The sequence below is a fragment of the Myotis nattereri genome (genome assembly GCF_964212035.1).
Source record: "Myotis nattereri genome assembly, chromosome: 10".
Classification (NCBI taxonomy): Eukaryota; Metazoa; Chordata; class Mammalia; order Chiroptera; family Vespertilionidae; genus Myotis; species Myotis nattereri.
This window is the reverse complement of record NC_138085.1, coordinates 83,238,824-83,304,921: the sequence shown is the minus strand read 5'-3', so window position 1 is coordinate 83,304,921 and position 66,098 is coordinate 83,238,824. Positions and strand designations below refer to the sequence as shown.

The window sequence follows — 66,098 nt, the reverse complement described above, 5'->3', positions numbered from 1 at the left end:
CCTCCCCCTCCACCAGCACCCGGCTGTGCTCCCCCCACCAGCACCAGGCCATCCTCCCCCCACCAGCACCCGGCCGTCCCCCCACCACCAGCACCCGGCCATCCTCCCACCACCACCACCACCAGCACCCGGCCATCCTCCCACCACCACCACCACCAGCACCCGGCCATCCTCCCACCACCACCACCACCAGCACCCGGCCATCCTCCCCCCACTCCACCAGCACCCGGCCGTCCTCCCCCCACTCCACCAGCACCCGGCCATCCTCTCCCCACTCCACCAGCACCCGGCCATCCTCCCCCCACTCCACCAGCACCCGGCCATCCTCTCCCCACTCCACCAGCACCCGGCCATCCTCCCCCGACTCCACCAGCACCAGGCCATCCTCTCCCCACTCCACCAGCACCAGGCCATCCTCTCCCCACTCCACCAGCACCCGGCCATCCTCTCCCCACTCCACCAGCACCCGGCCATCCTCCCCCCACTCCACCAGCACCCGGCCATCCTCTCCCCACTCCACCAGCACCACCAGCACCCGGCTGTGCCCCCCCCACCAGCACCAGGCCATCCTCCCCCCACCACCACCACCAGCACCTGGCCATCCTCCCCACACCAGCACCCGGCCATCCTCCCCCCACTCCACCAGCACCCGGCCATCCTCCCCCCACTCCACCAGCACCCGGCCATCCTCCCCCGACTCCACCAACACCCGGCCATCCTCCCCCCACTCCACCAGCACCACCAGCACCCGGCTGTGCCCGCTCCAGGTGCGCCCCCAGCGCATCCTCAACACCAGCAGCTGGAGGACAACACGAATGAGGCTCCGGTGACCGCCCAGGAGCCGTGCAGCTCGTCCCCGCACAGGAGGAAACAGCCCAGGGAGCGGGTGCAGAGACGAGGCTGGTGACAACCTCTCCGCCATCACCATGCACTTGACAATCACAGACAACATCGCTGGGAAGCCCCTCTGCAGAGAGAAGCGGGGCCGCGAGGCTGTGCTCCCCCCACGCTCCCCTCCCAGCCGCAGGCCACTCCCGCCCAGCACAGGACACAGCGGCGCCTGCGGGAGCCCCTGCAAACATCTCGTGGGGGCGGAAACACACTCACATGTGCGAGGAAGAGGCACACAAGAATAGCACAGGCCGTCCACAGAGAAACATGCACGCTGCGTGTGGGGGGAAACCAGTCCCATGTGGGAAGGAGCACTGTGCTGTGTGCACCGGACGTGTCACATGTGAGAACCGGGTGTCGTGTGGTAGGAACCCATGGGTCACATGGGGAAACACACGTCTCATTGAGGGAGGCCCGTGTGGTGTGAGGCGTGAGGGCTGCTTCCGGCAGTGCAGGGGAGCAGAGCAGGCGTGTGTGGCCACCCTAACCCTCCACCCCCCGCGCTCCTGGCCAGGCTCCGCCGGGAATGACCCCACCCTGAGGAAACAAGGCCACGGCCGGTGAACGCATTCCATCCTGGCCCGAGGCCTCGGCCAAAGAGCCACCTTCCCCTGATGCTGGCGCCAACGCCAACAGACTGAAGCGAGGGCGCTTCCCCTGGGTCCCGCACCCCTTGCGCGTGCTGTCACCACGGCCACAGTGTCCGCATCCCCGCCGCCATCTCCCTGAGAGCGCAGCCCTGAGCAGGACGCTTCTGCTCACGCTCTGAGGACCCGGCACACCCACCGCGAGGGGAGCCACCCAGCGCTTGCTGAGCAAACCGATGGAGCCCGTCCCAGCCACGCCCAGCGCCTTTCCCAGGGCAGCACGGGGACACGCAGGTCAGGCACTCTCGATACCTGTCCTTGGAACCCGTGTGCAAAGTCGTGAGACCATCCTTCCCGCCACCCTCGCGGGAAACGGACCAGGAGCCGGAGCACAGGCGGAGTTAGCGGCTCAGTGAGGACGCCTGAGGGACCGAGACAGGAGCAGTGGTCCCGCCGGCAAGCAGCGGCACCGCCTGCTGGAGGGCAGGGGAGAGGCTTCCCCACAGGTACGTCCTTCTGACCCTAAACTGCGGCTGCACAGAGCTCTGACACCTGAGCCCACTTCCCGTGTGACCGTGATGGCTGGGCGAGGCCCTGCCTCTCAGACACGGCCCATGTGCGTCGCGTGTCCCCGTCAAGGACAGCGCTCATCCTCACGTCACGGCGCCTGCGAGGTGCCGACCGTCCGCAGCCTCACCTCTGCTTACAGTGAGGAAGCGAAGTCCAGCAAGGGCAGTTCATTTGCTCAAGGTCACAGTCAGTGTCAAGCTGGGCACTGAACCCTGACCTCAGGAGTATCCAGCATGCTTTCTTCTAAAGTGGACAGTCCAGCAAACGGGCCCCTCCTGCATGCCCATGGGGTCAGCTGGCCCGAGGCCTCCTCCAGGCGCAGAGGAGAGCGTGCTATGAGCAACGAGAGGCCGTCACTGGCCAGGAGAAGGGCTGATGGCTGACGCTGACCACAGGCCCCAGGCTGCTTCCCAGCCACTCACACAGTACGTCCTACGCAGCCACAAGAACGACCACAGCGGTGCCCACGGGAGGCACTGAATCACTAAACTCAACCAGGACCTACAGCTGGATGTTAACATCCCAATGAAAGTTTTCTTTTGTTCGTGTGGCATTGATTTCCTCAAATGTTGCTTGAAAAATCAAGAGCAAAATGGTCACCAAGTCAGAATAGGTTTAATGGACGCATCTGCCAGAAACAGTTACCTGATTGTCGTATTTCAGAGACTGCGTCCCGACCAGAAACCGGATGGCGTCCGTCTCTGCCGTCTGCGGGGTCAGCGCACGTGCCTGCGGGAGGGAGCGCACACCGTTACCACCCTGGGCTTCGGACGGCAGCTACCACCCGCTCACCGCCGCCCACTCCCATTGTGTGCACGGAAGGACTGTGAGTGGGCACAGCAGTTAGGCAGTGAGGATGTGAGTGTGTGTCAATAAAGCCGGAATCGTCAACAGCGACAGATTGGTTGAGCAGGTTTTTCTGCAACAGAACAGCAGACAGTGGCTCCAGCACGGCAGAGCAGGCGTGGTCAACCGAGGCAGAACGGCGACAGCCACAGAGCCCAGGGCGGCATGGTCCTGCCCTGAACCTCGCATGGAGCGGGCTGTCCCAGCATCGGGAAACGAGCACTGTTCACGGAGTGGGCCCTGCCCGCGCCCTTCCTCCCACCGCAGCTGGAACAGGCCTGACCCCACCTCCTCCGGCCCATGGAGTCCTACAGGCTCTCAGTGCCTTGATCCATCCTCTTCAAGGCGGAAATGAGCGAAGCTGACAGCTGTCCTGACCACTGAGTCCGGGACAAACCCCAAGTCTCTACCGGAAAAGGTCTGGAGACGACAGGAAACACACGGATCCGTGTTCCCACCTTCCTCCGAAGCGCCAATGGCGCAAAACCATCGGCGGCTGAGATACCTGTGCCACCAGGCAGACACGGCGGCGGCGGCGCACCAAGTGCCAGACGCCGGAGAACAAGCCCCTTCCTCCCCTCCGACGACCTAAAGGCGCTCAGGCTCCACAGCCGGAGCCTGCCCTCCTCGGCAGACGTGGCTGGACAAGTCCTGGAGTCTTAGATCTCTTTGCAAAGCTCATGATTCTTATGAATCTATAGATCTTCTGCCAAAAATGTGCGTTCACATACACAGAATTTCATGTGTATCAGCAAATTCACTCCCTGAACCCTACCCGACCTAAACAACCGGCTTAGAGAGAGCGACTCATGACGGAGGGTCCAGGCCGTTCCTGAAAGCCACGCCCCACAGCTCACCTGAGGCAGAAGCAGGACCGGCGCCCCCGTGTGGAGGAGGAGATGACCATGCTCGGGGCGTCAGACGCCGCCGAGGGGCAGGCCAGGGCGCAGGGCCCACACGTGGGCGAGGAGGAACCAGGACACAACGAGCTTCCTCCTAAGCCAGTGATGGCGAACCTTCTGAGCTCGGCGGGTCAGCATTTTGAAAAACCCTAACGTAACTCTGGTGCCGTGTCACATAGAGAAATGTTTTGATCTTTGCCACCATAGTAAAACCAAGATTTATATTTTTGATATTTATTTTATATATTTAAATGCCATTTAACAAAGAAAAATCAACCAAAAAATGAGTTCACGCGTCGCCTCTGACACGCGTGTGATAGGATCGCCATCACTGGCCTAGGCGCTGACGGAGCCGAGCACCGCCCGAGGAGCAGCAGGCGTAACGCGCAGGCCACGTGTTCCAGGGGAAGCCGCCCTTGAGAAAACACCACAAGCCCGAACCACCTGGTCCTTCTCACAGGAGACGCCTTTTTAATCGAAGAGGAAAATCGTTCTTCTCCAGAATCTAAACTGCATCTTTAAAATACAGTGAAACTCACAAAAGTGTAACTGAAGACCTTTCTAGTACGTTATTGGGTAAAATTACAAAAATAACTTAACTCTGGCCATTTTGGTGACAGAGTGATATCCGTGTCTGTGATTCTGCTTCTTTAACTGAAACATAAAATGGCCTTCCCACGTGCAGTCACAGCGACGGTTTGAGGTGTTCCAATGACCCGAATACAGTAAGTTTCACAGTGTAACAGGTCACCAAAAATGTCCCTGACTTGATCTTGGCTCATCCTCACAATTCAGCGAAGCGGACAGGAAGGCAGGACGGATGTACCTCCACACAGAAGACAAAGGCACTGAGGACCAGGGAGGGTGACTGGCTACGAGTCACGCAGCTGAGACGAGAGCCCAGACTCCCAGCCTGAGGCCAGTTCTCTCTGTTACAGTAAGCAGGGAGCTGGTAGCACAGGGAGGCATTTGTCTAGCTGGTTACGTGGGACCACAGGTCACCTTATTATAATTCCACTAGACCAGTGATGGCGAACCTATGACACGTGTGTCTGAGGTGACACATGAACTCATTTTTTTGGTTGATTTTTCTTTGTTAAATGGCATTTAAATACATAAAATAAATATCAAAAATATCAGTGTTTTACTATGGTTGCAAATACCAAAAAATTCCTATATGTGACACGGCACCAGAGTTAAGTTAGGGTTTTCCAAAATGCTGACACGCCGAGCTCAGAAGGTTCGCCGTCACTGCACTAGACGCCTGGTGCACAAAATTCGTGCACTCAGGGGGGGTCCCTCAGCTCGGCCTGTGCCCTCTCACAGTCTGGGAGCCCTCGGGGGATACCTGACTGATGGCTTCGGCCCACTCACAGGGAACGGGCCTAAGCCGGCAGTGGGACATCCTTCGTGCTGCCACGGAGGCGGGAGAGGCTCCACCACCGCCGCTGCGCTCACCAGCTGTGAGCCCGGCTTCTGGCTGAGCGGCACTACCCCTGTGGGAGCGCACTGACCACCAAGGGGCAGCTCCTGCATCAAGCATCTGCCCCCCTGGTGGACAGTGCAAGTCATAGTGACCAGTCGTTCTGCTATCAGGCCGAAACCAGCTCTCTGACATCCCCCGAGGGGTCCTGGATTGTGAGAGGGCACAGGCCAGGCTAGGGACCCCAGTGGTGCATGATCGGGGCCAGGGAAGGACGTAGGAGGTTAGCCGGCTGGGGAGGGACCGCAGGAGGGCACCAGGGCGTGTCCAGCCCATCTCACTCAGTCCCAACCTGCTAGACCCCAGCAGCAAACTAACCTACCAGTTGGAGCGTCTGCCCCCTGGTGGTCAGTGCAGGTCATAGGGACTGGTCGACCGGTCGACTGCCCCTTGGTGGTCAGTGCACGTCACAGCAAGTGGTTGAGCAGCCTTAGCATATCATTAGCATATCATGCTTTGATTGGTTGAACGGCCGACCGAATGACAGGACACTTAGCATATTAGGCTTTTATTCCATAGGATTATATAGGATAGGCTGTGTCTTGCCCAGTTTTCCAAAGGAAAGCCATGGCCTTCGTCACAGAGCTGTCTCCTCGCCTGCCATCACCACGGAGTGAGCCCAACCAGTAAGAGGCGAGGAGACGCCGAGTCCAGAGCCCAGCAGGGAGGGCCGCGGGAACGTGCCCACCGGGTCTCCTCGGCCGCAGGAGCCCCACCGGGACCTGAGTCTGAACTGAGTACACAGACGCTTCACCACGAGGCCTCCCTCTGCCCGGCCCTCCCCCTCTACTCTCTCTAAAGACTAACGGGAGAGCGTCCCTGTGAGGGTTAACCAACACACAGCTGGTGGGGCGCAGTGGGTGAGTGTCCACATGGACCAGGCGAACACGGGACGATGGGACCCTTTGGGGGGACACGGGACGATGGGAACCCTTTGGGGGGACACGGGACGATGGGAACCCTTTGGGGGGACACGGGATGAAAATGAAACAGGGCGTCCGTGGGACGCAGGCGACCTCGGAGCAGCCCGTGCTTCGTCCCCACGTGTATCTGAGCTCCCCACGCGCCGGGTCACGCAGGACGTCAGCCCGGGAGCTGGTGCGGGTCCGCGGGGACGCCCGTCCGTCCTCCCGACTCGGGGAGACGTGGCTGCCGGGACTGAACGACGGGAGGAGCCAGAGCTCCGCCGCCGGAGCCCGGGCGCCGCAGGAACAGGGACCGGGCGAGTGCGCGGGGTCGCGGGGGAGCATGAGGCCGCGCCAGCGCCGGGACCGCGGAGTGAGGTGGCGGGGCTGTCGCGCTTCCCGGCCGGTCCCCGGGCGACCAGCTCCTTCGGCCCCGCAGCCCCGGCCCCTTGGCTGCCAGGGAGGCGGGGACCGCGCCGGCCGCGGGGACCCACCTGGAATTCCAGCCCGTAGATCACCGGCGCGTCGTCCTCCATGCTGCCGCCCCACGCGGGTCCCGAGAGCCGGCGCGCCCCCTGCGCTGCGCGAATAGGTTCCCTGCCGCGCTCCGCGCGCCGAAACCCGATCCTTTCTGACCCGCCGCGGCCTCCGTAGGGCTCACTTCCTGTTTTTCTGTCGCGTCATCGAGACACTCCTCGCCGGCGGCCAATGGCGGCAGGACCCGTGTGGTGCGCATGCGCACCGGAACCCATCCGGGCTCTCTTCTCGGCTGGCCCCGAGAGGCCGGGTTGGTGGGAGGGGCGTCGGCTGGGGGCGGGGCCTCGCCTGGACGGTGCTACCCCCACCTCGCCATTAGGGGCCGCCAGAGAGTCTCCTGCAGGAAGCCCGATGCTCCCTCATCCCAGAACCGAGCACCTGGGGCAGGGGCATGTGCTTTGTTGTCATTAGTACTCTCCCGAGCTAGAGGGCAAGTGCATTCCATCCACTGCCGTGAACTTGGCTCCAACCTTAAGAGTAAGGAATCATACTTCCAAAAAACAAACAAACCATACTTCCATTTACCGATGAGCTGCGGCCGCGTGGGCAGCTAGGATTCCTGGGACAGCTAGGATGCACGGAGCAGCTAAAGGAAGAAAAAGAAGAAAGAAATGGCGGGGGCTGATTTGGTGTTTGACTCAGCTGTATTCCAGCACCTAATGAGTGACATGACATGCCTGGTGAAGTTAAGCCTAGGCCAGTGGTTCTCAACCTTGGCTGCACATTAGAAGCACCTGGGAATCTTTTTAAAATCCTGATTTCTGGGCCTCATCCTCCGGAAATTCTGTTTCTTTGTGATGGGATGGGGCCACAACATTAGTAACAAAGAAACAGAATTTCCGGAGGATGAGGCCCAGAAATCAGGATTTTAAAAAGATTCCCAGGTGCTTCTAATGTGCATACAAGGTTGAGAACCACTGGCCTAGATGGATATTTGCTGGGTGAATGAGGGGATCTGGGTACCACTGTGTTATTAGTACTGACTAGAGCAGTGATGGCAAATCTTTTGAGCTCGGCGTGTCGGCATTTTGAAAAACCCTAACTTAACTCTGGTGCAGTGTCACATATAGGAATTTTTTGATATTTGCCACCATAGTAAAACAAAGACTTATAATTTAGATATTTATTTTATATATTTAAATGCCATTTAACAAAGAAAAATCAACCAAAAAAATGAGTTCACGTGTCACCTCTGACATGCGTGTCATAGGTTCGCCATCACTGGACTAGAGGCTCAGTGCATGAAATTCGTACACTTGTGGGGGGGGTGCGCATCCCTCAGCCCAGCCTGCGTCATCTCGCAGTCCAGGACCCCTCGGGGGATGTCTGACTGCCAGCTTAGGCAGGGATTGGGCCTAAGCCGGCAGTCAGACATCCCTCTCACTGTCTGGGGCTCTTGCAGTCCAGGACCCCTTGCTCCTTACCACCCGCCTACAGCAGAGGTGGCAGGAGGGGCTTCCGCCACCACCGCAGCACTCGCCAGGTGAGCCTGGCTTCTGGCTGAGCAGAGCTCCCCCTGTGGGAGTGCACTGACCACCAGGGGGCAGCTCCTGCATTGAGCGTCTGCCCCCTGGTGGTCAGTGCAAATCATAGCGACCGGTCGTTCCACCGTTCGGTCGATTTGCATATTATGGTTTTATTATATAGGATAGGATAGGATGTTGTAGGTAGATAGATGGGAGCAGAGCAAGGACGATGGGCCAGGTACAGGTCACCAGGGCGGAACTCCTGGACACCTAGTGATGAGAAAGAACTGGTAGCGCAGATTAGGAGATAATCAATTCAAGACCATGCCCCTAGGACTGCTCTCCACCCTAGAGAGCCTCGGGTCATTTGGGCGGGATTTCCCGGCCTTCTGTCCTCTTGCACTCGGTTAGTCAGGTGGTAGACCCCCACCCATAGATGACAACAGGGAGAGGAGCTGGAGGAAAGCCCCACCTAACTTCCATGCAAGGACAGGTCAGTCTGAAGAAGAAAGCAGTAAATTCCCCCCCGAGGCTTTAGAAGGAATCCTAGCCATTCCCCAGGGCAGCTCTTTGAGCAGCCGCTCGAGATTTCTCTTCGAGTGTCCTTTCTCTTTGCTCAAATGGATCGTCTCTAGCGAGTTTGGCTCTTGGCTCTGAATTCTTCTCTTAGCGGGAACCCAAGTAGGAGGTTGCTGAGCCCCGCTTTGGTCTGACCCCGCCGGTGAGACGCCTGGTGCGGTTCCCACGGCCGACAACGGACACTTTTTACCATTAATGTTATTACGCAAATAGTGCCGATGTGCAGCAGGAAGAGTCGAAGGCACAGCAAGGCACGAAGACAAACCCTGAAGATAGTCTCCAGGGCGCTTTGGCCCCGATGAAAGAAGCCTAACTGTGTCCCTTCCAGCTGCGCCCCCCGCCGGCGAGGTTTAGAGTAACTCCCGCTCCAGCCCCAAGATCGCCCCGCCCACCCCGCCGCGTTCACGCCCCCAGGCTCAGGCCCCGCCCGTGGCCCCGCCTCACACCTCCGGGCCCCGCCCCCGCTGCGTGAACCGGAAACGCAATGCGCTTCCGGCCGCCACCATTGAGAGGTCGGGGAGGAGCTGCACTGGGCATGCGCGCAGAAGAGGCGGCGCGGGTGGTGCAGTAGGCGCAGCGTTCACGCCCCCTTCCCGCTTCCTCCACATTCTCGCCGACCCCGCGGTCGCAGGTGAGGCCCGCCGGCTGCCGGGAGGGCTCCCGCCGCCTCAAGCTCTCCCCGCTCCTCCCCGGGCCCCGCCGGCCGCGTCTGCCGCGGGGACTTTGGCGCGTCGCGGCGGGGGGCGTCGGCGGCTCAGGCAGGGGACCCGGGGAGCAGGCAGAGGGGGGACCGGGGAGCAGGCAGAGGGGGGACCGGGCTGCAGGCAGAGGGGGGACCGGGCTGCAGGCAGAGGGGGGACCGGGGCGCAGGCAGAGGGGGGACCGGGGAGCAGGCAGAGGGGGGACCGGGCTGCAGGCAGAGGGGGGACCGGGGCGCAGGCAGAGGGGGGACCGGGGAGCAGGCAGAGGGGGGACCGGGGAGCAGGCAGAGGGGGGAGCAGGCAGAGGCATCAGGGCGCAGGCAGGGGGTCTGGGGTGCAGGCAGAGGGGTTTCATTAACACTAGATTGCCCAAGGAAGTCATTTTGACTGTTTTTTAATTTCAATTAGAGAAACAATTATGTATATAAGGACACAGTGTCTTAGAATTTTGTGACTTTTTTTACAACATATGAATGCGTTTATTAATAATTGTAGTTACCTCCCCCTCCTTCATTTCCGGTATATATATGTGTTATACCTATATTGCCCAAAAGCAGTCATTTTGACTGCTGGGGGGGGGGGGAATTATGACTCTTATTATTGAATTGAGTAAATTTCTTATATGACCAGGTCGGCTCTGTATTGAAATAACAGTTTTCATTTTTTTTTTCGATTACCGTCACATGATAACATACAAGTACATGATAAATTGTCGATACTTGATAAGTTGCAGTTGCTCAATAAGCTAAACTAGTACTTGTTATTCGAATCTTTATGCAGTGATACTTGTTCTAATAAGTTGTTTATTGTATTTCTTTTGCGCCCTAAATTCATGAAAGAAATGTCGAATAGAAGTGAGTTATTGGAAAAGCTAAGGAACATAAGTGCAGAGTGCTCCGATATTATTCTTTCACAATGCAGTCATTCCGACTGCTTTTGGGCATATGGGTATATACTAAATGTCAGTCTTTCTAGTGTTAATGATGTTACCTGAAACAAGGTTTCCGAGGAGAATCTAAACATCGTTACACACTTAAGCTGTGACTTGAAAAATTGTTGCTTTTTGCTCGCTTTGTAATTTTCAGATGATTTCTTTAAAATGTCCTAGGTAGCCCTGGCCTGTGGGCTCAGTGGTTAGAGCTCAGCCCGTGGGCCGAAGGGTCTCAGATTCGATTCCCGTTCAAGGGCACACCCCTGGGATGCGGGCTCACTCCCAGCCCCGTGGGGCCCGTGTGGGAGGCAGCAGTCAATGTGTCTCTCTCACGTCTATGTTTCTCCCTCCCCCCCTCCCTCCTCTAAAAAGCAATGGGAAAATCTCTTCAGGTGAGGATTTAAAAAAACGTTTAAGGAAATTCTGATCTTTGCTACAACATGGGCTTCTAAGCCTTGAGGACGTGCTCCGTGAAGTGAGGCAGCCACAGAAAGACAGCACTGCTGGTTCCATTTCCGTGAGGCCCCCGCAGCGTCAGGTTCCTAGGAAGGCGGGTGTGGGTGCCGGGCTGGGAGAGGCGTCAGCTTACCGAGCGCACAGTCGGTTTTACAAGATGAGAGGAGTTCTGGGACGGATGACGGTGATGGTTGCACAACCTGAATGTGCTTAATACACTGAACTGTACACTTGGAAATGACTAAGGTGGTGAGTTTTACGTTGCCTGTCTTTTACTACAGTAACATGTAAGTGGCTGGAGAAATGGAGTCTTTTGAATATGGATGTGAACATGTAACTGATAAACGCTGTTCAGTGCAGTTGTAGGTTCACTGCAGAACTGAGCAGCAGGCGCAGGGACCCACGGTTTCTCAGCCTCCCGTGATCAATGTCCACAGCGGCCGGGACAGGTTGCAGCCTGAGGACAAGTCCCTTATCACCCAAGATCCACAGTTGGACAGTAGGGGTCACTCTGGCTGTTGCACTTTCCATGGGTCTCTAGAGCCAGCGGTTCTCAGCCTGTGGGTCGCCAACAATGAAAATCCATCCTGCATATCAGATGTTTACATGACGATTCATAACAGTAGCAACATTACAGTGATGAAGTAGCATCAGAAATACTTTTATGTTTGGGGGTCACCACCACATGAGGAACTGTATGAAAGGGTCGCGGCGTCAGGAAGGTTGAGAACCACTGGTAGACAATTGTAAGATGACGTGTTTACCATTTTTATAAAGTAGCCCGGCCGGCGTGGCTCAGTGGCTGAGCATCGACCTATGACCCAGGAGGTCAGGGTTCGATTCCCGGTCAGGGCACTTGCCCAGGTTGTGGGCTTGATCCCCAGTGTGGGGCGTGCAAGAGCCAGTCAATGATTCTCTCTCATCATTGATGTTTCTGTCTCTCTCTTCCTCTCCCCTCCTCTCTGACATCAATAAAAATATATTTAAAAAGGAGAAAGAAAAAAGTAGGATGAAACGAGCTTCATAGTAACGGGAGGAAAAGCTGCTGAGGTTGGTGTATTTGCCTTTGTTTCAGGGACCATGGGGGACGCTCCGGGCGCTGAGCAGAGCCTGACCGCGGAGCCCCGGCTGGCCGAGGGGGGAGCAGGAAGCATCGCCCCGGAGGCACCCCAGCAAGAACCCGGGCTGCTCTACCAGGAGGAAACCATTGATCTCGGGGGCGACGAGTTTGGGTCAGAGGAGAATGAGGCCGTCTCGGATGATTCCAATAACTTCGCAGACAAGCTCAGCGAGCACATGATGGAGAGCGTCCTCATTTCGGATTCCCCGAACAACAGCGAAGACGACACAGGCGACCTGGGCGGTGGCCTTGGGGCGCAGGATGTCCGGGAGCCTGCAGGAGGCAGTGCTGATCGCAGCCCGGACAGTGTCCCCGGCCAAGGCAAAGGCGCCGCGGACACGCCCAGTCCTGACAGTGAGAGCGATGCAGACAAGGCACCGCAGGGCGTCTCAGAAGGCACTCCTGGCGCCAGGGTGCCCTTGAAGGCAGACCCAGAGCCGGAAGGGAAAGGCTTGCCCGCCTGTGAGCATGACGATGCCGGGGAGCCGGGCCCCAGGCACCAGGGCCCGCCCCCTCCCAAGGACGCGCCCGTGCCCGTGTGCACCATCTTCAGCCAGGCCGCGGCCGCCCAGCCCAGCCCCTTCCTGCAGGACGGCTTCGAGTCCCAGATGGTGAAGTCGCCCAGCTTCAGCGGCCCCAGCCGGCCGGCCTCCGGGACGCCTCCCCCGGCGGTCCAGCCCAGCCCCAGCCTGAGCACGTTCTTCGGGGAGACCGCCAGCGCCAGCTCCCTGGCCTCGGACTTCTTTGATTCCTTCACCACCTCCGCGTTCATTTCCGTCAGTAACCCCCACGCCGGCACGGCGGTTCCCGGGCAGCTGTCTCCAGTCGCCTCCCCGGGGACGGAGAGCTCAGAGCCAGCTGTGCCCACGGCCTCGCTGGAAACCCCTCCGTCCCCAAAGCCCTTCTCCCAGATCCAGGCCGTGTTCGCAGGGAGCGAGGACCCCTTCGCCACCGCCCTGAGCATGAGCGAGATGGACCGCAGGAGCGACGCCTGGCTGCCCGGGGAGGCGACCAGGGACGTCCTGGTCTCAGTGGCCACGCAGCAGTACCGCACCGTGTTCGTCGACAAGGAGAACCTCACCATGCCGGGCCTCAAGTTCGACAACATCCAGGTGAGGCCGGGCACCTCCTGGGAAGAGGCAGCGCTCGCAGGTGATCTCCCCCATGAAGTAGGTCGTTCTGTCCACACCTCAGTCCCCGGCTGCTTGTCGCTTATATACATGTGTTACCGTTTGCACATTTACTGCATACGTGCGTATAACACTTCCTGTGCACATAGCTGCTGTGTACAAGCAGCGTACCTTTTGTACGCATATGCCATATATAAGTGAATACCTTTCAGGCATTGGAAAGTCCTGTTTTTAGGAGTCCTAAGGTTCTGATTGTCAGGGTCCGTGTTGGGTCACTGGGTGATTTCGGGCCCTGTTGATGTCCCTGATGTAATTTAAGGAAATAGCCCTGGTCTTAGGGGTGACTTCAGCAAGGGAGCTGGTTACCTCGCAGTTCTCAGAAGTGGCTCGAGACTTGGTGTGATCGGCTTCTCGGTGACATCTGGGCTGCAGCACAGGATAAGTCTCCCACCCCCTTCGTTTTTAAACAGGCTTCATTCCCTTCGTTTTTCTTGAATCAGTTGTGCCGGCCACAGCTGGAGCTGGGGTTCTCTCTGCTCAGAGACGCTGGGCCTTTACGAGATGGTCGGGTGTGTGTGTTGTGTCTGATGTGCTCGAGTGGACAAAGCTCTCGCAGACTCAACAAGGAGATAGGAGTGCCCCCAATAATCATCATAAAAGCAGAAACGTCATGTGTGCGAGTAGCAGTGTCAGCTCAGGTCACTGGAGGATAAAACCATTCCCCTTCCCTGATCTACTTCCTTCCTGTGCTGTGCTGTTAGGGTGGGAAGCAGCCTGTCTCGGGCAGCCCTGATGGGACCATAACTTGGTACAAACGTTTTAAAATAAAGTTTTAAAAACTGCCCCGGAATCCCGCTCTTGGGAATTTGTCATCAGGAAGAAGTCTCACCCTGTGCCCTGGAAGGCTGCGGTCCGACCCGTCAGGGCACGTGCGGGAGGCACCCATCGATGAATCTCTGGCTCACCAACGTCTTCTCTCTCTCACATCCATCGTCTTAAAAAAGGAGGAGGTAGTCTCGCTAGTTGCAGATGCCCAGCGTTGGGATGTCTGCAGAGAACCGAGCACCCACAGTCGGGAGGCAGCTAGAGCACTGGCTCCCCTCTCTACCCTGGGGCGTGTTGCACACAAGCGATGTCACAGTAGATGTTTACTGAGCGGCGCCTTTTATTGGTAGATTGGAAAACCGGATAGGAGATAGTGAGCACCTCTCCTCCCTGCCCCGCTGTGGCCCGTGACCTGCGCCCTGTCTCTCCCCTCCGGCCCTCCTGGGGAGTTCCCCTCACAGCCGGGGGTCTGGCCTCCAGCACCTGCTTTCCAAGGCGCTGCCGTTTGCAGGTCTCCCCACCCCCCCCTCCCCCCCTGTAATTCTGGAAAATGGAAGGTTGCCATGGAAGTGACTTGACCCTGAACCCGGTGGCTCTCGGGTGCTGGGACCAGGGGTCCTCGGGTGTTTGGAAATGTGCCAAAAGGACGGGCCGGCACGTGGCCTTAGGGTCGGGCCCAGAAGCTCACTCCCGGCCGCGGCATCGCACAGCGCTCCCTCGGCACTGGCGTTGAGAAAGGGCTGCTGCTCTGCGGTTTAACCTAGGCCGGTCAGGGGCAGGGGCAGGGGCAGGGGCAGGGGCAGGGGCAGGGTTGGGGCAGCTATGGATCCTTACCGCACGGTGACCTGGGGTTCCGGGTGGCGTCTGGTTAGCTGAGTTGGGGAACGCCGCGCTGCCCTGACCTGCCTCGCACACGCACGTCCTTCCCAGGGAGATGCCGTCAAGGACCTGCTGCTGCGCTTCCTGGGGGAGAAGGCGGCGGCGCGGAGGACGGTGGCGGACGCCAGCGCGGTGGAGCAGTCCTTCGTCGGCTTGAAGCAGCTCATTGTAAGGAGCAGAGTGTGTGGTTCAGGTTGTGGGTTTTCTTGATGAGTCCTGCCTTCCTTCGTGATGTTGTCCTGGGAGTCATTACCTTGCACACATTATCCCAAGCCCTTGCGCGTAAATAGAATCTTGTTAGCATCGGTACCAGGCCTGTGTAGCAAAAAGCGTCGTATCAACACGCTTTCCGTGTGCAGTCCCGTTAGACTGAAGGCCATTGTTTAAAGTGGTCGGGTTACTCGAAGCAGCTTGTATGTGGGTTAAATAAGCTTCATCAAATAGAATGTCTAGAGGGAAATAATTTTATGTTATTTTTTAAAATGTTCTGTCTTCTCCACTTAGTATAGAAGGCTCGTTAGTGCACGGGTGTCCTGTGGTTCAAGTCTCGGCAGGAAATAGCGCGGAAGTGCCTCGTGTTGATAGACTGGCCTGTGACGGGCCGCAGCTGTGCATTCATCGAGGCTTTCATGTTCATAATGGGAGCATGTAAACATACAGCACCCCTCACACCACATGCAGACCTCACAGACACACGCACACGTGGCCAGCACAGCCTCCCATTCGAGTGTTGATCTTAAACTGGAAGGTGAAGCAGAAAGAGCTCACAGGTGGTTATCTTGGGAGAAAGGCGGGCAGCTGGATGTGGGCTGCGGCCAGCTTTCCCCAGGTTCTCGCCGTGGCCGTCGGCAGTGACGTGCTGGCATCCTGCGCGTTCTCCTGGGCTGCGTCGCGTGCTTGGCCCCTTCCTGGCTGATGGACGTGTGGCGAGGACCTCGGCGTTGCCCCGTGGCCTCTGCTGGGCGGGCTACCTGGCGCTGCCGCTGCGTCCAGCACACAGCCCGGGGCTCGAGGGCCCGTCTTGCCTCTGCCTTTCAGAGCAGCAGAAACTGGAGGGCTGCGGTGGACCTGTGCGGGCGCCTCCTCACAGCCCATGGCCAAGGCTACGGCAAGAGCGGGCTGCCCACCAGCCATACGGCAGACTCGCTGCAGGTACAGCCGGGCGGGCTCTGGGTTGTTGTTTGTTGTAATTGGGGTGGGGGTGGGGGGGCATGGGAGGGGCCGGGACCTTTCGTTCCAATAAGAACAGTGGGAACAAAGCGGGTTTCGAACCCCGAATTCAGTCCCAGGGTGAGAATGCTCTGGTCCCGCTTTGTGACAACACAGGTGTGACCTGGACTTGTCTCTCTGGAGGCTGGGCACCCAGTGTCCTTGCAGAGTTGCTGGGGGAGGGGCTGGGGGAGGGGCTGGGACGGGGCCCACAGGGCGGGGCCGGCCTCCTCAGGGCTGCTCTCCCTGGTGACAGCAGTTCTCGGATAAGGATGCAGAACTAGTGTGAGGAGGAAGAGCCGGCGGGGGGCGGGGGGGAGGGGGGCACGCCGCGGAGGCCCTGGGGTCCTGCCTCCTGTAGCTCTCCGTGTGGGCACAGGTCCCCGGAGCAGTTAAGGGGGTGCCTGAGGGAGGGGGATCAGGCCGGCCCGTCCCCAGGTCCACCCTGGGGTGACCTGTGCCTCCACGTGCGCAGCTGTGGTTCGTGCGGCTGGCGCTGCTGGTGAAGCTGGGCCTGTTCCAGAACGCGGAGCTGGAGTTCGAGCCCTTCGGCAGCCTGGACCAGCCCGACCTCTACTACGAGTACTACCCGCACGTGTACCCGGGGCGCAGGGGTAAGGGCCCTGCTTTGCACTCAGCTGGTGTCCTCGTTCCCTTCTTTTCCCGGTTCTGGGAGATCAGGCACCTGGCAGTGGGCCTGAGAGCCTCACCTGCTTGTCATACCCCCACCTGGACACGCTCACGGGGCCGCGGGTCCATCCCCCGTTTCCCAGGCAGCTCCCGTGAGAGTCCAGTGAGGATGCTGGGGCCCGCAGGCTGCCTGGTCTTGCTCCAGAGTGAAAAGTGCTTTGCATTGTAACCGGTTCAGACGTGTGCAGGGAAGGGACGCACACAGTCCGTGCTTGTTCTGTGCCGGCTCTCAGCCTCCGCTGTCGTTTAATTTATTGAAAAATGTGGGCGACGTGAGACAGAGCGGCAGGAAATGAGAACTAGGCAGGGTGGCAGGGGCAGTTTGGAGGTGTTCTGTCAAGCGAAAGGCTGCCCAGACCTTCATGGTCTGCAGGGCCAGCTCACTGAACCGCCGTGTCTGGTCTCCTGTCCTGTTGAGTCCATGAGCCGGGCACTCAGAACAGCAAGTCACACACCAGCGGGTTAAGAGGAAGGGACCGCCTCGTTCTGCCCTCTGCCTGGGCGCTGGCGCCCGCTGGTCCTGTCTGCAGTCCCTGCTGGGGAGGAGGCCGCGCTCGGCGCTGCCCTGGCCAGGACGGTGTGGTGGCGCCCCCGGGACCCTGCAGCTTCGGGAGTGGAGTCCGGGTTCAGGGTGCGCTGCCTCCTCCTTCCCCTCGATGTGGAGGGCCTCCCCCGAGGACGAGAGACCAGGGGGCGCGCTGCTGAAGCCGCGGAAATTAAACCGCGTCGGAACTCGGATGGAGAGCAGACGGTGGCCACGCGCCATCAGGCAGTTACCGCAAACCGTGAGGGACCGTAGGCCTCCTGAGTGTGTGACGCCGGCCACAGTGGCGTCTGGGATGTGGACTGATTTTTCTTCTCGCTCTGCGGTGTGACCGCATCAGTGTCCGATTCTGATTCATTTCCTTTAGCTGCAGTATGTGAGCAAACACATGACGTGTATGAATAAGCTTCAGGGTCTTCTATTAAACACTGGGCGCAGTGTACCCACTCAGCACATTCACCCCAGAAGGCGGAGGGGCCGGACCCAGAAGCTCCTCTGTTGCTTTGAACTGTTCCTGGGGGATGTCAAATTTTCTTCTTTTAAAAAACACCTGTTAGAGTTGAATTCTGAAAGAGTTTTGCTACGTTAATACCGGCTCTGTGACTGTTCACCATGTCCCCGCATTCAAGAAAGAAACGTGTAAATTGTTTTACTCCCGAATAGCAGTGGTGCTCATTCCCCCTCGGCACTGACCGATGGAGCTGGGGGCGCCGGGGCCCCCGTGTCTGGGCAGACCTGATGCTGCCGTGCCTCCTGCTGGGACCGTTCTGAGGCACAGCTTTGGCTCCAAAGGCACACACATGTGCACACATGCACACGCATACATACGTAGACTCTGGCTGAGGGGGCATCCTCAGGACCTGGGCCCGACGCACGCTGGCTCCGCCCATCCTGGCTCTGGGTCCCCCACGCCCTCATCGGTGGCCGATCCTCCCTGCAGGTCCCAGGGACCTCGCCGAGCACTTCCAGGCGAGCTTGCCGTGGACGGTGCTGAGCCCAGTGTGCTGTGTGGTCCTGTGTTGGAGGAGGGCCCAGCTGTCTCGTCAGTGTGACAGTCTACACGGCTGCAGGAGACACCCCAGCCCTCTGATGCCTGGAGCACGCTTACTAGGACACGCTAACAGCGGTTCTCAACCTTCCTCACGCCGCGACCCTTTAATACAGTTCTTCATGTGGTGGTGACCCCCAACCATAAAAGTATTTTCGTTGCTACTTCATCACTGTAATTTTGCTACTGTTATGAATTGTAATGTAAAAATCTGATATGCAGGATGGATTTTCATTGTTGGCGACCCACAGGTTGAGAACTGCTGCTAGAACATGGTTACACTCTGCAGTGGGCACCATGGGGAACTTGACAGTGCCAGGCGGTCCTGTGGTGCCCGCTGTGGGGGGTCTGCACAGCTCGCAGGCAGCACGGGGCAGGGCGCGCTCTTCACGGCACCGCTGACGCTCTGGCCTTGGCCGCAGGCTCCATGGTCCCCTTCTCCATGCGCATCCTGCACGCGGAGCTGCAGCAGTACCTGGGGAACCCGCAGGAGTCGCTGGACCGGCTGCACCGGGTGAAGGCTGTCTGCAGCCAGGTAGGCTCCCGCCCCCGGTCCCTCCCCCGTGCCCGTGCCCACTGTCGCCCCTGCCGCCTCAGGAAGGCAGGCCTGGCCTGCTGGGGCCCTGTGCCATCTGCTCGCTGACATCATGGCGGGCAGGGGGCAGGCTTGGGGAGCTGGAGTCCTGAAGGCCTTGGTCTTTAGTGGCATTGTGGGGGAAGCAGGAGAGCTCCGTCGTAGAAGTCACCTGCGAGTTGTGCCCAGGCACCGGGAAAGCTCGGACGTGTACCAGGCCCCCGGCTCCTGCAGTGCCCTGAGTGCCTGCTGCTGCCAAGCCGGCCCTGGGCAGCTTTAGACAGTGGTCTGAGGTCCCAGAGCCCAGGCACATCGCCCTGACCCTGCCACCTGCACCCCTGACTCAGGACAGTCGGGCCGGAGTGCCCCCCAAATCGCCCCCCGAAACGCCCTGGGCTGGGAAGTAACATTGTGTGGCGAGGAGATCGTTCCACTGGCGACGTTAGGAAGACCTGGGGGCCAGGGCTCCGTTCCCAGGCCGCCGCCTGCCTCCCCGCGCTGGTCCTCAGTTCCCGCAGGGCACGTGGTTGGAGGGAGCAGTGCACGCGGTTGGGGTGGAGCTCGTGTGCGGAGCCGCCCGCACACTAGACGGCACGCCAGCAGGAGCGGCAGCTTCCGGCGGTTAGAGAAATGAGGTTGCATCTCAGGGGCCTTCTCAGTCCCAGCTGCTCTGGGGGGACTGGTATGGGGTTCCTGGAGGGGGCAGCCCCACAGCCACAGGTGGGGGACGGTGATGTAACCCTAACTTGGAGCCGCCAGCAGCCCGACCCCAGACGGTCTCAGCGCAGGCGGCAGACGCACTGGAGGAACGACACCACCGTGTGCTGGGGGAGTGGGGGCGGTTCAAGGTCCTCTTGTCCTTTTGCTTCCGAGCCTTCCGCGCTGCAGGTGGCCGCCACCTGGGTGCTGGGCAGCGAGCGGGACGGGGTGCGGGAAAGGTCCTGAGGCCCGGCTCTCGGGAGAAAGCGGCTCCCGGGGGGCAGGTGTGACGGCCCAGGCCCAGGCCCTGGCCCACCGGCGGGGCTTTGTCCTTTGACTGCAGATCCTGGCCCACCTGGAGCAAGGCCTGGCCGAGGACGGCAGCATGAGCAGCATCTCGCCCGAGAACAGGCAAGGTCCGTGCGCTTCCCCCCTGCGCAGCTCCCGGGGCTCTCGGCGCGCAGCCCGCTGGGTCTGTGGTCTCACCCCCTTTTCCTTGTCCCTTAACCAGCCCTCCCCTCATCCCAGGGCAGCTCCTAGGGACCTTCGGCCTGGGACTCCGTGAAGAGATGGGAGAAAGGGCAGGCCCACGCCGGTCTGGACCCAAGGCGTGGGGGCGGTGGGGGGAGGGGAGGCTGTGGAGGTTTGAAGGTGCCCTGTGGGGAGTCGGCTTCAGGTGGCCTCACTTGGCGGGCGTGTGACCTTCCAGCAGCACCTCTGCCCGCGCCACGTGAGGTGACAAAGCCCCCCCAGTGGAGCGGGGGGAGGTCGGAACCGGGCCTGAGGCAGAGCCCAGTGCTGGCCCCGTGGGGCGCCTCGCACGGGCCGTGGGCGGCAGGCCTAACCCCCTTCACGGTGAGGAGTTCTCGGGGTGCTGACGCTGGCCCTGGCCCTGTGGTCTGTCCCCCGAGGCGGAGCCCTGCCTCTGCCGCTGTGTCCCTTCCAGGGGCGGCCTCCTCCCGGAGCCCCGAGCGCCGGCCTCGGGAGTGCGGGCCCCACCCGGCGCCGCGTTCGCTCACCGCCCTCTCTTGCAGCCTCCGTGCAGCTGTGGCGGTCCCGCCTGGGCCGGGTGACCTGCTCCATGGCCAACTGCCTGCTGCTGATGAAGGTGCGTGGGGCTGGGCACGCGGAGGGTCCGCACAGCAGGCACACGCTCCGCCTGTGCTGTGACTTCTGTGCGAGGAATTCCACAGAACGGAGAGTTTTCCTCGTCCCGAGTAATTGTTAAACGTGGGTCTGGTGATTCAGTTTAAATCATGGTGCACGCTCGTGCCCCCCTCGGTCCCCGTGCTCTCCTTGCGCTCCGCCCGGAAGGTGGCTCTGTGATCCTGTGGGAGAGGGCCTTCTCGACCAGGGGTGATGGGCTGGGTGCCAGGACAGGACACTGCGCCCCGGTCCAGGGGACAGCCTACCAACCACAGGGCACGACCAGGCTGCACCTGGGATGGGGGGGCCTGTCTCCTCCAGTCCCCTCCTCGGGCAGGCCCTGCAGCTCACAGCCTGTCCTGGGGCCTCTCCCTGTGTGGGGACCTGCAGCCCCTTCCCCATCCCCCTCCCACCCCCGCCCGGCCCACACCTGCCCCAGGGTGACCTGCTCTGGGGCTGAGGAAGCTGCTGCAGGAACCCATCAGCCACAAGGCAGCAGCCTCGCTGTCCACACCTGGGCCCCATGAGCGGTGGGGGCTCCCCCACGGCCCACAAGGTCATTCCGAGCTGCAGTGCAGGCAGGCAGGCAGTTTACGGAGTGGAGGAGCGTGACCGCGGCGCTCCATGCCTGCGGGCCGCCTCGATGTAGCCATGGATCCATGGGGGCGCGGGGAGGGCTGGGAGCAGGGGTAAGTTCAGAGCCACAGCCGCTCATCCGCTGTCACAGAGGTGTGGCCGGGACCGCTGGAGGAGCCAGCCCCAGCATGGTGGTGAGGACGGGTGGGGATGGGGGTGGGGGTGAGGAGCGCTATCGCTCACAGCGGTTTCCCTTCAGGCTCTCGTGTCTTCAGAGGCCGGCCGGCCTTGGTGGCCCTGTCCCTGTCCCCTCGCACCTCAGCCACACCTGCCCTGGGCCGTGTGGGCAGGAGCGGGGTGGCCCCGAGCCCACAGCCTCCGCAGTGACCAGCTGCTCCCCGAGGCTGCGGTCCTGCCCCGCTGCCCTCCACAGGCCACTCCCCACCCCGTCCCGTCCCGTCAGCCAGCTCTGACCCTGCTGCCCTGGCCCTGCGGCCCTGTCAGCTCCGCGGGAAGTCCCAGCGCAGAGAAACCAGCACAGCCCTGAGGTCACAGGCAGACGCTGCGCTCACCGTGGGCCACACCCACAGGAGGGAGGCACTGTTCCCAAACTCGCGGCTTTTCTGCATTTTAAGACACGAACAGACAATTATGGGACGAAAACGCGTTTCTTTGTTGTATCATCGTAATGCCTCGGCACCAGCGGCCTCCTGCCCGCCCGCAGGTGGGCGGTGGGCAGTGGGCGGGTCGGCGTTTCAGAATGCCGGCGGGCGAAGGTGGGACTGGCACTGCAGCTTAGCCTTTCCTGTCCGGGTTTAAAGGGGGACCCTTGTTGCCGTCAGGGCCGCTCAGGCTCCTGCTTTCTGAGTCCATCCGGTGGCCGTGCCGGCAGCGCAGGCCTGGGGTCTGCCGCGTGGTGTCACGTGAACCTGGTGATTGTGTGGGCTGACGGGTTATGTCCTCAGCACTTAATGATTTTGAATAACATTTCTATGACAGAGAATAAATATTAATTCAACGTTTCAACGATGAGAAATGTATTCGTGTGCGCCCGCCTGAGTGTGTGCATACGCCCTCCCGCACAGCCATGTGGCACGGGGCTGGGAGAGTCCTCCTCTCTATTTTATTTATTTATTTATTTTTATTTTTATTTTTAAATATATTTTACTGATTTTTTACAGAGAGGAAAGGAGAGATAGTTAGAAACATCGATGGGAGAGAAACATCGATCAGCCGCCTCCTGCACATCTCCTACTGGGGATGTGCCCGCAACCCAGGTACATGCCCTTGACCGGAATCGAACCTGGGACCTTTCAGTCCGCAGGCCGACGCTCTATCCACTGAGCCAAACCGGTTTCGGCCTCTATTTTATTTATTATCCTTTTATCCTCACCTGAGGATATGTTCATTGGTTTGAGGGAGAGAAATATCAGTGAGAGAGAGGAAAATGGATCGGTTGCCTCCCAGGGATGGAACCCACAGCCTGTTGGGGCACAGGACGACACTCCCACCTACTGAGCCACCGGCCAGGGCTCACCTCACTTTGTTGTTTGTTAATCCTCATCTGAAGGTATTTCTCCACTGCTTTAGATCACTGGTTCTCAACCTTGGCTGCACGTTAGAAGCACCTGGGAATCTTTTTAAAATCCTGGTTTCTGGGCCTCATCCTCCGGAAATTCTGTTTCTTTGTTACTAATGTTGTGGCCCCATCCCATCACAAAGAAACACTGCTTTAGATGGAGGGAGGGGGTGAGAGAGAAAGATACCTCAGTGTGCGAGAGGCACATTAATTGGTTGCCTCCCAACCAAGACGGGGAATGAACCTGCAACCCAGGTGCATGCTTGACGAGGAATCTAACCTGGGAGCTTCTGTGTGCAGGGCAGCACTCTAACCACTGAGCACCAGCCAGGGCTCACCTCTTTAAATGTCACTGCCTCCCCTTAGGTTCACAGAGGCCTGCAGGCGGGCAAGGCGGGCGCCCTGGGTGGGCGGGGGTTCCTGCTGGGCCTCCTGCTTCCTGCCACGCATGTGTCCCCGTGTCCTCCACACGGGGTCCACGGGGCCTTGGGCAGAGCCAGTCCTCACCTGACAGCCGCTGCTCCTTGCAGGACTACGTGCTGGCCGTGGACGCCTACCGCTCTGTCATCCAGTTCCACCCTGAGCAGGAGCCGCAGCTGCTCAGCGGCATCGGCCGCATCTTCCTTCAGGTGGGCACTGCCCGCAAAGGCGCGAGGGGAAGGCCAGGGTCACTGACCATCCCCAGGGACTCTGGCAGCTAAGGCACAACCGAGAACTGAACTCGTGGGACAAAGAACTCGAGGGCCCAGGAGCACGGGGAGTGCGTGTCTGTCATTTCACTGGTCAACCAGACCAGAAAAATCGATGGGGCTGCCACAGTTCAAACTGTCCCTGTTATACTTTTAATTTTAGCCTTTAATTTTATTCTTATGCTGTGTAACTGCTGCTATGCCAAGATTCTTTCAGAAAGTATAGACTGCAGACCGTGCGTCTAGCGTGGCCCGTGTGTTAGGTTCGACTCGGCCGCAGGGAGTCCACCCACTGCATCCCACCGTCTCCGGCAGCTTTAGCAGGAAATGATACTTAGCGAGTGGTTAGAGTCCCCCTGCTCGACACGAACGTCTTCATGACGTGACGCTGGGCGCTGAGCTGTGCGTGGCTGCAGACTTGCCACCTGAACTGACTGGTGACTCTGTCAGAGCAGATTGGAGACATAAAAACGGCCGAGAAGTATTTTCAGGACGTGGAGAAAGTGACACAGAAGCTGGACGGGCCGCAGGGGAAGATGATGGTGCTGATGAACAGGTACGGAGTTCACACCGTGTTTCCCGCAGCTCCCGGCGCACACAGCCCTCAGGACGCGGCCCCGTCAGGGTCTCAGAATCGGAACAAGTCACAGCCCCAGGAGTGGACGGGTTTTCTTGAATCACAGTCATTCTTTTAGCCGCAAGAATTGACTTTAAGCATTTTTCTTTGTTTTTCAGAGTATTCACATTGCCCCCATTTTTCACGTAAATTAGCGTCTGTATGTACTCCCCCCAGCGCTCCCGCTGTGTCCCTGGGTGGCTCTTATGGGCCAACACCCACACCCACAGCACCGTGAGGCCGGAGATGTTCCCTCGGGAGCAGAGAGAAGCTGAGGCAGGAAGTGTAGGCGCAGAGCCATGTCGGGATTAAGATCGGTTAGACCGCTTTTTTTTTCTTAAGTGAAAGTTTATTTAGAAAGTTACAGAGACAAAAGGAGGGCCTTGGAGCTTAGGAGAAAGAAGGTAAGGTAATGACTACGCCAGGGAGAGGAGGGGAGGGCCAGGCGGGGTGCTCCCAGCACCTTACTTTCTATCCAGAATGCGAGCTATGGGCCAGCCGGCGGCACTCACTGTCCGGCTGGAGGTCACCGTCCCAGGCAGCTCAAGGTCATACGAGGGTGAACATCGCCCGTGCCTCTGCCCTGGGAGGCTGACGCTTTACTGTCGCTTCTGTCGCAGAGCTTTCCTTCACCTCGGCCAGAATAACTTCGCAGAAGCCCACAGGTTCTTCACAGAGATCTTAAGGATTGACCCCACAAATGCAGTGGTAAGGCGCTTCGGCAGATGTGGGCTCACACCTGGGGTCCCTGTCCAGCCCGCTGGCCTGGGCGGTGTCCATGGGGGGTGGGGACCCCGGCCCTGCACGCCCCGGTTTGCCCCAGGCACATCCCCAGTCCTGACGCCCGTCCTCTGAGGGGGTGGGGGTCCCGGCTGCCCGCCCGGGCACAGCAGTCCTGACGCCCGTCCTCTGAGGGGGTGGGGGTCCCGGCTGCCCGCCCGGGCACAGCAGTCCTGACGCCCGTCCTCTGAGGAGGTGGGGGTCCCGGCCGCCCGCCCGGGCACAGCAGTCCTGACGCCCGTCCTCCAGGCCAACAACAACGCGGCCGTGTGCCTGCTGTACCTGGGCCGGCTCAAGGACTCGCTGCGGCAGCTGGAGGCGCTGGTGCAGCAGGAGCCCGGGCACTGCCTGCACGAGAGCGTGCTCTTCAACCTGACCACCATGTACGAGCTCGAGTCCTCCCGCAGCGCGCAGAAGAAGCAGGCACTGCTCGAGGCGGTCGCCGGCCGCGAGGGCGACAGCTTCAACACGCAGTGCCTCAAGCTGGCCTAGCCCTGCTGGCCGGCTGGGGCTCCGGCTCCTGGGAACTGCGCACGGGAGCCACTGGGCGGGGCTGGCGGTCCCGGTCCTGTGAGGCCTCGCTAACCCTCCCGACTGGGGTGTCGGGGCCTCGTGCTGCTGATTCCTGGAGCCGGGGCTGCTTGGTTTGTCAGTTCTGAATGTCCTCAGAGGAGAGTGGGAAGATGGACTATAAACTGTTCCCATACGCCTGGGCGTTGGGGCGTTTGTAACTGCAGGGACACCACGGGACGACACCCCTCCTCCCAGCCCCAGAGGGACCCATTGTCTCGCCATTGGCGCTTTCCAGCCCAGGCATGAAAGGAGACGGCTGCTTACTTATTTCTAAAGTTTATTGATGAGAGAGACCCATTGGCTGGTCCACTTATTTATGAGCTCGTTGGCGCAGTCTTGTCGGAACCCGCAGCCTCGGTGCATTGGGACGGTGCTCTGACCAGCTGAGCTACCGGCCAGGCAAGGCAGCTGCTTTGTTTTCAACAGGAAAGTGGGTGAGTCCCCCTAACGTGAGGGCTGCCCCCCACGCCCCTGGCGGTGGGAAAAGAGTCCTGTCACCTGCTTACACCTGCGCACAGGCGGCGTGGCCTTGACGGCAAGGCATCAGGTCCCAACGGGGCGGCCCAGCAGGGACACGGCACGCGGCGCGAGTGCAGCGCGGGTGCCGGCACAGGGCCACGGGAGTGGAGACGAGGCTGCCCACAGTGGCTTCTACGTAAAAATCAGATCAGGCTACGGCTCCTTCCACTAAAACAGACTGATCAGCCAACCTCCCAGAGGGACAGAAAAGTGAGGAAGACACGGTAGGTTTCCTGCCGCTGTCACGCCAGGACCGTCCCGGCCAGGGGTGTGCTGGCTCGGCACCACTATGCCCTCTGCGCCAAGAACGCCAGGTACTGCCCCCGCGCCTCCACGTGGTCCGCTGGCCGGTTGTGCGCCGTCCACACCGGCTCTCCCACGAACAGCCGCATGGCCTTCACGTAGTTCTGGGAACAGCACACAGTCCCGGTGAGACCGGCCGGCGAGGCCTTTACCTCCCGCGTCTGTCCGTCAGTCACACCCTACCCTCCCACCTCCGAGCCACACGGGCCCACCTGCTCGTCCAGCGTGAAGCGGTGATAGATCCCCGCGGGGAGGGTGATCATGTCTCCCTTCTCCATGGCGATGCGGATCCACCTGTCCTCCGCGTCCCTCACGTCGAAGTACCCGCTGCCGTCCAAGACATAGCGGATCTCCTCGTCCAGGTGCAGGTGCTCCGTGTAGAACATTTTGATCTAGGCCACGAGGGACATGGTGAGTCGCCTGCAGACCAGCCTCAGTGACAGAGCTAAGTGGGCAGAACTCTCCCAGGAAAGTCGGGGCATTACAGCAAGTGTAGGGGGACCTGGGGTGTTATGAGTCCTCCCGGCCAGCCAGCACCTAAAGGATGCACACCGACAGCACCACCCGTGCCAGGCAGAGCTCCCACAGTTCCCTGTGCGGCACCTGGTGCCCTCTGGTCCCCACTGACAGACAGGACCTGTGGCAGAGGCGAGGTCGCTGGCCCGACGACAGCCTGCATGTGCAGAGCCGACACTCCCAGATACCCTGGCTCCTGCTCATAACCCACCCCACACGGCAGTCACACGATCACATGCAGTCATGCCAGTCATGTCACAGGATCACACGTGCAATTACATGATTACAGGCACACAGTCATGCTCACACTGGAAGGTCAGAAGCCACATGAAAATGTGTTGAAGGTAGTCACCTTAAAGAATTTCTATTTCAAATCTACTTTTCTCTTCCCCCTAATATCTTATTAATAAAAAATTCAAATATGCATTACTCTGATATAAAATCCAAATGGAAACAGAAAAAGTCTAAAAATTTTAAAAACTAAAGAAATAAAAATGTAAAAACTATTGGGAGCGAGTCTAACGACTCCCTCTCCAAACCGTCCGGAGCCCCTGACCTTCTCCTCGTAGTCGGGCAGCTTCTCTCTGCTGATGGTGACGATGTCCATCCAGGAGTAGTTTCGCTCCTTCCGGATCTTCTCCAGCTCTGGGTCGTTCTCGTACTTGTCGGCATCCAACTAAAGGGTTGAGCCACGGGAAGGAGGCCGCGTGTGCAGGAGGCACAGCCTGTCTGGGCCTCCCATGTGCTTGTCTCCAGACAGATCACCAGGCCCCTCCGTTCCCGCCTCTGCGAACGATTCTCCCTAACAGCTGTATTAATTCCTGCTCCCCAAGTCCTGCCTGGGGTTCCTCTTCACCCCTCGGGTCCCGGTGCCAGGGGCTTCGGTGGAACGCACATGGCCTCAGGTCTGTCCGCCCACCGCTCAAGTCCAAGCACCAGGCTGCTGCGCCCGACAGCCTTCTGCTGTCGACCCAGTGCCTTTTCTCCTCTGTTCCTATTCCCTGCCAGCCGTGTGCTCAGTGGTTGAGCATCAACCTCTGAACCAGGAGGGCACAGGCCCAGGTTTGGGGTTCGATTCCAGTGGGGGGGAGGTGCAGGAGGCAGCCAATCAATGATTCTCATCATTGATGTTTCTATCTGTCTCTCCTCCCTCTCTGAAATCGATTTTTTAAAAAGAAGAAAACTACATTGTAAACCTAAGAGGAGTATTTGCTACTCTTCAATTCTTGATGCTTCACCTGGCAGCCCAGGCACCTGACCACCTCCCCCGCCCACCTGGCACGCTCTCGTTCGCACCCTCTGTTCTTTAGGGTCCGATTTTAATGTCGCTCCCCAGGGAGGGAGCCCGATTTCGTCTGAACTAACTGAAGCCATGGGCAGTGCGTTCAGCATGCTGGCCTTGCCCTGGAATGAAACACACCTGGTACATGAGACCTGAGCAGCAAACTCGAGTATCTCCGAGTACTAGCCATCACACGTTCATTTCTACAAAGATGGCCCCAGGTCAGCAGATCCGCCGGGCGATGTGCAGAAGTCAAACCTCACACTGCGAGCTCTAGGCTCCGCCAGGACCACGAGCAGACTGCACGCCTGCTCCCTGTTCCCCGACCAAGAACGGGTGCTGGTAGGAACACACGACACACGGGCGCTCGGAGCACCCGGCAAACGGCACTGAGTTCGGGGCCTTGGGACCCGCCCTCCGGGGAGAAGTAGGGGTAACCGTTTAGCTCATCCCCTGCGCACATCTGCGGGTTCACAGTATCTGCTTCCGCTAAAATGCCAAGCACGGACCACGTCACGGGCCCTCAGAATCTTCAGGTTGTGGATGCATTAACCCTTCCATTGCTCTTCGGTGTCACATCTCAGCCCCGGAAAGATAAACCCGTGTAAAAATTAACACACAAAAGACAGTCTGAATTCCAGAACGCGGACCTCACAGCCATGGGCAGCCTGGGCCCATGCCCATCCCCGCTGACCCCTAGCTCTGCCTGCGCGGAGCCACCAGCCCGTCCCGGCCGGCACGCCCCGACCCAGCGGGGTCCCGTCTGCAGCTGGGACACCGAGGGGCGTGGGACAGCTCCCTGGACCCGCCTGCTGCTGCTTCTGCGCATGCGCGGCGCCCCTGGCCGCCCACCACCCGGCCCCCGGCTGAGCGTGCGCAGTACCCCTGGCCGCCCACCACCAGGCCTCGCTGCGGAGCATGCGCAGTGCGCTCGGTGGCCGACCACCAGGGCTCGCTACTGAGCGTGCGCAGTGCGCTCGGTGGCCGACCACCAGGGCTCGCTACTGAGCGTGCGCAGAGCTGGGTCCTGTCCCGGCCGCGGGGTCCGGGGCTGAGAGGCACCCCGCCCGCCCCCCGGCCGCGCGCCCGCGTACCTTCCAGTACAGGACCCCGAGCCGGCGCAGCTGCTCCAGGCCGACCGGGCGGGCGGGCTCGGCGCGGTGGGGCCGGCGGGGGTCGTCGGCGGAGGCGTCCATGTACCAGGCCTGCACCATGGTGGCTGCGAGGAGCGAGCGGCGTGCGACCTGGGCCGGGGCGGCGGGCGGGGCGGGGCCTGCGCTCCGGGAGGCCCGCGGCGGGCGGGGCGGGCGGTTCCGGGCCTCCTGGCGGCCGCAGCCCGTGCACGGCCGAGCCCTGGAGGCGGAGATCTCCGATTGTCACCGCCGGCCCGAGGCCAAGCCGATGGTTTTGTTAGGTCCGCTCAGCCGGAACCGGCCCGCGGGGAGGAGGGTGCGCCCGGCTCAACCCTTTCCAGTGGTTCCTGCGGCGGGACGGGCTGCCTGCGGCCCCCTGGTTTTAAATAGAACGTGTCCCCCAAAATAACAAAACATCCCGCCCGGCGACCTCTGGACAGGAGGACACGTTTCATAACCGGCGCGTGCAGGAGGCAGCCGGTCAATGGTTCTCATCATTGATGTTTCTTTTTTTTTTTAATATATTTTATCGATTTTTTTACAGAGAGGAAGGGAGAGGGAGAGTTAGAAACATCGATGAGAGAGAAACATCCATCAGCCGCCTCCTGCACACCCCCGACTGGGGATGTGCCCGCAACCCAGGTACATGCCCTTGACCGGAATCGAACCTGGGACCCTTCAGTCTGCAGGCCGACGCTCTATCCACTGAGCCACACCGGCCAGGGCTCTTTTCTTTTTTAAAAATATATTTTTAGCCCTAGCCGGTGTTGCTCAATGGATAGAGCTTCGGCCTGTGGACTGGAGGGTCCTGGGTTCGATTCCGGTCAGGGCATGTGCTGGGGTTGTGGGCTCGATCCCCAGTCGGTGGTGTGCAGGAGGCGACTGATGGATGTTTCTCTCTCATCATGAATGTTTCTCTCTCCCTTCCTCTCTGAAATCAATAAAAAAATATACAGTATATATATTTTATTGATTTCAGAGAGAGAGAGAAACATTGATGAGAGAGAGTCATCGTGGGCTGCCTCCTGCACGCCCCACACTAGGGACCAAGCCCACAACCCGGGCCTGTGCCCTGACCAGGAATCAAACCCCGACCTCCTGGTTCATAGGTCAACGCTCAACCACTGAGCCATGCTGGCCCGGCCATCATTGATGTTTCTATCTCTTTCCCTTACTCTCTGAAATCAATAAAAAATATATATATTTTAAATAGTACAAAACAAAAGAAACAAAAAACACAAAAAGATGAGTGTTCTGAAGGTCAAAGAGACGGGACCACCTGAGAGAGTGGATTGGATGTGGAGGGTGGAGGCTGGAGGCTGGAGGGGAGAGAAAACAGGACCCCCGGCCTCCGGCTCAGCCCCCAGGTCGTGAGCGCCGCTGCGGCGGGTGCTGCTGCTGAGGCGCGTGGTAGGTGTGAGGCCAAGGGGAGCTCAGGTCAGGTCCGGGAGGATGTCCGGCTGGAGGCACCGGTGTGGGCCATCAGCCTACTTGGGCTGTAAGGTCACCGAGGGTGTGTGGACAAAGCACAGAACAAGGAGGGGGCCCTGGGACACCCCAATGTGTGTCACCCGGGAGATGAGCCAGAAGAGGCGCTGGGCAGGGGTCCCCAACGAGCTGAAGGAAAAAATGTAAAAATAAAATGCTCCTGAAACATCGCTTTTTATCCAGGTGCCTCCATGTGGCATCCAGGGACCAGTGAGTGCGGCCGGAGGTGGGGACCTGCAGACGGAGCTGGGAGCAGACTGGTGGGTCTTGTTAGGAACACTCAGAGCATAGGGCCCCCCGGCCGTGCAGTGTTTGTGGGGAGCGTCTGCTGTGTCCCCCTCGCTCTGTGCCTTCTCCCCCCGTCAGGCTCAGTGCCTCCCCAGTGGCCACCCGAGGACCTCGCTCCCAGAGACCCAGCGGGTGGCGGGAGCTCTGGCTGGGCGCCTGGACTCTCCCGTGGGGCTGCCTTTCCAGAATTTGTATTCACTGGTTGTAGAGAGAGGAAGGGAGGAGACACGTCAGTTTGTTCCACTTCTTTATGCGTTCATTGCCTCCTCTGCGTGTGCCCTGACCGAGATCCAACCCGCAACCTTGGCCGATGGGGATGACTAACCCACAGAGCTCCCGGCCAGGGCCTCGGGAGCATTTCACAAGAGCTAGCAGGTCTTTGTTTGCTTAAGCCGCTCTGATTCCTGTCACCTCCCACAAAAGTGCCGGGTTAATAATAAGGTGAGGGCAGGGTGAACTCTCACCCTCTGGTTCAGCGCCCGGCGCCTGTGCGAGGCCCGTGGTGTGGGACCCGCGGCGCGTGCACACCCTGCAGTGTCCCCTGGGAGGAAGGGAGAGACATCGAGGAGAAAGCCATCGCTGGTGGCCTCCTGCACAGCCCCTGCTGGGGATGGAGCCTGAAACCTGGGCCTGAGCTCTGACGGGAGGGTTCGCTGTGAAGCACAGGCCCAGCTGTCCGGACGCAGGGTCAGCAGTGAGGGCCGCGGGTGACCACCCGGGGCAGTCCCGACCCTCCCGCCCTGCACAGCTGGCCAGCTCCCTGTGGGCACACAGACTGCAGGAGATGGCTGAGCGTCCCTGAAGCCATTCCTTTTGTGTCTGAAAATTCCAGTAGTACCGCTGTTCTTAGGAAAAGCCGCAGCATTTCGAAGGAAGAAACGCCCTGGCCAGTGCGGCTCAGTGGGGGAGCACTGTCCTATGCAGCCAAAGGCCCCTGGTTTGTCCCCGGTCAGGGCACATGCCCAGGGTTGTGGGCCCAGCCAAGGGAGAGGGAGAGAGATCGGGGGTGGGGGGTGGGCGCGGGGAGCGTATCAGTCTTCGCAAACAGCTGAAGTTTTGCTCAAGATTCCCAGAGGCATAAACAAGAAGCCGGTCTTCAGCTTTGTTTCTGACCAAACTGGTTCCGGCTGCTGAGCAGTCCCAGGGATTTCTCTGTGTTTAACACCTGTGCTGGACGGGAAGCAGAAACACGAACCCCAGCAACCGAAACGTGTGAGGACGAAATCTTCTTAGTAACAAAACCCCACAAGGATGTGTAAGTAAGACCCTGAAATCTGAGCTGCAAGATCGCTTTTCAGAAAGCAAATCTCACTCTGATGAAAAGCAAACTTGTACCGACATGACAAGCCCCAGCAGTCGGCACCCGCCGGAGGCCGGATGAGGGCACATTCGGGTCCTTTTCATCCTGCGGAGGGCTGGGTCGGACCTGGCTGGCACCCGGGCACCGGGCAGACCACATATGTAGCCCTGGCAATTCACCGTTACGTAGGAACAGTTACAACTTAAAAAAAAATTTTTTTTAATGTGTTTTTATTGACTTTAGAGAGAGAAAGGGTGAGGGAGAGAGAGAAACATCACTTGGTTGTCTCCCATACACACCCCAACCGGGGATGGAACCCGTCACCTGGGTATGTGCCCTGACTGGGAATTGAACCTGCGACCTTTCAGTGTATGGGGCGACGCTCCGACCCCCTGAGCCACATGGGCCAGGGTGGAACAGTTACAGCTTTTAAAGACCAAGATGTGCAAATCTTTAAAGTTTTCTTTGGCACTTCTTGATAAAAGCACTATGCAAGTTTCAAAAAATCTTTGACATAATCATTTATTTCTGTCTTTTCTAATTATCCTTTTACCATAGAAACATACAGAAAATGACACAAAACAAACATATAACTCACTGAATTATATGGTGGATACCCCTGTACCCCCAACCGGGTCAAGGATCGGAACTGGCAGATGTCCCCCCAGGGCTCCCCAGGCGTCCCTCCCTCCCTCCCTGTGGAACGAACCCTGGCTTCACAGAAATGACCGCTTGTGAGTCTGTGCGGCACTCGGCTCGGCTCCTTTCCCTAAAGGTGGTCTCCCTTGTCTCTGACTTACAGCCCCTCCTGCTCTCTGTGCAGGCCGTGTGAAGCCCCGGCCGAGGCCCTAGTGCAGCGGTTCTCAACCTGTGGGTCGCGACCCCTTTGGGGGTGGAATGACCCTTTCACAGGGGTCGCCTAAGACCATCGGAAAACACATCTATAATTACATATTGTTTTTGTGATTAATCACTATGCTTTCATTATGTTCAATTTGTCACAATGAAAATCCATCCTGCATATCAGATATTTACATGACGGTTCATAACAGTAGCAACATGACAGTTATGAAGTAGCCACGAAAACAATGTTATGGTTGGGGGTCACCACCACATGAGGAGCTGTGTGAAAGGGCCGCGGCGTTAGGAAGGTTGGGAACCGCTGTCCTAGTGTGTCCCGAGTCGGAGCTGGCGTCCGGGTGCTCACGGTGCCGCCGAGCGCTCTCCTCCGCCCTCGTGTGCCCTGCAGGTAGCAGCCGATCCAGAGGCCAGATGATCTAACCACGACCCTCAGTTCGGGGGCCGCCGCTCTAACCACTGAGCCCCGGCCAGGGCGGCTGGAGCAGTTTTAGAAGTTGCCTCCACACCCGCTTGGTTTCCCCGTGATGGAGTTCATGCGGGAAAGGCAGGCTCGATGCCAGGATCATTAACTCGGAAGGGGACCGATTAGGGTGTTGTACTTACTTGTATAGCACATGTGCGTGTGTGTGTCCTTGGCCTTCATGCAGACTGACCACTCCCACCAGCCCACGCTGGGTCCTGGCCTGGAGCCCACCTCTGTCTGTTCCCTGGACATCCCAGGGGTCTCCAGCGGGTTGCCTTGCCTCCACCCTGCCCCCTGCAGGCCGTTCTTGGTGCAGAAGCCCAGCTCCCATCACAGCCTGTGGCTCCCAGCACCTACCCCCCACCTCTTACACCCCACCCCCAGCCCAGGACCCTGCCTCCGGCGGCTCCCTGTGCCTCTGCTCCGCACACTTTTCCTGCAGGTGGGCTTGTGGGTCCCGCCCCTCCTCCTCGTGTCAGCCCAAATGCCATTCAACATCCAACTTTCCCGGCCACACCTGCAGGTGCAATTCTGCTTCCTGTCCCCTCCCAGCTCCCCCCCCCCCCCCACACACACACACACATGCTGGCCCTTCTCATCCCTCTTTATCTGTTATATTCCCACCTAGCACTTGCCTCCACGTGGCTTGTCTCCCGTAAGAACTCGAGCTCTGAAGGGGTTTTTCCTCCCCATTTGCTCACTGTCCTGCACCCAGAGCAGGCAGCCAGGACGTACTCGCCGCGGGAGCAGATATCCAGCATCCATCCGAGCGGCTGAGACGGCGGAACCAGGCGTGGGCTCCGCGGGGAGAGGCTGGGCTTGCTGAGGAGCCCGGCCCACCCCCATCCCTTCAGGTGTGACGTCAGGCAGCCCAGCCCGTGTGGACACCCACTGCCTTTCTCTGATCTGCACGCGGCCCCCCTGCCAAGACACGTGAGAAGATTCTGCACTGCTTGGCCAAGGTTTATTAGCGCCTCCTCAGGAGTCCAGTCCCAGCACTGTGTCCAGGCTGCAGCGAGAGCAATGGGAGCGCAGACGCCCAATCAAGCTGGCTCTCCAGGAAGTTTTATACCTCGGACCCATGACTGTGCAGGTCATCACGGGAGTCAGGACACCAGCTGCTCCTGAGTGGGCGTGGAAGGGTCTCTCCCCTCGTGCGGTCTCACTGCTCCCGCGGGAAGTGACCCGATGTCCCGGGGCGCATGGCCGCTCAGCCCTCCGCCTGCTTAGCTCCTTCTCTCGCCAGCCTGTCGGCCTCCTCGTTGCCTGCAAACCCCGAGTGACCAGGAACGTGCATCTGTGAAACAGAATTTCCCTTTTACTCCTGCATCCTCGTGGCAGCTCAACCTCTGGGAGCTGAGGAGGCGGCGCCCCGCCCGCCCCTCCCCTGCGGGCCACACCGCAGGGCTGATGCCTGCTGCACGTCCTGGACACACGGACACAGCTCCATCCTGACGCTCCCAGCCTGGACCTGCCTGTGCGTACTGCTCTTTCCCACGTACGATGGGTGTGTAAGCTTTCCAGGCAGAGCACGTGTGTGCACCAGGCGTGTGCACCAGGGTGTGTGCGCCAGGGCGGGTGCCCCGACACTCACAGCCCTGAACCCGTGGGAAGCCTGCCGTGTGTGTGAACACGGTTCACGCGCTATAGCAGGCTTCCCGCAGCGCCCACCCCCCCTCAGGTCCTGGCTGGCCCGCAGCGCAGGGGAGGGAGACGGGTGCTGTCCAACTTGCTCCCGGTTGTTTGAAAAAGTAATTTTAACAAAACTCATCTCTCATAAAAAAAATACTTCCCTTTTGGAAAGATAGTCTTCTTACTAAGGTCTCATCGAACAGTTTAACACAATTATTTTTTAAAATTATTAAAATTATTTATTTTTTTAATATATTTTTATTGATTTCAGAGAGGAAGGAAGAGGGAGAAAGAGACAGAAACATCAATGATGAGAGAGAATCATTGATTGGCTGCCGCCTGCACGCCCTCACTGGGGATGGAGCCCACAACCCGGGCCTGGGCCCTGACCGGGAATCGTACCGGGGACCCTTCAGTCCGCAGGCTGACACTCTATCCACCAACCCAAACTGGCCAGAGCTTAACAAAATTATTATGAAGACACTCACCCACTGGATGTCCACGCCCTGGACAAGCCTGTCCAGCTCCATGAAGTCCTCCTTGTTGGTCACCACCTTCCCGGCGCTCGTCCTCCATCCGTTCTCCTTCCAGCCCTGGACCCAGCTGGTGATGCCTGGAAGACACGCCTCCAGACTAGGAGCCGTGGATGAACTGCCTCTTCCTCGCCCACCTGTATTCTGAGCAGCACCCTGGCCTTCCTCTCCTCCCGGCCCGCGGGCCTGAAGCCCTCCCTCTCCTCCGATTCTAACCGCACTCGGCCTACACCTCTCAGCCCGGGACGTCACCTCCTCCAGGAAGCACCCCAACCTCAGCATTGCTCCCTGTGCTCCCACAGTTTCCCAAGAAGCCGCCAGCACGCCATCCTGTCACTCACACGGGGAGCCTCCAGGGCCCCGAGCAGGGCCTCACCTGTGTCCTGCCCTGGCTCTAGTCCCGGCAAAGAGACCCTGTGGCAAACCCTGGAGCAGCTGACCTGGGTCCCAGACCCGCACCCTTCCCTTCAGATCTGAAAAACCTAATGCAGCCCCACTGACATGAGGGCCCCCCCGATACAGTGCCCCCCCAAAAGGGAAGGAAATACCTATTTCCCGGCAAATTTACTAGAAAACCCAGAAGGAAGACGTGAAAGCTCACCGTTGATGGTAAACATGCTGTCTGTGTACAGAACCAGCTTCGTGATGTTCTGGGCCCGGGCTTGCTCTATGGCTTTGCAGGCTGCCTTGAAGAGAGAGGTCGGTCGTCAACACGGAGCCTGCTCAGCTCCCGACAGACAGACGCTCAGGGACTTCAGACGCAGCGTCCCTTTCCTGTGCGGACTGTGATGCTCACATTCCCACGTGAGATAATGCTACGTACACAATGCCGCTTACACACCTATTGGACATGTCCCATCATTTTTCTAGAAAAGCCCTATCCTTCATCACTGTCACCAGCCCACACAGCTCCTCTGGACTCCGTCTCACACACAGAGCAGAAAGTGCGTTACGTTCATAGTCGATGCTACAAGAACACGCCCGTACATTGTTACGGAAAACCATCTGGTAACTTACATGAATTTCTGCTCTTTGGTTTGTCTGTCGCCCAGGAAGTCTAATGCCCACATTTCTGGTTTCAAAATAGTAGAGAAAAAAATAAAGTTATAAGCATAGATGTTCTAATTTGACCTACGAAAGGCTTGCACGAAAGCAGCCTTTAGGAATCAGGCCAACCCGTGGACGGTTCAGAACGTGGCCTGGCGAGGCCTGCAGCCCAGCCCCCGCTGCGCGGTTCACTCACAAAGGGTGGCCGGGCCCCCAGTACACGCCGATGCCCGCGCGCGCTCGCCGGCGCCCATTGCAGCTGCAGCAGCCGTCCGTGTAGACGACGACGTACTCGCCTGGAGATGGAAGCTCAGTGAGTGCCTGCCTCCCGGGAAACCGAAACTCACCCACAGGTTTACTACGGGGGAGCTCGAGTTTCCACGTAAAATGCCCTTTTGGCTAAGAATGAGAACGTTACACATCAGCTCCAACTTCCCCCATTAAAAAGGGGGAAGAGTGTTTATACATACAGTTTCATTATACATTAAAATAAGAAATCTGCCCTGACCGGTTTGGCTCAGTGGAGAGAGCGTTGGCCTGGGGACTCAAGGGTCCCAGGTTAGATTCCGGTCAAGGGCAGGTGCCAGGTTGCAGGCTTGATCCCCAGTGTGGGGCCTGCAGGAGGCAGCTGATCAAGGATTCTCTCTCATCATTGATGTTTCCATCTCTCTCTCCCTTCCTCTCCGAAACCAATACAAACATATTAAACACAAACAAACAAGCAAGACACACCCATGTAAGAGAACGTGTCCTTGCCCACCGGAGGGGCTGCCTCCCCGGCCTGCTTCACATGCTTTGCCTGCGGCTCCCCGTTCTCCTCCGCTGCGGCCAGGGGCTCCCGGCATCGCTTGCTGGCTCTCACTTGTGATTCTTGCACGAGCTTATCTTCCTGCCCTGAAAGACGGGGTCGGCTCAGAAGCCGGAAACAACGAACCCGACACACAGTGACTAAGAATCCGCAGTTCAGCGAGCCCTCCAGTGTCGCTAACACCGAGTCAGACCTAAGTGCCCTCTGTATGTGGCCCCGTAAAGAGGAAAGGACTCTGATGTCCTGTGAAATTATTCTAAACCCACGACAAGCTGACGAGGACCACGTGAAGGTGAGAGCAAAGCTTCTGTTAAACATGAACCTGGTTTGGATGGATCAGAGAGACACAACCGGTTATGAACCCGCTGGGATCACAGAGTGAAAATCTCAGGGGCTCTTCCCCAGAAAAAACAAAGTCCAAAGTTTTGTATGGAAACTAGAGAACTAGGCTGTGGCACCTGGGAGGGGAGAGGCCGGGCACAGTTACAGGGGCACCTGGGAGGGGAGAGGCCGGGCACAGTTACAGGGGCACCTGGGAGGGGAGAGGCAGGGCACAGTTACAGGGGCATCTGGGAGGGGAGAGGCCGGGCACAGTTACAGGGGCACCTGGGAGGGGAGAGGCCGGGCACAGTTACAGGGGCATCTGGGAGGGGAGAGGCCGGGCACAGTTACAGGGGCACCTGGGAGGGGAGAGGCAGGGCACAGTTACAGGGGCATCTGGGAGGGGAGAGGCCGGGCACAGTTACAGGGGCACCTGGGAGGGGAGAGGCCGGGCACAGTTACAGGGGCATCTGGGAGGGGAGAGGCCGGGCACAGGCGAAGGTGACAGTGATGTGATGTGCGTGGGGACTACCTGTCGATCCAGGGCTCCCCGAGTTCCTGACGAAGGCCCAGGCTTCCTCTTCGGTGGCAAACTTCTTGAACCGGGCGGCGGGGAAGCGGTCCACCTGCGCTCTGCACTCGTTCCTGGAACAGAGGCGACGTCACTCCCCCCCGCCCGGCATCACTGTGCCCCTAGGTGGTGCTTCCCGGGGCGGGCAGCGGGCAGCCACGCCTGCCTGCAGGGTCACCGAGCGCACACAGCACGTGCCTCCCCGACGCCCAGCACCGCTCAGCCCTGGGGTCTCCGACAACCAGCCCGGTAACCACTTCCGGGGCGGCGGCGCTCACCAGGTCAGGAAGACCCCGGCCTTGCGGCCCCTCCTCACGGCGTAGAACATGCCGAGCCCGCGGCTGCCGCAGCGCACGGCGGCCAGAGCGACTCTGTGCACCGCGCCCAGGAGCCGGGTCATCGCTCGCTCCCGGGCCCGGGCCGGACCCCTGGCCCTCGGCTCCGCGCCGCCATCGCGCGGAACAAACTCCCGGCGGCGGCGCGGGGAGATGACGTCAATCCGAGTGGCAGGCTCGGTGGGCGGGGCCTGGAACCGAGCGCTCCTCTGGTTCGTCGGTTTCCGGGATGTCACTGAGAAAGTGAGGTCGGGGGGCAGGTCCCGGGGCGGGGCGGAGCCTGGATCTAGGGCGGTGTGGGGGGCGGGGCCACACGGAGGGCGGAGCCTACGGAGGGGCGCGGTCTAGGGCGGTTGGTTTGCGCGGGGGTGTGGGCGGGGCCCGGGAGCGGTGAGCGGGGCCTGGCATCCTCCGGGCTGGGACGCCGATGGGGTTGTAAATGAGAGGGGGTATCCGAGGGGCTTAGCGAAGGTGCTGGGTGACAGCTGCCCCCCGCCCCACAATGTGATCGCGGGGTCACACCTACTTAGGAGCCGCTTCTCCAAGTGAATTGCTGGCTCCGCGCCTTTATCACAGAGACCACTTGTATTTAAAACTTAAAACAGGGGAACGGGGCGGTGAGAACTTCCTGTGAAATATGTTCATTAAAGTGCAGATTTTAGTCTGCACATTACATGTTTTATTAAATTTGAATAATGTCTTTGAAATGGACATTTATGCTTTTTAACTGCTAATTATTGGTTCTAAAATAATGAATTACAACGGATCATGGTAGGGGTATCGCTAAGAAAACTCGTTGGCGGGAGAAGGGTGTTAACAGCTCTGGGTGTCCAATGCGCTGGGAGCGCCCCGCCCCGTCCTTCCATCCGCACTCCCAGGTTTCCGCTAGTCATCTGGGTGGTCTGACCAGTCTGCCCTTCAGCCTGAGTAGCGGTAGAAAATGCCCCCCTGGTAGCCCATGGGACGTGGGGAAATTACTGAGCTAAGGGCATTTTAACTGCAATCTTCCAGGGGCAGTGTTCTTTCGTTATCTATTTAACCGATTTAAGTGATGACCCTACAGGTGGTCAGCAATGGTGCCCCTACAGGGACCTGTTAACAAGAACGATGCCAGCACAAGTGTGACGCCTGAGGATGCCGCACCCAGGCTTGTCAAGTAACTCTGCAGACCTCAGTCCCCACCTGCGAGCGGGGCTGAGCTCCTGGGTGCAAGGACACCTGCACTGTCCTGGAGGCCTAAGGAGAACTCGCTGTGGACACACCGGAGCGCCAAGCAGTAGCCGTGCAGAAGCGTGTGTGGGAGTCGCCTCCCGGCTGCTCTCCTGTCCTCCGGTCCCTGAGCTGGGAACCCACACGCACCGACTGCAGGTCCCAGCGGAACTTACCAGCCGTGCGAATTGGTGAGTGTTACTGGCGCACCGGACCCCGGAGCCTTTTCCCGGACTCTCTAGGCTCCCGCCCTGTCTCAGTGTTTCTTCCGGTCCTTTAGCTCCGCCTCTTCCTTTTCGCCGCCGAGATTTGACGAGCTCTCGCGAGACCCAGGCCTCTTCTCAGGCCGGCGCTCACCCAAGTAAGTGTGGGGCCTTCTGTGCGCGCGAGCTTTTCTACCGATTTCGAGCGGGATACGCTTTGGAGGCAGCTCTGGAGCGGCGGGCCCTGCTCGCCGGGTGGGGATACGGCGGATAACGCGGCGTGGGCCCCCCGATGGCGCGCGCGGGGACCCGGGGACCCGCTCCGCCTCGAGCGCTCTCTGTTTCCAACAGGAGCCATGTTCAGTTCCAGCGCCAAGATCGTGAAGCCCAATGGCGAGAAGCCAGACGAGTTCGAGTCCGGCATCTCCCAGGTGAGACGCGGAGCGCGCCGGCGCGGGCCCGGCGGGCGGTGGGGACGGAGACCCGGCGGCGGGTCGCTGAGGTCGCCCCTCTCCCTCCCTAGGCCTTGCTGGAGCTGGAGATGAACTCGGACCTCAAGGCCCAGCTGCGGGAGCTGAACATCACCGCGGCCAAGGTAAGGCCACGCGGCGTGCGTCTCCCGGTGTCGGCCCCGGCGCAGGGGCGGGAGCCCGGGGTCCCCGGAGGGCTGTACCCCAGCGCGGGGGGTGGGTGTGCGGCCTGTCCCACCCCTTGGCTCAGGTTTGCCCCTGGGCTCCCTACCCGGCGGCAGCGTTTCCGCTTTTACTCGCAAAGCCGTCGTCCTCGGCGCGCGTGCTCCGCGCGCCGGCGATGGGGGGCTTTCGGACGCGTGTCTCGCATAGTTTCGAGCCTGCAGAGCAGAGCCAGCCCGTGGTTGTTGGCAGCACGTCAAACGTAGTTGCCCGCCGTGGGCTGTTAGCTGCGCTGCGCTCATAGCCCGGCGGTCCCCGCACGTGTGAGGCAGGACTGACAGCGGCCATGGGACGGCTGCAAAGTGGCCGGAGAAGGGCCTCAGGAGTCAGGACTCCGGTCTGACAGTGCACGCCGCACCTGAGCGTGCACCGTGGAGGCTCTCAACTTATACTGTGGATTTGTCTGTCTTTTTTTTTTATTATTTAAATTCTTTGTTGTTTAAAGTATTGCACATGTCCCCTTTTCCCCCATTGACCTCTCCCCGGCCGCTCCCGCCCCCCAGCACAGGCCCTCGCCCCCCTAGTGTCTGTGTCCGTGGTCACGCTCATGTGCACGCACAGGTCCTTTGGTGGATCTCTTACCCCCTTCCCCGCCTTCCCTCTGAGGTTGGACGGTCTGTTGTGTTCATGTTGGTCATTATATTCCACAAACGGGTGGGATCGTGTGATGTTTATCTTTCTCCGACTGGCCTATTTCGCTTCGCATAACGCTCTCCGTGTCCACCCGTGCTGTTGCGAATGGTGAGGGCTCCTTTTTTCAGCAGCAATGGTAGTAATCCATTGTGTGGACGGACCACAGGTTTTAACCCACTCATCTGCTGATGGCACTTAGGCTGATTCCGGATTTGTCTTTTTTAGGAAATTGAAGTTGGTGGCGGTCGGAAAGCTATTATCATCTTCGTCCCAGTTCCTCAACTCAAGTCTTTCCAGAAAATCCAGGTCCGGCTGGTACGCGAGCTGGAGAAGAAGTTCAGTGGGAAGCACGTGGTCTTCATCGCTCAGGTACCTACCTGTGTGCCCTGGAAGGTTCTGTGACGTGAGCTCCGCTAAGATCATGCGTGTTTGGGCTGTGTGGGCACTTGGAGTGATTCAGGTAACCCTGTTGTAAATGTAGAGAAACCGGTGCAGATGGTAGAGAGCCGGGGAAGCTGTGCTTGTGGCGGGTTAAAGGGGTGAAGTACACTTGCTGTTAATGTTCAAATGGCGGAAACATAGTTGCTTAAACGAAGGCACCTGAGCCAGGATTTCTCTGCCTGAGAATCACTTGCCTGAAGCTCACGCTGTGCAGGTGAGGCAGGTGGTGGGGCGGGGGGACGCTGAGGACCGGCTGTAGGAAAGGGGACGGGAGGGTTTCTCAGGAACTTGCTGGTCTGGGTGGCTTGGCTTTCTCAGAGTTTGGGTTCTGTCCTGTGTCTGTTTTTAAAGCAGTTTGACAGTTTCTCTGACAATGTAAGGTCCTGTTGCTGCCGCTGCATAACTTTTTCCCTTGCAGAGGAGGATTCTGCCCAAGCCAACCCGGAAAAGCCGAACAAAGAATAAGCAGAAGCGTCCCAGGAGGTGGGTCTGGTGTCGGCCTCGCTGGGCTGTTGCAGGAAGAGCTGGGGAGGCTTCTGCAGTCACGTCACCTGGGCTTGGTAGTGAGTGACTGGTTTCCTCGGCAACGGGAGGTGCAGAGTTTGTGGTTTGGAGGAATGACAGGTGCGGCGTGGTTGGGACCCTGGTCACGGCTGTCACACAAGATGGAGGTGGTATCCTTGGCTCTTGGGCAAAGGAGGGACAGGGAAGGGGCCCTTCGTTCAGGGCACACCCCACAGTGGGGGTGGCCCGGCCCTGTCGCCTTTGCTTTCTATCTTTGCTGTGAATTAAGGTAAATTCGCCTTTTCTGGTGACATGCTCATGAGCTTGATTGCCTGGGTTCTCTGTGTGACTCAGGACAGTGGACGCGACGCGCCTTTGGTCGAAGTCTCTGGTTTCACAGGCTGGAGGGTTGGCCCGCAGCCTGCTCTGCCAGATGGGCCTTCAGTGTGTAGTTTGTATTATTCCATCCCTGATCACAGGGTGGGGAGGAAAGGTTTGTTTAATTGTTAAAGTAAGTAGTTAAAAAAAAACCTGGGAAAATAATAAAAAGTAGGTACAAAAGTCAAGGTGGGAGACAGGCACGGCCTGGAGAGCTGGTCCATGGCGGCTGTCACAGTGCAGGGGCCTGGGGGTGGTGAGGCCCCGCCTTGTGTCTGGAGGTAGGACCAGGTGGGACTCCAGGGCGTGGGCTGATGCACTTCCTGCCCCACATCGGGTGGGAGCAGCTGGGAAGGCAGGTGTGGGTTTTCTGGGGCTTGAATTATAGAGTTCGGTCCTTTGAGCTTGTCCTTGGGCAGCTTTAGTGTCGTAAGAATTCAGGAATTTGCATGCTCTCCCTCCTGGGAGCCTGCCACCTCCCCTCTCAGGTGTGCGTTGCCTAGGGTCCTGAGACCTGCTGCCGGGGCGGGTGGGGGGGTGACGGGCAGCGGCAGCTCATCCCGGCCTCTCCCCGGAAACTGTCTCCAAGGCCCGTTTTCTCTGGCTTTTCTGAGCCAAAGCCGCCCGCCGGGGCTCCCCTGTTGCTCCTCCTCAGCCTTCCTCGGTCCCTGCCCAGCTCTCACCAGGACACGCTCAGTGGAAAAACAGAAGTCCAGGAATGGTTCCTGTGCCTAGCTAGTTTGCAAGAGGTCAGATCGAGATTATCAAGAGCATTTAGTTTGTTAATCGTGACACCTTAGTGGTTTGTGATCTCAGCTCTGAGCACAAAAACAGACCCTTGGCTTTGCGCCCAGCTGAGGACCTGGCTCCCGGACCTGCTGCCTTCACTCTCCTCTTTGCAGACTGCGGTCCCACGGCCTCGGGTGGCGACTGTCCTGACAGACCCAGTTCTCGCCCAGCCGGCCCCCCTGCTTTCAGATGTGCTTCCTGCTTCGGGGGTCCTCTTTCTCTTACAGATTCAGTGCTGAGGGTTACATGTTGTTTGGCTTTAATCTGTAGCAAAGTGTCAAACATTTCTTGCTGATGCAGCTCAGTCGCTGGTTGGTGGTTATCAAAGTTGTGTTGCTGTGGCCGCCCCTTTGAAGAGAAATTAGACAGCGTTGGAGTCTGAGATGCCTTTTTAAAAACGTTTGTTGATTTTAGAGAGCGAGACATTCGTTGCGCTTATTCGTGCATTCAGTGGTTGATTCGCATGTGCCGTGACCGCGATGGAACCCCATGGTGTATGGGGGCGATGCTCTAACCCTGAGCTACCGGCACCAGCCAGTGTTTGATTCCATCTGATTTGTCTGAAAGGGAATAATGACGGATTTCCATGTTTGAGCGCCTGCCCCGCCCCGTGAGAACCATGTGCTCTAAGGGGCAGCGGTGGTTAGTGAAGCCGACTGTCTTGTCTGTCCCTGAAGGTGATGGAGGCCGTGGAGGATGCTCTGTGGCCGTGTCACAGTGAGACCCTGGCAGTCCCTGGGAGCCACTGGAAAGCCTTCCCTGCGTGTGGGGCCTCCAGGCGGGCATGGCACCGGCTGATCCGGGGACAGGGCCCTAGACACCCCCTAGGGCACAGGAGCTCTGTCAGCCAGAGCAGTACCGCCACCTGCACCGCCTGGTGGTGCCTCCAAGGGTGGGAGTCATTGACCTGTTGTCAGCAGCCCATGGGCTGCGAAGGTGACACGTTGTCAGGGGCAGCAGGGTCCATGGCGGTTTGGGGGGGTGTGACGGGTTGGAAGTTGGGGGGCCTCAGGGGCCGCTGTCCTAGAGCTGGTAGAAGTCTCTGGGGGTGGGATGTGGCCTCGAGTGATCGTTGAGAACGAGGGTTAGGGTGGTGAGAGGCCGCGGGAGCTCCTGCAGGGCCTTTGGTGGGTAAACGTGATCACGTGGGCGCGACAGCTGAGGAGGCCTACGATGGGTGTGAGTCCTCGCCCCTTCCCGGGAGCTTCACTTGCCGAGGCTTGGTTTACCAGGTGGCATCTCACACCGACCTTGCAAATGCATTAGTAGGTGGTTGTCACCCTCCTGGTTTGGCTGCGGCCCTGGTCGCGGTATTCGGTGTCGGGAGCGTGTTTGGAAACGGGTGCAGGTGTGGTTTGGGGGAACCTGACACCTGCCCTTCAGGCTGTGACTTGCAGAGGTGCCCTCGGCCTAGCGGAGCGCCGCCGCCCCTGGACCCTCACTACCCCTGTCCTTTAGCCGCACGCTGACCGCTGTGCACGACGCCATCCTGGAGGACCTGGTCTTCCCGAGCGAGATCGTGGGCAAGAGGATCCGCGTGAAGCTGGACGGCAGCCGGCTCATCAAGGTGCATCTGGACAAAGCGCAGCAGAACAACGTGGAGCACAAGGTGCGGCCGCCGGGGGCGGGGTGGGGGCGGCACCGCGGGCGGCGGCGTGAGGCTCTCGGCAGGCCCTGCCCTGGGCGGCATTGTGTGCCGGGTCTGCCTCGTTCTAGCGCGGGGCTGTTTGGGGTGTCAGGAAACGGGAAGTGACTGCTTCCAGGGTTCGGCTTCAGTGAGGTGGTGCATGGGGGACAAGGGGGCAGTAGGAGAGTTTGTTATTTTTGACGAGTTTTTTTTCTTGAAGGTTGAAACTTTTTCCGGTGTCTATAAGAAGCTCACGGGCAAGGACGTTAATTTTGAATTCCCAGAGTTCCAGCTGTAAAGGAAAATGACTAAATAAAATGCATTCTTATGTTGTTTAGAGGCGGTGTCGCTCCCTCCTTGGGTTTCAGGCCCGGCGGGGGGCGGGGGGTGGGAGGCGACCAGCAGTGCTGACCGCGCACAGTCAGGGGCGGCCGGGCTTGAGTGGCTCCTGTGAGAGGCGGGCAGTGTCGAGCTGAGCTGCGTGACCGAGACAGGCTTTTCCACACACAGTCTGATGAGAAAGTGTGTTTGCTAATTTTCTTCGGTGGTTAAAAAGCATACAAGCTTCACATCTTCGGCATTGTCACATGTGCAGCTCAGTAGCATTGAGCACATTTCGGTGTCCTGGCCAGACCTCCGCCCTGTTGGTCGAGTAGAACTGAACCAGACTCATTGAGCCCTCCCTCCCCCTCCCCCCCTCCCCCAGGGCCGCGCGTGTCCATGTGGGCTTCACGTGGGGTCTCACGTGGTCTTGGAAGGTCAGGTGTGCGGGTGAGATGGGGTTTCACCTGAGGTGTGAACAGGCCAGTGAGCTGCTGGGTTTCTTGGTTTTCTCCAGGCCTCGGGGCCGGTGGGGGGAAGCAGGGGCCTGGTCCTGTTTGCCAGGGGCTTCTAGGATCTAAGCCGAGAGCCAAGGGCCAGTGAGGCCAGGCTCCTCGGGATGAGCATCCGCTGCACGTTAGGGCTTCCCCTCAGCTGCCAGCCGCCATCGTCAACGCCTGGCATGACACCCAGGCCACCTGGTCCTGTGTCCAGAGAGACCAGCTGAGCGGGCACACAGGCTGGGACTCTAGTCCGCACTGGGGCGGGAGCGGGCCTCGTGTTGCTCTGCGCTTGCAGGAGCTGGAGGAAGGAAGCCCTCCCGTTGGAGGGGCCATGGGGCATGTCCTAAAGGGCAGTGTCCCGGGGACCGGACTCCAGGCCGGATCTCCAGTGAGATTCCACCCAGAGTCCGGCCTGCGCTGTCCAGACGCCTCCCTTATCCCTGAGGAATGTAAACCGACCGGAGGCTCAGATTCTCCTCCCACTGGACGTGGCCTCGGAGGGTCAGGTCACGAGGGGAAAGGCCTTCACCAATGGCCAGGACTGGAGAGCTAGGAATGAGCTGAGGGGAAGGAGAAGCACCATGATTCCTGATGACTGGTGTTCAGTTGTGAGGCACAGTAAACGCGTCACAGCCTAGACAGTCCCAACTGCAATCGAAACAGGCAGCCTAAGAACCAGGTGGTCATGGTTCCATTCCCAGGCAGGGCACATCCCCAGTAGGAGGCAGCTGATCAATTACTCTCACTGATGTTTCTATCTCCCTCTGAAATCAATAAAAATATTTTTAAAGAATTTTGCATCTGTAGATGGAATCTCAGTGGGAGGGTGGGTGGTGGGAGGTGAGCAGCCCATGGACACAGACAATAGGGTGGTGAGTGGGGGGTGGGGCGGGCTGGACGGGGTCAGTGGGGAAAGGGACATGTAATACCTTCTACAATAAAGATCTTTAAGGTGTTTGCATCTCTTATCCTGTGGGTTACGGTCCATAGTTGGGTTTGCACTGCCTTCGTGTGGCTTTAGTTTTGGGGTAACACCAACCTCCTGGGTGGATGGCTAAGTGCTCTCCCATGTGCTGGGAGAGGAAGCAGAGTTGGTGTTAGTTTTCCTTAAGTGTTCGGTGGGATTCTGAAACCACCTGCCTGTCGCTTCGGGGAGTCCTGAATCCAGCTCCCTGGGGGGGCAGGAGGCGTGACGCCTCCCCCCATGTTGGGCCTGTGGTGGCTCTGTTTCCTCTGCGTTGTCCTGTGTGCGGGTGCTGCCGATGGTTTAATAAAGAGTCCCCTCTCCTGGGTCCTGTGAGGTGCGTGGAACTTGTCAGGCTTCACGTCTGTGATTTGTTATGACTTCCCTTTCCAGTCGAATAAACAACTTTGAAGCCAGCTTTCCGTGACCATCTCCTATGCATCTTTCTTAAAGAAGCCTCGCCCCCTTGTGTAAGGGGAGCCGCCCAGCCCCCCACAACACGCGTCGGGGGCATGGGTTGCCTTCTCATGGATGCACAAGGAGTGAGCTGGGGCCACCTCGGGGTGGGTCTGGACCAGCCCTCAGGCTTTGCTGTGAAGCCCCACGTGGGACAAAGGAAACATCCACGTTAGTTTTTGTCTGAGGGACACCATGGCCGTGGCCACTCGCCTGTGCTTCCCTGACTTCCAAAAGGCGTTTTATTTTGTTATTATTGTTAGGTATGTTTGCATGGATTTCAGAGAGAGACGGAGTGAGGGATAGAAACCAATGACGAGAGAATCATGGATCTGCTGCCTGCTGCACGTCCCCCCTGGGATCGAGCCCACAGCCCTGGCTGTGCCTGACCTGGTTGGTGACGATGCCGGGCACTCACACTTCCCAAAAGGAAAGAATGAGAAGAGCAGGCGCTGGGCGTCGGGGAGAGTTGGCTCGGCCTCTGCCAGCCGCCCCGGAGCCTGACTCCGTCAGCCTCTCTGCGTTCCCACACTGCTCCGCCCAGCAGATCAGGGATGTTTCAAACAGGAAGCTGTTTGCAGATAACACGGGGGGCCCGGCCTGGGTTGCTGGGCGGTGGGACAGCCCTGGCCGCTCCCCTCCTGTGGGGCTGCACCGCCCGCCCGCCCGCAGTGTCCTGCTGGGTCCCCGGCGGTCAGGACGCCCCTTCGCCTCGCCTGTGCCTCAGGTAGGGCGGCCCTGGTCCGGGACTTGCCACCTTGGGGAGCAGGCGGAGGGTGAGCCGCAGGGGGGAGGCTGAGCTGGAAGGCGGGTTCCAGTCGGCGCAGGAGCTGGTGGAGGGACGTGGTCTCTGCTGAGCTCCAGGCAAAGGCGCAGCCAGGACCCCGGCCATGGTGCTCACCAGGTGGCGGAGTCATGACAGGGCCTGGGTGCGGGTGAGGGGACCGCGTGAAGGGATTGTCCCTGCAGCCAGCACAGGCTCAGGGCAGCTCGACCCCCTGCGGTGGGGTCTCATGGACGCCCAGTCACCTGCACTCAATGTCCAGTGGCTCAGGAACGGAGACCCCGGATGTGGGGCAAGCAGGGCACCTTCCACAGCGGGCCATCTGGTCTCCCAAACAGGGTGAGACGAGAGCTGGGGGCCCTTCCGGCCGGATGCCTGGTGTGGCGCTGGCCGTGGCGCTGGCTGAGGTGCCAGCGGGTCGGGGGCTCTGGATGGACACGTGCTGTGGCCGCCTCACGTGCATGACGACTCCCCATGCAGTGGGGAGCCCTCTGCGGACCACAGGCCGGGCAAGGCCCGACTTGCCCAGCTGTTCCATTCATTTACAATTTTGAAAAGTTTCCCTAAGAAGAGAACAGGCAGGATGTGTGTCAATCTAAGAAAATAATAGGGAACGGCCTCTGCTTGGCCTGTGATTTTGGTAAAAAGATAAGAAAAATGTGCCATTGGGTGGCGGCCTGTCCTGGCTGCAGCCCCTGGGGGCCTGGTCCCTGGGGGGGCGGGGAGGGGTGGGCCTGTGCTCCCCAGGCTGGTCCCGGGCGTGTTCTCCACGCTGTGGAAGGTGACAAAGGGCGGGCCCTGCGCAGGCGTTTGCTAAGTGGACATTGTACGTTTGGCAAATTCAGCCTTTTCTTGTCACTGTGGGTGTCACCTTGTCCTGTGCTCCCTGGGAATTCCAGTGGAATCTCTCTCCCTCTGGAGAGCCGCCTCCTTTGCTGACAGAGGGTCTGAGCCTCCTGGGCCCTGGGAGATGAGGTTCTCACAGGGGGCTCGGTGCTGCGGCTTCCCCGTTGATCGAAGGAAATCCCTCTTCCTGGAGGGCAGGAGGGAGCCAGGAGGGTGAGGGTGAGGGCGCGGGTGAGGGTGCGGGTGGGGATCTCGGGGGCCGGGGACAGGGCCTCCCCCGCGCCCCCCACCTCTGCCGGCAGGACCTAGGGGCTGACCAGGATCAGGGAGGCCTGGGGTGGCCACGGATGCATAAGTGGCAGCTGGGTCAGTGAGTCCCACGTGGGGGGGAGGGTCGGCAGGTGCTCCCCGAGTGACACAGGGACAGCTGTGTCCTGTCCCTTCAACTCCCCGTCCCTCCCCGTAGTCAGGAGCTTGGGCTGCCAGAGCCACACGGCGGGCAGCCCGGGGGCGTGTGGGGCAGAGGGCCAGTCCCCGGACTCCACACGGTGACCTATCTTATGACACTCAAACCGAGCACAGCCACGCAGCCTCCTGTACGGACACGTAGCCGAGAAGTGCAGCTGTTTCAGAACCAGCCCGACAGCAGCGAGCTCACGCACTGTCGGAGAGCCGTGCCTGTGCCAGGGGACCCGGTGGGGCGGGCAGGGACGGTAGCGCGAGGCAGAGCTGGCGTGTGAGGCGGGCGCGGGCCTCAAGGCCTCGTGGACTATGCACACCCTTCGCATGTGTGACGTGTCCGCCGCAAGGAACTAGAAGAGAGCCTGGCTGGCGTGGCTCCGTGGTTGAGTGTCGTCCCATGAACCAAGAGGTCAGGGTTCGATTCCCCGTCAGGGCACAGGCCCGGGTTGCAGGTTCGATCCCCAGTGTGGGCCACGCAGGAGGCAGCCCAGCAATGTTTCTCTCTCATCAATGTTTCTCTCTCCCCCCTCCCTTCCTCTCTCTAAAAAAAGGAATAAAAACGTGTGTTTTAAAAAAAGAACTAGAAGGGAACGTTGGGTAACACCTCAGGACGGACACAAGCGAGAGAGAGACCAAAGCCACGCGGGCCTCCCCCAGCAGCGCCGCGCCCTTGGCCCGCGGGGTGGCCTGCACGCTGTCTTCTCTGTCCTGCTTTCGGAATTCCCGGCACTGTTTCCCCTGCTTCCTCCAGGAGCCAGTGCCGCCCACACTCAGGATGGGGGGGCAGCTGGCCCTCATCAGCCTGGCCTTGCTGTCGCTGGTCCTGCCTGCTGACTCTCAGCAGACGGCGGACGACGCCTGCTCTGTGCAGATCCTGGTCCCTGGCCTCAAAGGTAAGGCTCCCTTCCCAGGGGCTCCTGTGAGCTGACAGTCCCCAGTCCCGAGTGCCAGGTCCCGTGCCGGCTCAGGTCTGACCTCGGTGGGTCTCAGTGTCCCCCTCTGAAAAAGCGAGGGTGGAAAACACAATGCCCACGGCCTGTTGGGCCAGGACCTCGGTGATGGGGAGTCATTTCTGTGCAGCTGGGCGTCTGCAGGATGTGAAGGCCGCTGACCTTTGTCCCAGGCTCTGCACCCAATGTGCGAGGCCCCCCACCCCCGCCGGTCGCACAGCTCCGCAGCCTGAATCTCGTGCTTCCCGGGAGCTCCTCTTCCTTCTCTTAGAAATGCAAACGCTCTTGCTCCTGTCGCTTATGTCTGCGGCCTCCCTCCTGACAGAGCAAGCCCTACGGACCCGCAGGGTGGGCGCCAACCGGGGGAAAGCCACCGTTTCTGCAAAACACGCGATTCCAAACCTGTGACCCCGGCAGGACCAGCTCCACGTTCCAGGGCCCAGCGGGTCCGGCAGTGAGTCCCATGTGGCCCTGCTCCCCAGGGCTGCAGCCGGAGCCCTCGCCCAATCCCTGGGTTTACATGGCAACATTGTCTCAGTGGGTGTATATGGGACATTGTCTCATTGGGTCTATATGGGACATTGTCTCATTGGGTCTATATGGGACATTGTCTCAGTGGGTCTATATGGGACATTGTCTCAGTGGGTGTATATGGGACATTGTCTCATTGGGTCTGTATGGGACATTGTCTCATTGGGTCTGTATGGGACATTGTCTCATTGGGTCTATATGGGACATTGTCTCAGTGGGTCTATATGGGACATTGTCTCAGTGGCTGTATATGGGACATTGTCTCATTGGGTCTGTATGGGACATTGTCTCAGTGGGTCTATATGGAACATTGTCTCATTGGGTCTATATGGGACATTGTCTCATTGGGTCTATATGGGACATTGTCTCATTGGGTCTATATGGGACATTGTCTCATGAGGTCTATATGGGACATTGTCTCATTGGGTCTATATGGGACATTGTCTCATGAGGTCTATATGGAACATTGTCTCATTGGGTTTATATGGGACATTGTCTCATGGGGTCTATATGGAACATTGTCTCATTGGGTCTATATGGGACATTGTCTCATTGGGTCTATATGGGACATTGTCTCATTGGGTCTATATGGGACATTGTCTCATTGGGTCTATATGGGACATTGTCTCATTGGGTCTATATGGGACATTGTCTCATTGTTTCTATATGGGACATTGTCTCATTGGGTCTATATGGGACATTGTCTCATTGGGTCTATATGGGACATTGTCTCATTGGGTCTATATGGGACATTGTCTCATTGGGTCTATATGGGACATTGTCTCAGTGGGTCTATATGGGACATTGTCTCATTGGGTCTATATGGGACATTGTCTCAGTGGGTCTATATGGGACATTGTCTCATTGGGTCTATATGGGACATTGTCTCATTGGGTCTATATGGGACATTGTCTCATTGGGTCTATATGGGACATTGTCTCAGTGGGTGTATATGGGACATTGTCTCATTGGGTCTATATGGGACATTGTCTCATTGGGTCTATATGGGACATTGTCTCATTGGGTCTATATGGGACATTGTCTCATTGGGTCTATATGGGACATTGTCTCATTGGGTCTATATGGGACATTGTCTCATTGGGTCTATATGGGACATTGTCTCATTGGGTCTATATGGGACATTGTCTCATTGGGTCTATATGGGACATTGTCTCATTGGGTCTATATGGGACATTGTCTCATTGGGTCTATATGGGACATTGTCTCATTGGGTCTATATGGGACATTGTCTCATTGGGTCTATATGGGACATTGTCTCATTGTTTCTATATGGGACATTGTCTCATTGGGTCTATATGGGACATTGTCTCATTGGGTCTATATGGGACATTGTCTCATTGGGTCTATATGGGACATTGTCTCATTGGGTCTATATGGGACATTGTCTCATTGGGTCTATATGGGACATTGTCTCATTGGGTCTATATGGGACATTGTCTCAGTGGGTCTATATGGGACATTGTCTCAGTGGGTCTATATGGGACATTGTCTCAGTGGGTGTATATGGGACATTGTCTCATGAGGTCTATATGGAACATTGTCTCATTGGGTCTATATGGGACATTGTCTCATTGGGTCTATATGGGACATTGTCTCATTGGGTCTGTATGGGACATTGTCTCATTGGGTCTGTATGGGACATTGTCTCATTGGGTCTATATGGGACATTGTCTCATTAGGTCTATATGGGACATTGTCTCATTGGGTCTATATGGGACATTGTCTTATTGGGTCTATATGGGACATTGTCTCATGAGGTCTATATGGAACATTGTCTCATTAGGTCTATATGGGGACATGGTCTCAGTGGGTCTATATGGAACATTGTCTCATTGGGTCTATATGGGGACATTGTCTCAGTGGGTCTACTCTCACAGCCTGTCAGTACCATGGGCTCAAAGAGGCGTCGTGGGCTCCCCGGGGGAGCGGTCGTGGGCTCACCGACATCTTTGTTCGCTGCAGAAGAGGTGTCCTGAGATCTGGGAACGCCCACAGCCCTCCCTGCCTGTTCCATGCATCCAAGTGTCTCACCATCTGCCTTAGCAGCTGCCCTGCGCCTGCTGGCTGGGCCCAGAACTGCCAGGGCAGCCGAGACAGACGCTCTTTGCTCATGGATGTTTGTGTGGTTTGCAGGAGGCAAGCGCCTAGTAAATGCCGAAGGCACTTCCTTTATTTCTTTGGGAGGAGAGCAGTTTGTGGATGATGCGGGGAGCGAGCCGGTCGGCTGAAATGTGCGCCTCTGCTGCCAGAGAAGCAGCTCCTCGCGGAGAACTCCAGTGCAGCAGCCCGATCGACGCCTGGCAGAGGGGGACGCGGAAGGGCTGCCTGCTCTCCGGGGCAGGGCGGAGTGCATGGGAGTTTTGAGCGGAGAGGTTTATGGAAATGCTGGCTGGGGTATCACCCCTGGGGCTTGGCTCTCTGCTGCCCCTGAGAGAAGCAGATGGTGAACATTTCAAACCCTGAGGCTCAGCACGGAGCAGAGCTGGGCACCAGCCTTTGTTCTCAAGAAGCACTTCCAGCCCTGGCTGGTGTGCCTCAGTGGATAGAGCGTCAGCCTGAAGACCAAAGGGTCCCAGGTTTGATTCTGGTCAAGGGCACATGCCCAGGGTTGTAGGCTCGGTCCCCAGTAGGGGGTGTGCAGGAGGCAGCCAATCCATGATTCTCTCTCATCATTGATGTTTCTCTCTCTCTCTCCCTCTCCCTTCCTCTCTGAAATCAATAACAATATACTTAAAAATAAGTAAATAACTGCATGTGGCTTCTCCTGCAGGGGACGCTGGAGAGAAGGGCGACAAAGGCGCTCCCGGACGGCCTGGGAGAGTGGGCCCCACAGGAGAGAAAGGTACCTTTTCGGCCCCTCAGACTCCGCACAGGGCGGCGGGGGAGAGCTGGTGCACATGGCCGTGTGTATGGTGTGTGTGTGTGTGCATTTGTGAATGTATATGCTTGAATATGTTGTTTGGATTGGTGTATGTATGTATTTGTGTATACTAGATATGTGTGTGTGTAGGCATGTGTGTATATGTGTGTGCTTGCATTTATGTGTAAAGAATGTATGTATAGCATGTGAATGTGTGTAAATGAATGTGTGTGTGTGAATGAATGTGAGTATGAGCACATGAGAGTGTGTGTGAGTGCATGAGAGTGTATGAATGTGTGCGTGTGGTTGCGACTGTGTGAGTTTGTATGAATGAGTGCATGAGAGTGTGTGAATGTGTGTGTGAGTGTGAGTGCATGAGAGTGTGTGTGTGAATGTGTGTGTGAGTGTGTGTGAGTGCATGAGAGTGAGTGTGTGAATGTGTGTGTGAGTGCATGAGAGTGAGTGTGTGAATGTGTGAGTGTGTGTGTGAGTGCATGAGAGTGAGTGTGTGAATGTGTGTGTGAGTGTGTGTGAGTGCATGAGAGTATGTGAGTGTGTGTGTGAGTGCATGAGAGTGAGTGTGTGAATGTGTGTGTGAGTGTGTGTGAGTGCATGAGAGTGAGTGTGTGAATGTGTGTGTGAGTGTGTGTGAGTGCATGAGAGTGAGTGAGTGTGTGTGAGCGGGTGAGTGTGATGCTAACGGGAGGGACATGGCGCCACCTGTGCATCACCGACCGACCGATCCCGTTGCTTCCTGCAGGGGGCGTGGGCGACAAGGGGCAGAAGGGCAGCATCGGCCGCCACGGGAAGATCGGTCCCATGGGCTCTAAAGGTACCTCCCCGCGCTGCCTCGCGTCCCGCCAGGCCCGCGCCCGCCCGCTGCTCTGAGGACGATCGCAGACCGTCCGAGCTGCCGGAGTTCATGCCTGTCCCTGTGCGCTGGGCACGTGACACGTTCTATCCCCGTGTGCGCCCGGGGGTCGGAGTCACTGCTGGCCGGGCCCGTGGCAGACGGTCTCTGGTGACGCGTCACACGTGGAGGACACAACGTGTTCACTCGTGGCTCACGCCCCGCCTCTGCCTTGCTTTTCCTTTTCAGGTGAAAAGGGGGATTCGGGCGACATGGGGCCCCCGGGCCCCAGTGGAGAACCAGGTACGGCAGGGCCCCGGGCTGATCAACTTGCATAAAAACGCGATTCTGACAGCAGCTCCCGACCCGGACCTGCAGGCAGCGGGGCACCGTCTCCCGCACCCAGACTCGCGCACGTCCTCCTGGGACTGCAGTCTGCTCTCCCCGGATCCCCCACAGTCTGCTCAGACACCCTGACCAGAACCACATGGCCTCTCCCCACACAGCCCTCTCGGGGTGCCCCGGGCCCCCCTTCCTCTGGCCACCAAGCTTCTGAGAAAAGCTCGTCTGAGCTTTCGGGGTCCTTTCTCCATTCCCATGTCCTTGCCCCCCTCCGTGGCCCCTCCCTCACGCCACGGCTCGCGACAGTTCCCGAGTCTACCCCTGGCCAGGCGCCCCCTTTACCCCAGTCCCTCTTCACCCCAGTACTCCCCCCTGCAACCTGGTTCCGCCACCACCATTGTTCTCAGACGCTCCGGCGCCTCCCGGGTCACTGCCCTTAGCCAGGCCCATCGTCCTCTCGCCTGGGCCTCAAGGGCTGCGGAGTCTGTCCACTAACATTTGTGTTTTGGGACTGACTGTGGCTACTTCCTTCTTTTCTTTTTTAAAATGCATATTTCTTTGGTTTTAGAGAGAGAGGGAGAGGTAGAGAGACAGAAACATCGATGAGAGAGAAACATGGACCGGCTGCCTCCTGCACACCCCCCACTGGAGATGAAGCCCACCACCCGGGCCTGTGCCCCGACGGGGAATCGAACTCTGACCTCCTGGTTCATAGGTCGATGCTCAACCCCTGAGCCAGGCCTGCCTTCTTTTCCGAGCCCCACCCTTGGCTCAGCTCCCTAACAGCCCGGTCCCGCAGGTGTCCCCTGTGAGTGCAGCCAGCTGAGGAAGGCCATCGGGGAGATGGACAACCAGGTCACCCAGCTGACCTCGGAGCTGAAGTTCATCAAAAACGGTAGGTGCTTCTCGGAGTCCTCTCTGTCCCCTGCCGTCCCCCTGCCCCCCTCGGCCCCCAATCCCCGGGGACCCAAGGGTCACGTGGCTCCGTGGCGCGTGTGAGAGCCGCCCGCCGTCTGTGCGCGTGCCTGCACCGAGTGTGCTCGCACCGAGCGTGCCTGCACTGAGTGTGCCCGCACCAAGCGTGCCCACACCAAGTATGCCCACACCGAGCGTGCCCGCACCGAGTGTGTTACAGAGAGCCAGTGCTCACTTTCCAGCCCTGCCCTCCCCCGCAGCTGTCGCCGGCGTTCGTGAGACGGAGGGCAAGCTCTACCTGCTGGTGAAGGAGGAGCGGGCCTACCTGGACGCCCAGCGGGCCTGCCAGGGGCGCGGGGGCGCGCTGGCCATGCCCAGGGACGAGGCCACCAACGGGCTCCTGGCCGCCTACGTGGCGCAGGCCGGCCTGGCCCGCGTCTTCATCGGCATCAGCGACCTGGACCGCGAGGGCACCTTCGTGTACGCCGACCGCTCGCCCATGCAGACCTTCCACAAGTGGCGCGGCGGCGAGCCCAACAACGCCTACGACGAGGAGGACTGCGTGGAGATGGAGGCCTCGGGCGGCTGGAACGACGTGGCCTGCCACCTCCCCATGCACTTCCTGTGCGAGTTCGACAAGGAGCACGTGTGAGGCGGCGGGGGGGGGGGGGGGGGGGGGGCGGGACCGTCTCCGGGCGGGTCCGGGCGCAGCTCGTGGGGGACGGGCTGTTTGTGCTGAGCCCCAGCCGTGCCGTGTGCGGGGGGCGCAGCGTCTCCCTGTCATGTCCCAGCGCCAGGGCTCGCCCCGTAGCCAGGGGTCCCCGTGCGACTGCCGCTCAGCAGGGCTCGCTCGCTCTATGTAAAGTGCATCTCCCGACGTCACCGCCGGAGCCCTGCCCGCGTGCGGGTCCCGTGACGCTGCTTCCGGCCCCGGGGGAGCCCCTCCCTGGCCCGTGTCTCTGTAAATGACCAGCACGCTGCCGCCTTTGCCCAGTAGGGACGCCTGTGCTTTGCTGCGAACCCGGGTTCAGGAACGAGGAATAAACTCTCTGCACCAACAGCTGAGTGTGTGTTCTGACCTCACCCAGGAGCGAGGGCATTGCCCACTGGTTTGGGGTGGGGTGGGGAGGGGGCAGGGAGGAGAGAGCAACATCGATGCGAGAAAGTACACCTACTGCTGGCCTCCCACACATGCCCGACGGGGCCAGGGATTGAACCTGCAGCCCGGGTGCGTGCCCTTGGCCAGGACTCGAACCCGAGACCCTCCCATCTGCAGGCTGACGCCCTGTCCCCTGCCGGCACGGGCCAGGCCAGGGCCATTCTCTGAATTTCTCCAGCAGCCGGATTCGTGGCCTGTGGCCGGGCCACGGGTTACCCAAGACGTAGCGGCTTTGGGAGAAAAATACCCGTGTCCCTTTCCCTCGTTCCGGGCCTGACTGGGCCCTCGCGTGGCGCCGGCAGGACTCAGGTCCTCTGGCTGCTGGACAGACGGACCGATGGACGCCTCATCCCTGGCCCATGGCCTCCCCTCCCGGCAGCAGCGCAGTGAGCCTGGCCCAGACCCCGCTTGGCGACCTCAGGGCCCCCTGGCCACACTGCCGCCCAGTGGCGGGAGCGCGACACTGCAGTGACTAAACCGCCAAGCAGCAGGCTGCATGGATGCTGGGGGGTGGGGGTGGCGTGTTCAGAGAGAGAGAGAGAGAGAGAGAGAGAGAGAGAGGAGGGAGAGGGGGAGGAGGAGGGGGAGAAGGGGGAGGAGGAGGAGGGGGAGGGGAGGAGGGGGAGGGGGACGGGGAGGGAGAGGGAGGAGGGAGGTGCAGGGAGAACCAGGGCAGGCAGGGGAGGGGTCCCCCGTTCAGAGCATCCTTGGGCTCGGTCCGTGATCTCAGCCTCAGAACAGCATGTCCCCAGGGGCAGCACCCACAGGGCACACAGAGGATGCAACAGGAAAAGGACTGATGTGGGAAGATGAGCTCCAGGCGTGGTCCTGCATCTGGGTCCCGATGCCCTGCTGCCCTGGGCACAGCTCTGTCGCGGTGGAGGTGAGGGCAGGTGATGGGAGGTGAGGGCAGGTGAAGGCGGGTGACGGGAGGTGAGGGCAGGTGAGCACAGGTGATGGGAGGTGAGGGCAGGTGAGCACAGGTGATGGGAGGTGAGGGCAGGTGATGGGAGGTGAGGGCAGGTGAGGGCAGGTGAGGGCAGGTGATGGGAGGTGAGGGCAGGTGATGGGAGGTGAGGGCAGATGAGGGCAGGTGAGGGCAGGTGAGCACAGGTGATGGGAGGTGAGGGCAGGTGATGGGAGGTGAGGGCAGGTGAGGGCAGGTGATGGGAGGTGAGGGCAGGTGATGGGAGGTGAGGGCAGGTGATGGGAGGTGAGGGCAGATGAGGGCAGGTGAGGGCAGGTGAGCACAGGTGATGGGAGGTGAGGGCAGGTGATGGGAGGTGAGGGCAGGTGATGGGAGGTGAGGGCAGGTGAGGGCAGGTGATGGGAGGTGAGGGCAGGTGATGGGAGGTGAGGGCAGGTGAGGGCAGGTGATGGGAGGTGAGGGCAGGTGAGGGCAGGTGATGGGAGGTGAGGGCAGGTGAGGGCAGGTGATGGGAGGTGAGGGCAGGTGATGGGAGGTGAGGGCAGGTGATGGGAGGTGAGGGCAGGTGAGCACAGGTGACAGGAGGTGAGGGCAGGTGATGGGAGGTGAGGGCAGGTGAGCACAGGTGACAGGAGGTGAGGGCAGGTGATGGGAGGTGAGGGCAGGTGGGCACAGGTGACAGGAGGTGAGGGCAGGTGATGGGAGGTGAGGGCAGGTGAGGGCAGGTGAAGGTGGGTGACGGGAGGTGAGGGCAGGTGATGGGAGGTGAGGGCAGGTGAGGGCAGGTGAAGGCGGGTGACAGGAGGTGAGGGCAGGTGAGCACAGGTGAAGGCAGGTGAGGGCAGGTGGGCACAGGTGACGGGAGGTGAGGGCAGGTGATGGGAGGTGAGGGCAGGTGAGGGCAGGTGAGGGCAGGTGATGGGAGGTGAGGGCAGGTGAGGGCAGGTGAAGGCGGGTGACGGGAGGTGAGGGCAGGTGAGCACAGGTGAAAGGCAGGTGAGGGCAGGTGAAGGCAGGTGAGGGCAGGTGAGCACAGGTGACGGGAGGCGAGGGCGGCTCGGGCCGGTGGGTGCCGTGTGGCTCTCTAGCGTCTGGTCCCTGCTGCACCGGGACTCAGACATGGCTCTCCCAGCTGCCCCCTCCGTGTGGGTGCCCCCTCCGTGTGGGTGCCCCCTCCGTGACTGTCTAGGACAGCACACCCACCATGCTTCCTGCAGGGGAGGGTGGCAGGTGAAGGCCACCAGGTGTGACCCAATTCAGGTCAGCAGATGGGAGCCAAGGGCTGGGGCGTTTTTTTGTTTGTTTTTTTATTGATTTTTTACAGAGAAGAAGGGAGAGGGATAGAGAGCCAGAAACGTCGATGAGAGAGATCGATTAGCTGCCTATTGCACACCCCCCACTAGGGATGTGCCCGCAACCAAGGTACATGCCCTTGACCGGAATCAAACCTGGGACCCTTCAGTCCGCAGGCCGACGCTCTATCCACTGAGCCAAACCTGTTCGGCTGGGGCGTTTCTTAGCTGCAGACAGGAGAATCCAAATCCAGCAGAAAGGGGCCGGCCAGCGTGGCTCAGTGGTTAGCCTCGACCTATGAACCAGGTCAGGGTTCAATTCCCGTCAGGGCCCAAGCCCGGGTTGTGGGCTCCATCCCCAGTGCGGGGCGTGCAGGAGGCAGCCGGTCCATGATCCTCTCTCATCATTGGTGTTTCTCCCTCCCTCCCTCTCCCTTCCTCTCTGAAATAAAAAATAAAAATGACAACAGCCAGCGCAAACCAGCAGTCAGACACGAATGCTCTGACTGGAACCATCCATCCCTGCGTAGGTTCTATGATAGACTCGCATCTCATTGGTCACATTGCATAATAGGGTTGCACCTGATTGGTTAGTTCTTGGGACCAGAAATCCTTATGTCCAAGTACAGGCATCCGACTGTTTAGAAGTCACTTTGGAGCAAAGAGGGCAGGTAATTATTATTATATGTTTTTGTAAATCAATCAAAATTAGAGCGATTTTCTGGTCAGATTGGCCGCAGGCTTTTCGACCTTAATGTGTGCCGTGAGCCGAAGGAGGAGCTGTCTCCTGGGGCAGGTGAGCCTTCCGGATGCCAGGCTCCCTCCGAGGGACGCCTCGGGCAGGGGCAAAGCGCAGCCAGGAGGGGCCGCCATCAGGGCCTGGTGCCCGCGCCCCAGGTCATGTTTGTGACAGGGACGGGCCAGCCACACCCTCCACAGGAGCCTCTGGCAGGGACTGCGGGGGCGGGGGGGGGGGCCTCTCCAGGGGGGCTGCCCCTCCCTGAGCCCTTGTGACATCAGCGGCCCAGCCAGGCCCCCAGGCTGCCAGGCCTGCATTCTCTCCTGCTGCCCCGAGTGAGCCAATGAGACCTTGGCTGGCGTCTGCAGAGCACGGAATCCGACCCTAGAGCCTGGGCTCCCGGCTGCCGGTGAGGATGCGCTGCCGGTTTATTCACTTATTATTATTTTTAACCTTTATTTTTACTGATGTCAGAGGGGAGGGGAGAGGGAGAGGGAGAGAAACATCCATGATGACAGAGAGTCATGGACAGCTGCCTCCTGCACCCCCACACGGGGATGGAGCCCACACCCTGGGCCTGGGCCCCGACCGGGAATCGAGCCGTGACCTCCTGGTTCACTGAGCGGTGCCTTCTGGGGCTGAAGTCGCCTTTAATTCACCTGGAGGGTCACTGGGTGGAGGCAGTGCCCGTCCACCCGACAGCACGCGTGTTGTTTGAACCCTTCACCCGGCCGGAGCCCACACAGCCGCGCTGACAGAGCCCCCCGCCCCCCTCGCCCCCCAGGAAGCATGGTGGACTCTCCCAGGGAGGGGAAGCTGGCCCGGTCTCCGGACTTCGTCCAGCTGATCGACATGGCGTCCGAGTCCGTGGGAGGCAAGGTGAGCAGGTGTCTCTCGGGAGGCCGCGTGGGGACCACCCACTGCGAGAAACTAGTTGGAGCTGCAGGGCCCCTCCCGAGGGCGCCCCCGCCCCCCGCCCCAAGTCCCCGTGGAAGGGAACGCCAGGGGCGGCCTTGCCTGACGTTTGACAAAGGCCATCTTGCACCTTGAAGAGAACGCACTGTCCCATGGGGTGCGGGCAGCCCAGGGCAGGGGCCTCCGTGTGGGAGCCCTGGAGGCCTGGCCACCACACCCTGCAGGGAGCCAGGTCCCCGTGGCCAAGGCAGGAAGGCCCAGCGATGGGCGGACTCGCTGAGGTCTCAGGAGCGCGCAGGGCGCTTTCTTAGTGCAAGTTAAAGCACCCCCGGCCCCCCACCCCCACCCCCTCAAAATGCCCTGCTTTGCCTGCCGGCCTGGCTCAGGGGTTGAGCATCGACCTATGAACCAGGAGGTCACGGTTCGATTCCCGATCAGGGCACAGGCCCGACTTTCTTTCTGCCTTTTTAAAAAATATTTTTATTGATTTCAGAGAGAAAGGGAGAGGGAGAGAGAGAGAAACATCTATGATGAGAGAGAATCATTGATGGCTGCCTCCTGCACGCCCCTCTGAGGATCGCGCCTGCGACCCGGGCCTGTGCCCCGACCGGGAATCCAACCAGGGACCTCTGGGTTCATGGGTCGATGCCCAACCCCTGAGCCGCGCCGGCCGGGCAGCTGCCTATTTTGTGGGAAGTTAGTGCCCTGGTGTCCAGATGGTGAAGGGGACGCAGCAAAGCGGGGGAGGGGAGACGGAGGGGGCGGCAGGGGTGAAATCGAGACACGTCCCAAGCGCCGAGGCTCAATGGCGCGTCATTTCTCTTCCCCGGGGCCCTTTCACGCGTTCCTTCTGTGGCTCGTTTAGCTTCACAGGGCACGGAACGAAGTGGTTTTGAATGTACGGTTCTTTTGTCTTCTTTCTTTATTTGCCTAGATTTTGTTTGCAACAGATGACTTTTTTGCTCCTGCAGAAAACCTGATAAAGGTACGATGCACGGGAGCGCGGGGCTGGCGGGCAGTGGGCTGCGGGCCCGGAGAACGCACACCCTCCCGGGCAGGGGCGGGGTCACGGGCTGCCCGCGGGAGCTGGCGTGAGGACAGCACACGCGTGTAGAAGTCAGCGCAGACTCGGGATGCGACCGGAGCTCGGGGGCCGCGGGGCGTGAGGGGAAGTTCCTGAGTTGCTCACCCACTGCCCCCCGCGCGTGGAGGTCGGCATCCGCGCTGGGGAGAAAAGTGGAACGCAGCTTGCTTTTTGGGGAAAACGTTTACCTGCTCAACAAGCGGAGGGCAGGACGTGTTTCTTTAAAACAAAGCACGGATGTTAGTCACTGACCCGCCGGACCTCTCGGCTTAGAGTGACAGCCCGCGGTTTGAAGAGCACAAATACACGGAGTTTGGCAGATGGACGGACGGATGGGAGACCAGACGCAAGAGGACTCCAGGTGGGCGGACTCTCCCAGGGAGGGGAAGGCCGCATGGGGACCGCCGTTGTCTTCCGCCAGCACCCAGAGGTTACGCACGGCTGTGGGGGCGCCGGGCACACGCTGGGTCTGAGTTTTGTTGTGTGTTTGTTTGTTTGCTTTTGTTAATCCGCACCTGAGGGTGATTTTCCATTGATTTTCAGAGAGAGTGGAAGGGAGGGGGAGAGACAGAGAGACAGCGATGTGAGAGAGAGACGTGGATGGATTGCCTCCTACACAAGCCCTGACCAGGGCCGGGACTGAGCCTGCAACCGAGGTACATGCCCTTGATTGGACTCGAACCCCGGACTCTTCAGAGAGCCAACGCTCTACCCACTGAGCCACACCAGCTAGGGCTGTTGTTGTTTTATTGATTTTAGAGAGAGGAATGGAGAGAGAGAGAGAGAGAGAGAGAGAGAGAGAGAGAGAGAGAGAGAGAATCATGGATCGGCTGCCTCCTGCACACCCCCTACCTGGGATCGAGCCCACAACCCGGGCCTGTGCCCTGACCGGGAATCGAACCCTGTTCAACCATGAGCCACACCGGCTGGGCCAGGCATTGGCGTTTTAGTTTCCTTCTGTCACCTGCCTCCCCTGCCGACTTGGACGTGACGGCTGCTCTGTCCTGTGCGCCCCGCAGGTCACGACTGGTGCATCGTCAGGCTGGGGGTCCAGGGCCTGATCCGGGGCCTGGACGTGGACATTTCCTACTTCACGGGAGGCTACGCCCCTCGGATTTCAATCCAAGCAGCAAACCTGGAAGAAGGTGCCGTGGGGACCTCTGACCTGGGCCGGCTCCGTGGGGTCGGGAGGCTCGGCCGTCCCCCTGACCATGCGTTTCCAACCAGACGGGCTCAGCAGCCGGACAAGGCCACTGGGCCGCCACGGCCTTCGAGCTCTGTGATTTCCGACTGTGAACTGAGCAGTGTCCTTGGACCCAGCCTTACCCCCACACTCTCCAGCGGGCTTTCCGGGCGCCCTCCTGCGGGGCGGGGGTGGGGGGCAGGGGGGGATTAGGCTGGGCCCCGGAGGCACGGGCTCCTCAGGTAGACCCGCCTTTCCGGCCCTTCCCCGGCAGCATCTGATGTGGGTCCCGGAAGTAACTTTGGGAAATAAGTGCCATCATGCATGTTACAGACACGTATGTAGGAACATAAGTCATGTCCGCTGGCGAGTTGATGCTAAAAGATGGTGGTGACCGAGGCTCTATCGGAAAGGCAGGGGGAGGGGGCTGGACGTTTAGTGATGATGGGGCGGGGTCACTCTGGGAGCAGGAAGTGCCTAAGGCCAGACGCGCCGCTCTGGGACGCAGGTGCCTCTGCTTCTATTTCTCACGCCTGGTCGGGTGGTCAGGTGGTCAGTCGGCGAGGACGCCCTGGAGGCAGCTCCGGGAACAGCCCCTGCGGGGGGTGGGGGGTGCCCCTGTGAAAGCTCTGGTCCTGGCAGATTCGCTGAGTGTGGCTTCACCTGGAAACAGTACCAGCTTTAGAAATGGCTGCTGGTGTCTCACAGAGAGCGGCTTCCACCGGGCGACACTCCGACTCAAGAGATGCCATTTGTGTTATTTGGCAAAATGACAATTTTCATACCCCCTCTACGAGCACAGGGTTATGTATTTACTTAAATACATATTTTTATTGATTTTAGAGAGAGGAAAGGAGAGGGACAGAGAGAAGCGTCATTGATGAGAGGGAATCACGGATCGGCCGCCTCCTGCACGCCCCGCACTGGGGGCCGAGCCCACAAACCAGGCCCGTGTCCCGACCGGGGATCGAACCGTGACCTCCTGGTTCCTAGGCTGACGATCACCCCTGAGCCCCGCCAGCCGGGCGAGCGCAGATTCTTTTTGATTTTGAACGTGAGCCCTGAACCCTAACGGTCGCTCTCCCTTCAGATAAAGAGCCGGCGATGCCCCCGAGAGGAGTCAGGATGGGAGTGGCTGCCACCGCCGAGGAGCTGGAGGCCGTCGCTAAGGCACGTGGCCGGACCGGGGTCTGTCCGAGGCCGAGGACCGCAGGGAAGGGCCGCAGGCCTCGCTGCCCGGGGGGACGCGCACCCGGCAGGCCGCACCTCAGGCACCTGCCCGGCCTCCTCGCGCCGGTCGGCCGGTTCCTGCGTGGCTTGTGCAGCGGCGCCCAAGAGGGCCGTGGCCGTGGGCGTGAGGGCCGCGCTCCTCACAGGACCCACCCCCTGCCCGTGCCGCCCTCGGAGCCGAACGCAGGAACTGACGCGTAAAGTACTTTTACGGGAATTTGACACGGGGACTTGCTGCCTGATGACTTTAACAAAACGAATAGTTTGGGACTTTGTTTTGGTACATTCTTGGTTTTTTAAATTTTTTTTAATTGATTTCAGAGAGGAAGGGAGAGGGAGAGAGATAGAAACATCAATGATAAGAAGGAATCATGGATTCGCTGCCTCCTGCGCGCCCCCCACTGGGGATGAGCCCGCACCGGGCCTGAGCCCCGACCGGAACCGTGACCTCTCTTTGTTCATCCTCACCGAGGTATTTTCCCGTTGATTTTTAGAGAGAAGGAGGGAGGGGGAGACAGAGAGAGAGAAACATGGATGTGAGAGACTCATCCATTGGTTGCCTCCCACACTTGCCCCGACCAGGACAGGGGATCGAGCCTGCAACCGAGGTACCCATCCTTGACCGGCCTCGAACCCGGGACCCTTCAGTCTGCTGGCTGACGCTCTAGCCACTGAGCCACACCAGCCAGGGCGAACCCGTGACCTCTTGGTTCATAGGTCAATGCTCAACCACGGAGCCACGCTGGCCGGGCAGGGCCCAGGATTGTACTCGAACGTCCGCATCCCCATTCCGGCGGCTCCTTCCTGAGAATCATCTAGGGCAGTGGTTCTCAACCTCGGCTGCACATTAGAGTCACCTGGGAATCTTTTAAAATCCTGATTTCTGGGCCTCATCCCCCGGAATTTCTGTTTCTTGGTTACTAATGTTGTGGCCTCACCCCATCACAAGGAAACAGAATTTCCCAGGATGAGGCCCAGGAATCAGGATTTTAAAAAGACTCCCAGGTGCTTCTAATGTGCAGCCGAGGTTGAGAACCGCTGGTCTAGGGAAGGCATCAGGCCTCAGACCTGGGCCTTCATCCCAGCCCTGCCTGCCCAGCCCGCTGCCGCCCCGGGGCTGTGTCCGGGTATTTATTGCCCTGGGCCCGGACCTTCGTTACTATTTTTATTAAAGAGCTCAGGAGCCTCCATCATTAGGGACCCCCCTCTACCCGCCCCACCACCCAGCCCCGGGAGGGGCCCGCGCTCCCTGCGCCATGGCTAACGCTGCCGTCTCCCCGCAGCTGCAGTCCAGCGACTGGGACTACTTGGTCCCCAGGACAGAGCTGAGACCCGGGAAGCCTGCTTCCGGCCACA

At 59.4% G+C, this 66,098-nt stretch overlaps 7 protein-coding genes across 14 annotated transcripts in view; 4 read left to right on the top strand and 3 right to left on the bottom strand.

Annotated features, from left to right (window-relative positions):
- Window positions 1-6,860, bottom strand: part of EIPR1 (EARP complex and GARP complex interacting protein 1) — a 58,607-nt gene extending 51,747 nt beyond the window's left edge. The window contains exons 1-2 of one of the 3 annotated variants that reach the window (XM_081101330.1): window positions 6,679-6,860; window positions 2,694-2,777 (exon numbers count right to left, since the gene is read on the bottom strand). In XM_081101330.1, coding sequence (XP_080957456.1) covers window positions 2,694-2,777; window positions 6,679-6,720 — 126 coding nt within the window. In that variant the 5' untranslated portion in view covers window positions 6,721-6,860. The remainder of the gene's footprint in view (window positions 1-2,693; window positions 2,778-6,678) is intronic. The other 2 variants (XM_081101332.1, XM_081101331.1) reach the window with 2 other exon arrangements.
- Window positions 6,861-9,235: 2,375 nt separating this feature from the next.
- On the top strand, window positions 9,236-25,824 carry TRAPPC12 (trafficking protein particle complex subunit 12). 4 transcript variants are annotated; one of them, XM_081100776.1, is made up of 12 exons: window positions 9,236-9,397; window positions 11,930-13,086; window positions 14,860-14,976; window positions 15,847-15,960; window positions 16,493-16,631; window positions 18,722-18,834; window positions 19,916-19,988; window positions 20,607-20,680; window positions 23,404-23,502; window positions 24,018-24,118; window positions 24,799-24,886; window positions 25,208-25,824. In XM_081100776.1, the coding sequence occupies exons 2-12, from the start codon at window positions 11,935-11,937 to the stop codon at window positions 25,448-25,450; spliced, it is 2,313 nt and encodes a 770-aa protein (XP_080956902.1). In that variant the 5' UTR covers window positions 9,236-9,397; window positions 11,930-11,934; the 3' UTR covers window positions 25,451-25,824. The 4 variants fall into 4 exon arrangements, 3 of the variants coding, with proteins under 3 accessions (XP_080956902.1, XP_080956901.1, XP_080956903.1); XR_013996496.1 differs by having other exon boundaries at window positions 9,280-9,397; window positions 11,930-13,143; window positions 19,916-19,983; XM_081100775.1 differs by having other exon boundaries at window positions 9,280-9,397; window positions 11,930-13,143.
- Window positions 25,794-29,496, bottom strand: ADI1 (acireductone dioxygenase 1). The gene is made up of 4 exons (XM_081100778.1): window positions 29,246-29,496; window positions 27,426-27,545; window positions 26,566-26,745; window positions 25,794-26,457 (listed from the first exon to the last, which is right to left on the bottom strand). The coding sequence occupies exons 1-4, from the start codon at window positions 29,363-29,365 to the stop codon at window positions 26,338-26,340; spliced, it is 540 nt and encodes a 179-aa protein (XP_080956904.1). The 5' UTR covers window positions 29,366-29,496; the 3' UTR covers window positions 25,794-26,337.
- A 5,138-nt stretch (window positions 29,497-34,634) lies between these two features.
- Window positions 34,635-39,098, bottom strand: RNASEH1 (ribonuclease H1). Of its 2 annotated transcripts, none has more exons than XR_013996477.1 (8): window positions 38,875-39,098; window positions 38,558-38,670; window positions 37,629-37,790; window positions 37,093-37,192; window positions 36,867-36,921; window positions 36,451-36,535; window positions 35,805-35,949; window positions 34,635-34,981 (listed from the first exon to the last, which is right to left on the bottom strand). XR_013996477.1 is itself a non-coding variant. In XM_081100637.1 (8 exons), exons 1-8 carry the CDS (start codon window positions 38,994-38,996, stop codon window positions 34,895-34,897), a joined length of 849 nt encoding a protein of 282 aa, XP_080956763.1. In that variant the 5' UTR covers window positions 38,997-39,098; the 3' UTR covers window positions 34,635-34,894. The 2 variants fall into 2 exon arrangements, 1 of the variants encoding a protein (XP_080956763.1); XM_081100637.1 differs by having other exon boundaries at window positions 35,805-35,929.
- Window positions 39,099-39,320: 222 nt separating this feature from the next.
- RPS7 (ribosomal protein S7) lies at window positions 39,321-45,744 on the top strand. The gene is made up of 8 exons (XM_081100636.1): window positions 39,321-40,331; window positions 40,421-40,501; window positions 40,695-40,774; window positions 40,867-40,938; window positions 41,894-42,037; window positions 42,528-42,592; window positions 45,239-45,389; window positions 45,628-45,744. The coding sequence occupies exons 3-8, from the start codon at window positions 40,700-40,702 to the stop codon at window positions 45,703-45,705; spliced, it is 585 nt and encodes a 194-aa protein (XP_080956762.1). The 5' UTR covers window positions 39,321-40,331; window positions 40,421-40,501; window positions 40,695-40,699; the 3' UTR covers window positions 45,706-45,744.
- A 4,707-nt stretch (window positions 45,745-50,451) lies between these two features.
- On the top strand, window positions 50,452-56,864 carry COLEC11 (collectin subfamily member 11; the record flags this gene model as incomplete). 2 transcript variants are annotated; one of them, XM_081101329.1, is made up of 6 exons in its annotated part: window positions 50,452-50,636; window positions 54,016-54,087; window positions 54,866-54,937; window positions 55,205-55,258; window positions 56,097-56,192; window positions 56,473-56,864. In XM_081101329.1, the coding sequence occupies exons 1-6, from the start codon at window positions 50,519-50,521 to the stop codon at window positions 56,862-56,864; spliced, it is 804 nt and encodes a 267-aa protein (XP_080957455.1). In that variant the 5' UTR covers window positions 50,452-50,518. The 2 variants fall into 2 exon arrangements, with proteins under 2 accessions (XP_080957455.1, XP_080957454.1); XM_081101328.1 differs by having other exon boundaries at window positions 56,455-56,864.
- A 4,255-nt stretch (window positions 56,865-61,119) lies between these two features.
- ALLC (allantoicase) overlaps window positions 61,120-66,098 on the top strand; it is a gene marked incomplete at its 5' end in the record, with an annotated part of 13,467 nt that continues 8,488 nt past the window's right edge. The window contains 6 exons of the mRNA XM_081101211.1: window positions 61,120-61,209; window positions 62,180-62,230; window positions 62,603-62,690; window positions 63,349-63,474; window positions 64,603-64,682; window positions 66,026-66,098. The exon at window positions 66,026-66,098 is cut by the window's right edge and continues 60 nt beyond it. Coding sequence (XP_080957337.1) covers window positions 61,120-61,209; window positions 62,180-62,230; window positions 62,603-62,690; window positions 63,349-63,474; window positions 64,603-64,682; window positions 66,026-66,098 — 508 coding nt within the window. The remainder of the gene's footprint in view (window positions 61,210-62,179; window positions 62,231-62,602; window positions 62,691-63,348; window positions 63,475-64,602; window positions 64,683-66,025) is intronic.

What these genes read in the sequence shown, in the direction of transcription:
- RPS7 (XM_081100636.1), top strand. Translation starts at nt 40,700, where the DNA reads ATGTTCAGTTCCAGCGCCAAGATCGTGAAGCCCAATGGCGAGAAGCCA. An exon ending in ACGTGGTCTTCATCGCTCAG is followed by an intron (nt 42,038 to 42,527) that starts GTACCTACCTGT and finishes TTTCCCTTGCAG; the next exon opens with AGGAGGATTCTGCCCAAGCC. An exon ending in AGAACAACGTGGAGCACAAG is followed by an intron (nt 45,390 to 45,627) that starts GTGCGGCCGCCG and finishes TTTTTCTTGAAG; the next exon opens with GTTGAAACTTTTTCCGGTGT.
- ADI1 (XM_081100778.1), bottom strand. Translation starts at nt 29,365, where the DNA reads ATGGTGCAGGCCTGGTACATGGACGCCTCCGCCGACGACCCCCGCCGG. An exon ending in TCGGGGTCCTGTACTGGAAG is followed by an intron (nt 27,546 to 29,245) that starts GTACGCGGGCGC and finishes TCAACCCTTTAG; the next exon opens with TTGGATGCCGACAAGTACGA. An exon ending in TGCCCGACTACGAGGAGAAG is followed by an intron (nt 26,746 to 27,425) that starts GTCAGGGGCTCC and finishes CTCGTGGCCTAG; the next exon opens with ATCAAAATGTTCTACACGGA.
- RNASEH1 (XM_081100637.1), bottom strand. Translation starts at nt 38,996, where the DNA reads ATGACCCGGCTCCTGGGCGCGGTGCACAGAGTCGCTCTGGCCGCCGTG. An exon ending in TGGGGGCCCGGCCACCCTTT is followed by an intron (nt 36,922 to 37,092) that starts GTGAGTGAACCG and finishes TTTTGAAACCAG; the next exon opens with AAATGTGGGCATTAGACTTC. An exon ending in CAGCATGTTTACCATCAACG is followed by an intron (nt 35,930 to 36,450) that starts GTGAGCTTTCAC and finishes CGTGTCTTCCAG; the next exon opens with GCATCACCAGCTGGGTCCAG.
- TRAPPC12 (XM_081100775.1), top strand. Translation starts at nt 11,935, where the DNA reads ATGGGGGACGCTCCGGGCGCTGAGCAGAGCCTGACCGCGGAGCCCCGG. An exon ending in CAGGTGATCTCCCCCATGAA is followed by an intron (nt 13,144 to 14,859) that starts GTAGGTCGTTCT and finishes CGTCCTTCCCAG; the next exon opens with GGAGATGCCGTCAAGGACCT. An exon ending in TGAAGGCTGTCTGCAGCCAG is followed by an intron (nt 18,835 to 19,915) that starts GTAGGCTCCCGC and finishes CTTTGACTGCAG; the next exon opens with ATCCTGGCCCACCTGGAGCA.